At 40.4% G+C, this 69,462-nt stretch overlaps 2 protein-coding genes and 1 pseudogene across 3 annotated transcripts; 1 reads left to right on the top strand and 2 right to left on the bottom strand.

The window, feature by feature from the left end:
• Window positions 1-11,101: 11,101 nt before the first annotated feature.
• Window positions 11,102-40,488, bottom strand: CCDC168 (coiled-coil domain containing 168). The gene is made up of 3 exons (XM_053901282.1): window positions 40,023-40,488; window positions 39,862-39,895; window positions 11,102-33,000 (listed from the first exon to the last, which is right to left on the bottom strand). The coding sequence occupies exons 1-3, from the start codon at window positions 40,446-40,448 to the stop codon at window positions 11,186-11,188; spliced, it is 22,275 nt and encodes a 7,424-aa protein (XP_053757257.1). The 5' UTR covers window positions 40,449-40,488; the 3' UTR covers window positions 11,102-11,185.
• Window positions 40,489-45,365: 4,877 nt separating this feature from the next.
• On the bottom strand, window positions 45,366-52,577 carry TEX30 (testis expressed 30). 2 transcript variants are annotated; one of them, XM_019443936.2, is made up of 6 exons: window positions 52,466-52,577; window positions 49,053-49,126; window positions 48,358-48,588; window positions 47,538-47,589; window positions 46,826-47,031; window positions 45,366-45,829 (listed from the first exon to the last, which is right to left on the bottom strand). In XM_019443936.2, the coding sequence occupies exons 2-6, from the start codon at window positions 49,065-49,067 to the stop codon at window positions 45,656-45,658; spliced, it is 678 nt and encodes a 225-aa protein (XP_019299481.1). In that variant the 5' UTR covers window positions 49,068-49,126; window positions 52,466-52,577; the 3' UTR covers window positions 45,366-45,655. The 2 variants fall into 2 exon arrangements, with proteins under 2 accessions (XP_019299481.1, XP_053745986.1); XM_053890011.1 differs by lacking the exon at window positions 52,466-52,577 and adding an exon at window positions 51,436-51,550.
• A 13,824-nt stretch (window positions 52,578-66,401) lies between these two features.
• On the top strand, window positions 66,402-67,594 carry LOC109264095 (non-histone chromosomal protein HMG-14-like; annotated as a pseudogene).
• The last annotated feature ends 1,868 nt before the right edge of the window (window positions 67,595-69,462 follow it).

Below are 69,462 nucleotides of genomic sequence, written 5' to 3'. Positions count from 1 at the left end.
CCAGGCCATGTGGGTCACCAGAAGACTTGGCTTGGGTGTTCATCGTTTTGCCAACATCCACTCCAAGTGGGTAATTCTTGATAGATGGCTCAGGCCAAATAACTGTGACATCAGAACTGCTTTGGTTTTCTCCAGCAAAGATACAGGAACGTATGCATGTATCTTGGAGAAATGAGACACCACTAAGCTGTATGCGTGCATGTGCGAGACTGTTACAGGGCTCTGCAAAGACGGTCTCTTCTCAATCTGTAATGGGGACCTTCCAAAGTCCAGGTTTCAGTACCCAGGACAGGGCCTGGCTCACGGCAGACACTGAATAAATGTTTGATGCTAGAATATGGAAATTAATAAATTAATGTTGTCTGATTTGCATAAGCAGAGGTACCATAAAAGCTAAAGAAGTTTAAGCTGGAGGGCCCCAAGGATTCATAATGAGATATTTTAACTGTAATTAGTTAGAAATATTATCTTTCTAGTTTGACTTACCATCTGACATATTTGACTTCATATTTGGTAAGATCAGAGAGGCTGCAAACATTTTTTGGGATCTATCTCAGGGTAAGTGGAGTTAGGTTGCCTGTAGTTTGGGTTCAGTGGGCTAAATGTTTGTGATTGGCATTCACTTTTTTTTTTAATTAATTTATTTATTTGGGGAAGAGGAGCAGAGAAGGAGAGAGAGAATCCCAAACAGGCTTCAGGCCACTAATACAGAGCCCGATTCGGGGCTTGAACTCACAAACCGTGAGATCACGACCTGAACAGAAACCAGGAGTCGAACGCTTAACCAATGGGAGCCACCCAGGCGCCCTGCCACTGGTTCCAGGAATCCTTCTGCCCACTGTGAAGGACACATCCCAGGTTGGGACATGAGGTCAGGGGTAAGGTCCGGGGCTAGATCATGTGAAAACTTCCTACAGCACCCAGGGCAGGAGGAACGTCCATGACAGAGGACAAACAGGACATGGGAGGGAGGTATAGAAAACTGGTCTGGAGAAAATTTTCCATCCATCAGCTATGTCGAGTATAAGCTGATAAATCCTTCTCTACAACACCTCATCAGAAAGGATAGTCTTTTCTGGCAAGAATATACTCAAAAAAGCAGAGCACACAGGATATATTTAGTATACTTACTTTTTTGATGGTGATCACATGACAGAGTTTACCCGCTTGTTGCTGTGTTACAAACCTATACCAGTCCAGCAGACAGCAAGGTCATCTGTGTGTAATGTAACAGATTTTGTGCATCTTAGCTTGTTGGCCTGCATCTTACTGATTTGATGTATCATGTTCTAATGAAGCCTTGTGATTCCAGGTGAAATGGTACGCAAAATGGCCATTCAGTCAGCAAAAGTCCAGCATTTTTTAATTGTCAGTAATAAATAATAAATCTTCATCAACCACTAGAAGATTGGTTTACTTTTGATCTCTATATGAAAAATTATTACAAAATTGGGGTTTTTTTGAAGATGTGATCAAACAGTGTGCAGCCAAAAAAAATATTGGAAGAAAATATTAGGCAGTTAACAAAAAGGTCACTTTTTGGGATTCATGATGGTTTGGGTTTGATCAGCTTTCCAAAATTTGAACTTTGTGCTGATTTTTCTCCTACTCTAAATACGCCCTTTTCTACCTACCTTTACATTCAGAAATTTACAGTATTTCTCTATTAACAATTAGACATTTGATGTCCCAGGATGCAAAATGTTTTCACGATGTAAGAACTAGTCACTCAATCTGTCCCTATCATTTATGGTAGGAAATTTCACCATTTCAGCTCTAATAGCTCTAACTATATAACAGGTCTATGTAACATTTAACTATAGAGAGCTCTGTAGCTAGCTCTAACAGCTTCAAATTTGAATTGCCACAAGTGACAGCCAGTCTTCTGAAACGATATGCTTTATTTAAAAATGCTGCACATGGGGGCGCCTGGATGGCTCAGTCGGTTAAGCGTCCAACTTCCGCTCAGGTCCTGATCTCGCGGTTCATGAGTTCAAGCCCCACGTTGGGCTCTGTGCTGACAGCTCAGAGCCTGGACCCTGCTTCAAATTCTGTGTCCCCCTCTCTCTCTCTGCCCCTCTCCTGCTTGTGCTCTGTCTCTTTCAAAAAATGAATAAACACAAAAATATAATTAAAAAAATAAAATGTTGCACACTGTGTAATCTATTTGAAGACCTTTTTTTAAAATTTATAATTCTATTATTTTACTTTTATATATAAATAATTTATTGTCAAATTGGTTTCCATACAACACCCAATGCTCCTCCCAACAGGTGCCCTCCTCAATGCTCATCACCCACTTTCCCCTCTCTCCCAGCCCCCATCGACCCTCAGTTTGTTCTCAATATTTAAGAGTCTCTTACGGTTTGCCTCATTCCCTCTCTGTAACTTTTTTTTTTCCCTTCCCCTCGCCCCTGGTCTTCTGTTAAGTTTCTTAGGATCCACATATGAGTGAAAACATGGTATCTGTCTATCTCTGCCTGATTTATTTCACTCAGCGTAACACTCTCCAGTTTCATCCACATTGCTACAAATGGCCAGATTTCATTCTTTCTCATTGCCAAGTAGTATTCCATTGTATATATAAACCACATCTTCTTTACCTATTCATCAGTTGATGGACATTTAGGCTCTTTCCATAATTTGGCTATTGTTGAGAGTGCTGCTATAAACATTGGGGTACAAATGCCCCTATGCATCAGTACTCCTGTATCCCTTGGGTAAATTCCTAGCAGTGCTACTGCTGGGTCATAAGGTAGGTCTATTTTTCATTTTTTGAGGAACCTCCACACTGTTTTCCAGAGCGGCTGCACCAGTTTGCATTCCCACCAACAGTGCAAGAGGGTTCCCATTTCTCCACATCCTCTCCAGAGTCTATAGTCTCCTGATTTGTTCATTTTAGCCACTCTGACCGGCGTGAGGTGGTATCTCAGTGTGGTTTTGATTTGTATTTCCCTGATGAGAAATGATGTTCAGCATGTTTTCATGTGTCTGTTGGCCATCTGGATGTCTTATGTGAAGACCTTTTTAAGGAACAATTAGGAATCCAGCTAACCATTTCAATCTGCCAACGGGGACACTACCTGCAAAACACAGATCATGGGAAACTAAAAAACAACCTGGTTTCTTCAATCTGAGAAACTGTAAGGAAAAAAAACAATGGAAGGAAAAGCCTATGGATTAATAAAGATTTAAAAGAGAAATACCTGGGGGAGGAGACAAGATGGTGGAATACCATGGAAGTTTTTTGCATGTCTCGCGTCCATGAAATACAGCCAGACCAACACTAAACCATCCTACACATCTAGAAAACTGATTGGAGGATTAACACAACAATCTGCACAACCTGAACTACAGAATTCAGCAGGTACGTGGCGCAGAGAGGTGAATTTGGGGCGCAAGAAGCCGCAGAAGGTAGGGAACCGCTTTTGTGGGCAGAGAGAGGACCAAAACGGTGGGGGGGAGCATACGGGAAAGCATCCCTCCCCAAAAGCAGCTGGAGGGAAAGTGGAAAATTGGAAACAGCCGCAGGGACTAAACTAAAAAGGGAAAAAGGAGAGGGTTTAAATTCCATTAAGACTGTAAACAAGGGGAGCACAAAGACTGCAACTCCACAGCTCGATACCTGGCGATGTTCTGCTGGGAAGGGTGAATCCCCAGGAGCAGAGTTGGATCCGGGAGGTTCTCGGGCCACGCGGAGAAAAGCGGTTCCACTGCCAGAAGGACGTTTGGTAGAGACTGTTGAAGCCACCTGGTCCCAGCAGACCCCGGAAGGCGGCCACATTTGCTGGTGCTGGGGCAAGGTCGTTGAGAGGGAAGCCTGGTGCCAGATGTGTGTTGCGATTTTCCATAATCCCTAAAATGCTGCTGCTACACTATCTCGCAAACTTTTTCTGGGGCAGGCTGGCACCTGGCCGCAGTCTCAGGGCAATGGCAACAGCAGGGTCCAGCGGGTGTTCCTGGGTGCAGCCGACACTCGGCGCAGCCGACACTCGGCCATTGCTCATTTGGCCATTGCTCAGTGAGACCCTCCCGCAGAGGGGCAGAACGGGCCAAAGCCGCAGTCCTTCAGAAGTAAGGGGCCGGGGAAAACAGCCGTATCTGAGACAAATTCGGGAGAGAGGTACTGCCTGGGGCTTGGTCACAGAGAGTGAAAAAACGGGGAGTGGATGAGAGCTGAAGACAGAGGACGGGCGTGAGATTGCTGACCTGGGAGAACAGTTGCGTGTCTGGGTGGCACCATTTTTCACCACTCCCGCCCATGCGCATACGTACCTATGAGCACCGCAACAATCCACCCCAGGAGGCTAGCAGCGCCATCTAGTGGAGAGCAGAACCATTACACTGAGCCCTGCCCAACTGGGCCAACTTCGATCTTCAAGACCAAGTCTCACCACTGGCTCAGTTTATGGACTATAAAGCGCTACATAGACTGACTTCTAGGGGAAAACGAAGTGACTTCAGTCCTACTTCAATCTGTTAGCAGGTTCATCTATTCAATTTTCTTTCTTTTTTTTCTCTTTTACACTTTCCTTATTCTTGAATACAGAAAGAGAAAAAAATTCATTTTTATTTTCAATTTTTATTAAAAATATTTTCTTTAATTTTTATTACTATTTTTTTACTTTTGTGTAATTTTTTTCAAATTCTATTTTACTTCCATCATTTTATTTTAGTCTACTACAGTGTATTCACTTTTTCAAATTTTCAAATGATTTCCTTTTTTTCTTTTTTCTTTCTTTTTTTAATCTTTTTTCTCTTTTTCAATGCTTTTGTTTTTTCTTGAATACAGAAAAAGAAAATATTTATATTTATTTTTAATTTTTATTAAAAATATTTTTCTTTCATTTTTTCTACTATATTCTTTACTTTTCTGTATTTTTTTCAAATTCTATTTTACCCCCATCATCTCATTTTAGTCTACTTCAGTGTATTCATTTTTTCAAATTTTCAAACGATTCCCTTTTATTTTTTCTGCCCCCCCTTTTTTTTCTCTAATCTGTCAAACCACTTTCAACACCCAGACCAAACACACCTAGGATCTAGCATCATCTATTTGATTTGTGTGTGTGTGTGTGTGTGTGTTTAATTTTTAATTTTAATTTTTTTAATTTCAATTTTTCTACCTCACTAATTCCTTTTCTCCCTTCAAAATGACAAAACAAAGGAATTCACCCAAAAAGAAAGAGCATGAGCAAACGACAGCCAGGGAGTTAACCAACAGAGATACAAGCAAGATGTCTGAACCAGAATTTAGAATCACGATAATAAGAATACTAGCTGGAGTTGAAAACAGATTAGAATCCCTTTCTTCAGAGATAAAAGAAGTAAAAAATAGCCAGAATGAAATTAAAAATGTTGTAACTGAGCTGCAATCACGGATGGATGCAGCAGCGGCAAGGATGGATGAGGCAGAACAGAGAACCAGCGATATAGAGGACAAACTTATAGAGAATAATGAAGCAGAAAGAAAGAGATTGAGGCACAAAAGCATGATTTAAGAATTAGAGAAATCAGTGACTCATTAAAAAGGAACAACATCAGAATCATAGGGGTCCCAGAAAAGGAAGAGAGAGAAATAGGGGTAGAGGGTTATGTGAGCAAATCATAGCCGAAAACTTTCCTAACCTGAGGAAAGACACAGACATCAAAATCCAGGAAGCACAGAGGACCCCCATTAGATTCAACAAAAACCGACCATCAGCAAGGCATACCATAGTCAAATTCACAAAATACTCAGACAAGGAGAGAATCATGAAAGCAGCAAGGGAAAAAAAGTCCCTAACCTACAAGAGAAGACAGATCAGCTTTGCAACAGACCTATCCACAGAAACTTGGCAGGCCAGAAAGGAGTGGCATGATATATTCAATGTGCTGAATCAGAAAAATATGCAGCCAAGAATTCTTTATCCAGCAAGGCTGTCATTCAAAATACAAGGATATATATATTATATATAATATATATATCAAAAGCAACAAGGATTAGAAAGTACCAGAGAACACCACCAGAAACTCCAACTCTACAAGCATCATAATGGCAATAAATTCGTATCTTTCAGTACTCACTCTAAATGTCAATGGACTCAATGCTCCAATCAAAAGACAGAGGGTAACAGAATGGATAAGAAAACAAGATCCATCTATATGCTGTTTACAAGAGACCCACTTTAGACCTAAAGACATCTTCAGATTGAAAATAAGGGGATGGAGAACCATCTATCATGCTAATGGTCAACAAAAGAAAGCCGGAATAGCTATACTTATATCAGACAATCTAGACTTTAAAATAAAGACTGTATCAAGAGATACAGTCTTATCTTTAATAAGCTGCATCCTAATGCAGAAGGGCATTATATCATAATCAAGGGGTCTACCCACCAAGAAGACCTAACAACTGTAAACATTTATGCACCAAATGTGGAACACCCAAATATATAAATCAATTAATCACAAACATAAAGAAACTCATCGATAGTAATACCATAATAGTAGGAGACTTCAACACCCCACTCACAACAATGGACAGATCATCTAATCAAAAAATCAACAAGGAAACAATGGCTTTGAATGACACACTGGATCAAATGGACTTAACAGATATATTCAGAACATTTCATCCTAAAGCAGCAGAATATACATTCTTCTCCAGTGCACATGGAACGTTCTCCAGAATATACCATATGCTAGGACACAAATCAGCCCTAAGTAAGTACAAAACGATCGAGATCATACCGTGCATATTTTCAGACCACAACGCTATGAAACTTGAAATCAACCACAAGAAAAAATTTGGAAAAGTAACAAATACTTGGAGACTGAAGAACATCCTATTTAAGAATGAATGGGCTAACCAAGCAGTTAAAGAGGAAATTAAAAAGTACATGGAAGTCAATGAACATGATAACACCACAACCCAAAACCTCTGGGACACAGCAAAGGCAGTCATAAGAGGAAAGTATATAGCAATCCAGGCCTTCCTAAAGAAGGGAGAAAGATCTCAGATACACAACCTAACCTTATGCATTAAGGAGCTGGAAAAACAACAGCAAATGAAACCCAAAACCAACAGAATACAGGAAATTAAAAAGATTAGAGCAGAAATTAATGCTATTGAAACCAAAAAAAAAAACAGTAGAACAGATCAATGAAACCAGAAGCTGGTTCTTTGAAAGAATTGACAAAATTGATAAACCACTAGCCAATTTGATCAAAAAGAAAAAGGAAAGGACCCAAATAAATAAAATCAAGAATGAAAGAGGAGAGATCACAACCAATACAACAGATATAAAAACAATAATAAGAGAATATTATGAGCAATTATAAGCCAATAAAATGGGTAATCTGGAAGAAATGGACAAATTCCTAGAAACATATACACTATCAAAACTGAAACAGGAAGAAATAAAAAATTTGAACAGACCCATAACCAGTAAGGAAATTGAATTAGTAATCAAAAACCTCCCAAAAAACAAGAGTGCAGGGCCAGATGGCTTTCCAGGGGAATTCTACCAAACATTTAAGGAAGAGTTAACACCTATTCTCTTGAAACTGTTACAAAAAATAGAAAAGGAAGGAAAACTTCCAAACTCTTTCTATGAAGCCAGCATTACCTTGATTTCAAAACCAGACAGAGACCCCACTAGAAAGGAGAACTATAGACCAATTTCCCTGATGAACATGGATGCAAAGATCCTCAACAAGATATTAGCCAACTGGATCCAACAATACATTAAAAAAATTATTCACCATGACCAAGTGGCATTTATACCTGGGATGCAGGGCTGGTTCAGTATCCACAAAACAATTAACGTGATTCATCACATCAATAAAAGAAAGGACAAGAACCGTATGATCCTCTCAATAGATGCAGGGAAAGCATTTGACAAAATACAGCATCTTTTCTTGGTAAAAACCCTCAAGAAAGTAAGGATAGAAGGAGCATACCTTGAGATCATAAAAGCCATAAATGAACAACCCACGCTAATATCCTCCTCAATGGGGAAAAACTGAGAGCTTTCCCCCTAAGGTCAGGAACAAGACGGGGATGTCTACTCTCACCACTGTTATTTAACACAGTATTGGAAGTCTTAACCTCTGCAATCAGACAATACAAAGAAATAAAAGACATCCAAATCAGCCAGGAGGAGGTCAAACTTTCACTCTTCACAGATGACATGATACTCTATATGGAAAACCCTAAAGATTCCACCAAAAAACTGCTAGAACTGATTCATGAATTCAGCAAAGTTGCAGGATATAAAATCAATGCACAGAAATCGGTTGCATTCCTATACACCAACAATGAAGTGACAGAGAAATCAAGGAATCAATCCCATTTACAGTTGCACCAAAAACCATAAAATACCTAGGAATAAATCTAACCAAAGAGGTGAAAAATTTATACACTGAAAACTATAGAAAGCTTAGGAAAGAAATTGAAGAAGACACAAAAAAATGGAAAAAGATTCCATGCTCCTGGATAGAAGAACAAATATTGTTAAAATGTTGATACTACCCAAAGCAATCTATATATTCAATGCAATTCCTATCAAAGTAACACCAGCATTCTTCACAGAGCTAGAACAAATAATCCTAAATTTGTATGGAACCAGAAAAGACCCTGAATAGCCAAAGCGATGTTGAAAAAGAAAACCAAAGCAGGAGGTATCACAATCCCAGACTTCAATTCCCAGATTACAAAGCTGTAATCATCAAGACAGTATGGTACTGGCACAAGAACAGACACTCAGATCAATGGAACAGAATAGAGAACCCAGAAATGGGCCCACAAACGTATGGCCAACTAATCTTTGACAAAGCAGGAAAGAATATCCAATAGAATAAAGACAGTCTCTTCAGCAAGTGGTGTTGGGAAAACTGGACAGCGACATGCAGAAGAATGAACCTGGACCACTTTCTTACACCATACACAAAAATAAACTCAAAATGGATGAAAGACCTCAATGTAAGACAGGAAGCCATCAAAATCCTAGAGGAGAAGGCAAGCAAAAACCTAAGGCACTAAGGAATCTACTCCTGAAATCATTGTTGCATATATGCTAACTAATTTGGACATAAATTTTAAAAAATTAAAAAATTAAATTAAAAAATAAATAAAAATAAAAGAGAATCACCTGGGTAGGCTCAGTTGGTTAAGCATCTGACCCTTGATTTCGACCCCAGGTCATGATCTCACGATTCATGAGATTAAGCCCTGCGTTGCGCAGAGCCTGCTTGGGATTCTGTCTCTTCCTGTCTCTCTTCCCCTCCCCTGCTTGTGTGCTCTCTCTCTCTCTCCCTCTCTCTCAAAATAAATAAATAAGCTTTAAAGAAAAAAAAAAGACTTAAAAGACCAAGCACAAAGTGTGACTTTCTTTATATCCCAATTCAAACCAACTTAGGAAATGACATCATGAAATAATTGAAAATCTTCTGACTGAATATTTGATATGAAGACATCAGTGTTAGCTTTTAAGATGTGAGATGGTTACAAAATAGTTACCTTGTACAGATATAGAAAATATTCATAGATAAAATTATATGTCTGTGATTTGTGTCAAAATACTCATGGAGAAGTGGACAAGAAGTAGATAAGGCAGGTTTGGCTCCAGGTTAAAGTTTGAGGGCTAGGTGAAGGGTACCTAGAAGTACATCATACTATTTTGTTTTCTTGTGTGTGTGTGTGTGTGTGTGCTCAAAATTTTCTATAATAAGTACTGATATATTCCATCTGATTGTCAAACCCCACGGACATAACTCATATCAGATACCAAGACTCTCATATTGATGACAAAGTCTACTGTATGGTTGTAGGGCATGTCTTCAGAGTTAAAGTCCTTTTTATTGTTAAATATCAACAAGTGAAATAATTTCATTATTTCTATTGCTAACATTAAAACTTGTGTGTAAATTGTATAAAACTATGTACTTTGCTTAGTAAAAAAAAAATGGAATGCTTTCTAGTTGTTTATTCTATTATCATGCCCAAATATTCCAAGTATAGTAAATATATGTTTTAAAAAGATCAAGTAGCATTTATAATAAAGGAGGCATTGCTATTCCTGGCATTAATGTAATGGTGATATGAAAAACTGTCATCTGTCTTGTCATTTAATAATAAAATGATTGGCATTATGGAATATTTATGAGCCCCCCCCCCCCAAATTTATTTTCTGAATGAGACCCGTACTTTATTCACATACTAGGAATAAGCCAGTACAAAATACATTTTTAAAATATTCACTTGTTGCTAAAATTCTTGCTGCCCCACCCCCACCCCAATGCCACCGATCTGTAGTGTTCTCCCCCCAGCCCCTGGTTGACCTGGGTTTTCTGGACCTCCTGCAAGAGTTCAAGCAGGGGTCATCAGCCCCAAGGGCAAAGGTAAGGTCTGCTGTTGGCATTACAGTCCAGGTTCTCAGTCACCTCCACCATCAGGTGAGCCTGCTGTGCCCCTGAGCCAGGGACGTGAAGCCCAGGGCGGTGAAGTGCGTGTGCAGGCAGTGGTAGGAAGGCGGGTAGTACAGGTACACTGGGAGGTAGTCTCCCTTCCCCTGGTAGTGCTGCAGAATGGCTTCCTGCCCCTCCTGGAGGATGTTCCTGCACAGTGGCAATGCTCCGGAGCGAGGGCCCAGTATGATTTGATGCCCGCCCCCCTCGTGATGGCAGATGGTGATCACATGTAGGTCAATGAGCTGCTGCTGAGGTCCAGAAGGAGGACAAAGTCATCACAGGAATCTGGCTTCGCAAAATCAGCATTTACTCCCGTATTTCGTGACATCTGACATTACTGAACCCTCACTGCTATATAAAAAACTCTCTCCCTCTGTGCAGTCCCAACTTTCTGGTCATTCTCTCCCAATCTCATTTATAGGCTCCATGTCCTTCAACTCATCCTCAGTCACTGGTGTGGGATAGGAAGAGAGCGTCCTCTCCTGTGCGATTATGAGGAAGGCAGCATAAACTAAAAGGAGACCCCACTGCATGATGGGATCAAGCCCAAAGTTACCTGCTTTTCCACCCCATCCGTCCAGAACAGTTGTGCAAATCTACCAAAGAAATAAAACATTATCGGTTTAGAAGACACTTCATGAAAAGACCGTTTGACTTTATCTGATTTTATTTTTCACAGAACACCACAATAACAACCAGCTTTCCACTTCAGATGAATCTAGATATGGTTATATCAATTTGGATGAACTGGACTGAAGGACTCCAAGAGAGACCCCAAGAGCTTTTTGGATGAAGTCCATATATTGCACGAACTTGAAATCTTTGCCACCAGAGGAACTCTGAAGTTTGTCTTCTTTAAAGTTCTTGGGGGAATAGTCCAGCGAATGGTTTGAGGCATAATCTCCAGCGAATCTGCTGGTATACAGGCATAAAAAAATGGCTGGTTTTGTTTGCTTTCAGAATGGAAGTAGACATCCTCTCGATGAGGCTTTGATGATAACTTAGGTTTGCTTGCATAATGATTCAATCTTTCTGACTCATAATTACATACTTTTTTCTTTCTTGTGAATTTCTCTTTATTCTGTGTATAACTGTAATCACAGTCCCAATGAAGGTTGTTCTTTGTAAATAAATCCAACTTTGCCTTCTTTCTTTCTTTGCTTTCAAGATGACTGTAAGGTTTGCCTTGGCTTTTTGCAAGATGTAATTTGATATTTGATTCCGTTAAGGGAACTAAAGAGTAGTTGGTTCTGTGCCCTGCAGACCATGAAGACTTCCCTTCACTGAATGGAACAGAAGATGAGCTAGATGGAACGTCTACAGTATTTAATGAACCATAGCACAACCAGTCAGGAAATGGCGTTGTGTCAGATGACCCGTATTTCCTGCTTTTGTGGGATTCATAAGAAGGTGTCACAATTGAGGAATGTTTTCTACAGCCTCTGACACCATGATGGGAACCTGAATATTCCCTGTAAAATGGTTTCAAATTAGTTTTGCTTTTTCTCATCTTGTAGAGATTTTCCAAAGGAATGCCTTTCTGTAATTCAAACAGAATGTTTTGGGATTCCTGACTTAAATATGGGTTTGCTTCTAAGAACATACATTCTTTGCTCCCATATACTTCAAGAGCTGAGCATGCCTCCAAGTTGGCCAGACTCTCAATATTTGTCTGACTCTCAGCAGAATCTTCAGAAATCGGAATTGAATGGGAATCAACTAAATGGGGAGCACTTTCCTGAGTCTTTGGATCAAAATATTTATACGTATTTGTTTCTTGAAACCACCCATGACATTGTTTATCTTTTTCTGGAGTCACATGAGACTTTAACTCTGAAAGAACTGTACTATCTTTCTGAGCTGTGCCCTGTTGATCAGCGTTAGAAGCACACACATGGGTTGGCTTGAGGAATTTTTTCATCAGTGATGAGTTTTCATGGGGACTTTGCTTTTCGGAAGAGATGTGGTGTTCTAACGGTTCTGTGTCAATGCAAAGACCACCACCGCTTTCTCCCCTGTAATCTCTCTTTTTACAAATTGCAACTGTGTTTAACTTCAGGATATGTTTGGGAAGTGCATTTGGTTTAGGGAACATACTTTTGACTGGAAGCCCCAGGAGAAAATGAAGGTATTTGTATTGCAAATCAAGATCTATTTGATGAAGAGATTTTTCCTTGAAAAGTAACAAAATTTTGTTTTTTCGTTTTGGTACTTTGGTACCAGAATTAACAAATTTAGATAAAGGTTTCTTTGTATTCTGAGCATTGGCCATTGTGTAGGATTCTCTTACAATTCTGGGAAAGGCTGTCATTTGAATCTCTAATGTTTTTATAGAAAAGTGTACGAAAAGTTTGTCTTTTTCTTCTGCTGAGTAGTTTGGAAGAATAGGAGTCAATGGCATCTCATTAGCAGAAGTCGCTGAAGATGCTCCACTTTCTAGCTTTCTAATACTCTTTCGGTTTGCAATGATCTCTTTACCATCACTTGAAACATTGACAATCAATGTCTTCATACAGCGGACAGGAGGTGAATCCTTGGGGTATTTCTGATTTAAATTAGGTTCTGTACCATCAATCCCTTCTAGAGACAAAAAGCACATTTTTTTATGTCTTGGATATAGCCTCCAACTGTTATGTTCTGAAATAGACTGTTTTAGATAAAAGTTGAACTTGTGGAAAGATTTTTTTGCTATCTCTGGTATCAGATTCAGTCTTATTTCAAACGCTTTTGACTCTAAATGATTAGTGAGCTTATTGTTTTCTTTGGGAAGAAGACGTTCCAAAATGAGTTTTGGCTGCAATGTGGGAGGTTTTGTTGTGGATGTTGTATCTGGACTTCCTGCAAAAGATGGTGACTTCCAAGCATCAGGCTTATGAGCTTTTATTTTTTCCAGTATATCCTCACCAATTTTGTCCTGAATCATGTTTTTTATCTGGGATTCCAAGATATTTTTAACTGCTTCATAAAGAGGAAGTAAACTTTCAGCACTTGTCCTTTCTGCCACTACTTTTATTTCATTACTTTTAACTTGGGATGGTACAGGCCCACTTCCTGGAAAAGTTTTTTGTTGCTGGACCTTTGGTGTCGTTGTGTCCTGGATAGGTTCACTCTGATCCCCCTGTTCTGGTGGCGAGGCACACCCCATGATATCGAGTAGCTCAGCCCCATGTTGTGTTTCTTCTACTCCTGGGGGGGAAATATTCATGCTTAGGGTACTTTCCATGTGGGTTTCTACACTGTCCTTTGGATCATCAGACATGAGTGGACACTCTGTGGGTGTCAGAATGGGTTTTGGTGCCTTTTCTTCTTCCTCAGTCATAAGCAAGTAGGGTTCCTTTATGATCCTTGAGCTATCAGGCCCCGGAACAACGTTTTCTTCTTTTGTTTGTGGAATCAAAATGTTTTCCTTTGCTTCACGGCTGAGGTTTGTTTCTGATTTTGACAGTGGGGAGAAGGGAGGACACCCTTCTTTTACGATGCTTGAACTGTTCCTCTTAATGTCACTAGCGCTTGGTGATTTCTGTTGGAATTCAGAAAGACAGAGTATCTTTTCTCTTTCTAGGTTTGTCTCAGATTCTGCTGTTTCTTCAGTCTGAGATGAATTCACCGTGGAAATAGAAAGACTTCTGATACATATTCCTGAAGTATCTTCACGCCACAAAACTGTTTTCTTTGGTCCGCTGAAGTCATACTCTAATTTCTTTCTATTGCTTGGAATACCACGTCCTGTGTTATTAAGAATCTGTGAAATTGGGTGATTTTGGATTTTCATAGTTAAATATTTGGGGCTCAGTTCTCTCTTCAAATCTGCTATTGTTAATCTGCCTTTCTGGCCTTCAAACTTGAGAGAAAGAGGAATGTAGGCATAAAATGAATCCAGAATATGTTTTTGAAACATTTTTCGTGGCTGAATATTTTGTTTTGCACCAGGGACTTCTAGGTCCTTTTTATGTTTTTGCTTGATTGGGCAGCTGTTTCCTATACGAGTGATCACCTGAGTGTTAATTTGAGACTCCTCTGCCTTTGGAGATGGAGTGCTCCCATTTACAACATTATTTGTGTCCCTTTTTAAGTTCTCCTCTAGACTGACAATGATGTGTTTGTGCATTTCTGTTTTGTCCTTTTCCAGACAGATAGCTATGTTTGTGTCTATTTTTAATTCCCCTTCTTCCAGTTCTAATGTTTTTTGCTCCAGATTTCTAATAGTACTGGTGTCCATTTTATTTTTTCCTTCCAGATCTTCAGATTGAACTGGAAAAGTCCAGTGGGAGGGAAGAGGCTTCTGACATGATTCTAGAATGCATTCCTTTTGTTCTGGCACCAGCAATGCCTGCTCTTTTTTCCCTCTGAGGGTATCAAACACTGTAATATCCACATGTGTTCCTGGTAGTATTTGTATTCTGGGGTACACCATAGTTTGCTTGCATACATCTGTTTCCAATTGCGTCTTCTGCCTTCCATCTTTAAGTGGGAGTTTAAGAGAAAGGCTGGAATCCAGGCAGGTCTTATGTCCCCTTTCAGACTGTAACACCACTTGCTTTTTCACAACAATCTCTTGTTCTTCTATAATTGGGGGAGTATCTGACTCTGTGATATTCATTTTCTCAAGCGATCCCTTTGTCTGTAGGGCTAATGCTTTGGAAGAGGGCATTTTGCTCATTTTATCATGATTTTGTACCTCTTTCTCTGGCTTATCAGATGTGTATGAATTTCCAGATCCTGGAGATGCCTTGGATAACGTTTTTTGTTGGGGGGCATCTTGCTCTGAAACAGAAAATCCTTTTGCACATACAGGGGTACCAAATGTGACATATATTTCCTTGGATATTTTCCTTGGTGGTGAAACTAAACTCTTAGGACTCCTTTCATGGTTTAAATCATCCATTATTTCAGTTTCTTTCTTCAGGTTAGCCATCTTAGCTGGATCCATTGTGGGGTAGGAAAGAAACGTAGTAAAAGTTTCTGTTTTGTATTTTTCTGGTAGAGCCTCTTGCCCTGTAAAGAAATATTCCAGCCTTTTCCCACTTATGGTATGAAATCCTGTTAAATAAATGTCCTCATGCTGTGAATTTAAAACTAACAGACTCAAGTCTCCTTCAGATTTGACTCGTGGAGGTTCATTCCTTTGCTGTACACTGACCGTGAAGTTGGATGTCCACTGTTGCACTGTCTCTTCTTGTGGCACAGAGTGTTTGACTTTCTTCACAACGATTTCACTATCACCAGCAACTACCTCTGTAATTGCTGTTTTCTGGGTATCTGATGATTCCTGGAGATTTTGCTGGAGAGGAGAGGATCCTGTAGCTCCTGGTACATCTTTGTCTATTTTGTTCCCTGAGTCTAGATAAAGGGCAGGTGCTGATGGGATGGAAAGAAAAGTCCTTGTCAGAACTATAGGTAGCTCATCTTTACCTTTGCACATATTTTCCTTTTGTTCTTTAATATTCAACACAAATTCCTTTGTGTTAAAGATATGGGAAATTGATGAAATCCTGGCCTCTTTGCGCTGCATCCTAATCCTCATATCAACTGTTTTCACTTCATACTTTTTTTCTTTCTGTGACATACGTTGTTTTCTTTCTCTTACATCACGAATTGCCCCTGCACCTGATAATGCTGAAAGCATGCATGGAAGTAGAGAGGGCCTTCTAATTCCAAGCATTTTTTCATTTACTTGTGTACTTTTATCTAATGTAGGGTTGGCTGAATGTTTGGAAACATAAATTTTTCTGAGCACTGTACAGGGTGGTTTACCTTGACCTTCATGTTTCTTTGGTTCTTGCCCTCCAATGATTAGATGCAATTCTGTTCTATGGAGCATACGTGAAGGAGGTGATTTCTTTGACTTCAAGATTATATCTGTGATATGCGCCATACTTTTCATATTTGTTTTTTCTCTGTCCTGCTCCTCTTCCTGAGGCATACATTGTTTCGCATTTTGACTATCTTGCAAGACATCACCACCAATTCCTTCTGTATGTACTATTTCTCTGGCATTTGATACTCTCTGCACAACAGACCTTGTAGCTACTAACATTTCATCATCTACCTGTATTTCTTTATCCAATTGGAGGAGAGGGGGAGACGAAGATGGAGAGGAAGTGTTGGCCAGAACCACACCTGGTTCATCTTTACTTCCTTGTATCTTCTTTTCTTGATGTTTGGGGAACATGAGGTTTACTGTTTCTACTCCATCCCCCTCCTTGTTCTGGGGCATCTGATCTTTTCCTTTTTGTGGACTGATTAAAATATCTCTAGCAGTTGGCTCTACACTTTCCACATCTTCAGAATCTGATGATTCCTGGAAGTTGACTGGGGAAAGAGAGGATCTTGTTAATATGGCCATTCTCTTTTTCTCACATCTGGGATTCTTGTAAAGGTGAAGTAGGGAAGATCTACAAGTACAAGTACAAGTCTTAGTTGGTATTGTACCACCTGGCTCACGCTGACCTTCCTGAGCCATTCCCTCTTGGTCTTTAGTTTTCCACGGATGGTCACTTAGATTGTATCTAAGTAAAATAGGTGATCTCTTTTCTTTTAAATGCCTATCACTGGGAGCCACTGTACTATTCATCTCCATGTTTTTCTCTCCATCTCTCACTTCTTTCTGTAACGTGTGTTCTTTTAATTCTTTTACATCATTTGAAAGTTCTCCATCAGTTGTTTCTGCATATGCTGTTTTCACTGCATCTAGTGATTCCTTGGACTGTAGTTGTGGGAGAGGCACATTTGTAATTCTTATCATGTACCCCTCTCCTTCTGTTTTGCCAAATTTAAGATATGGTAGAGTCAGTAAAGAAGTACAGATGTTTCCCAGATTTTCAACGAGGTCATTTTTCTTTTTCTGCATCTTTCTCTCTTGCTCTTTCATTTTCCACTGCAATTTTTTGGTATCTAGTATATGTGAAAGGGGTACTTCCTTTGCCTTCAGAGCCATACATCTTGGGACCATTTTGTCTTCAATATCTATTTTGAGTCTATCCTTCTCTTTTAGTTCACCATAAAATGACTTAGTATATGCTTCTTTGCCTGAATTGGATGGATCCTGAATCTTTGATGGTGGAAAAGTGAAGTGTGTTTTTTCTAATGTGTCTTCCTTTTCATTCATTTGCCTGTCCCATTTCAGGTAAGATGGAGAAGGCAAGGAGGCACAGGCTTCCTTCAGAACCATTTCTGGTTCACTTTTGCCTTCTTGCACTTCTTTCCCTTGCTCTTTAATATACAAAGGTAGTCTCTTTCTACTGGATAGATGTAGAAGTGAAGATATCTCTGCTCTCAAAGTGATTATTTTTGGGAATCTTCTACCTTCCCCATCTTTTATTTTTACTCTGTTCTTTACCTTTGTATATGGCATAGGCTGATTAATTTTTATCATTACATCGAATGAGCCAATGCCCTCACTGGAATCTGCATGTCTGGGTTTTCCTGCATCTGATGACTCAGGGCACAGCAATTGTGAAGGAGAGCATCCTATCATTGCAAGTGAGTCCTTGTTTTCTTTGGTTCTTGTGTCCAAACTGTGGTGAGGTGGGGAAGGTGTGGAAGGAGGAGTTTTTGTCTGAGCCACATCAGGGTCACCTGTTCTTTGCTGCTCTTGTTCTACTTTCTCCATCATGTTCCACTGTGGTTCCTTTCTGTTGTTCAAAGCACTGTGCTCAGTAACCCTGAACACAGGAGGAGGTGGTGATATCTTTGCCTTACAATCTGTGCCACTGGGCCGCATTGAGCCATCTGTGGCTTCTGTTTGTACTCTGTTCCTTTCTTCCTGTCGTGGGTGTTGTTCTTCTTTTATCACATGGCTATCAGATGACTCTGTAGGTGCCATTCTCCCTGAAGGCAATGATTCTTGGAGCTCAAGATGTGGCACATCATTTCTTATTATTCCTGGCTCACCCTCCTCATCTTTTATTGTGTCCCACTTAAGATGAGTTGAAGAAGTGATGAAAGGATGAATTCTGCTCAGAAGCACAACAGTGTCCTCGTTATCTTCTTGTCCCACTTCCCCTTGTTCTTTGATGTTGACTTGCAGTTTCTTTGTTTTGAGTATAAGGAAAAGGGGTGATTTCTTTGCCCTCAAAGCTATGTACCTGGGGTGCATTATGTCTTCCTCAAAATTATTTGCTTTCTCCTCTTCTGTCTGTGTCATGTATTCTGTTCTTTTTGAACTGCTTGTGATGCCATTCAAAGGTGGTACTGTATATTTTAATTCCTCGGCATGTGATGATTCCTTGTGCCATGAGGGTGGAAGAGAGGGTCTTGTTACTCCTTCTTTCTCTTCCTTGCCTCCTATACCTTTGTTTAACTTAAATGGAAGTAGAGAAGTTCTTGTCAGAAGCTTATCTAGTTTGCTTCTTTCCTGTAGGTTTCCTAATTTTTCCTTCATGTTTGTCTGTACTTCTACAATTTGGGAGCCACAGCTCCCAGAGGTATAGAGTACATGTGGGAGTGGTAATACCTTTTCCTTGGAAGTTGTGCCTTTGGGATACATTAGATATTTCATATTTACTATTTTTCTTCCATCTTCTCCTTTCTCTGGCTCATACTCTTGCACTACTCTTAGATCCTTTGAGATATCATCCCCAGTTGACTTTGTATATGCTGTTTTCCCTGCCTCAAATGATTTCTGTAACTGTAGTTGTGAAACAGCAGGTCTTGTTATTCCTTGGCTGTCTTCCTCTCCTTCTATTCTTGTGTCCAATTCATGGTGACTTAGAGAAGATTCAGAAGCCCCATGTGTTGGCAGAACCACTTCCCGTTCACCTTTACCTCCTCCCTCCATTCTCCCCTGCTCTTCACTTTCCGGATCCACGTTCACCTGCTCTTTAAGATCCGGTGGTATGTCCTGTGAAAGTGCTTGCTTTCTTTTTAAATCTTTATCTTTTGGATGCATCACGTCTCTCTCAGCTGATATCTCCACATCACTCTCTTCTTTCTGTGGCACATAGTCTTTTGCTTCTTGTACATCACTTGTGGCATCGTCATCAATGGACTCTTTATTTGCTTTTTTCACTGCATCTGATGACTTCTGGTGTGATAGTTCTGGAATACAGTATCTTGCAACTTCAGTTAGAGAGTCTGCTATTTTAATTCTTGTACCCAACTTTAAATGAGAAGGAGCAATTATGCAAGGGCTGGTATTGCTCACAAGGACATTTGGCTCATCTTTAATTTTTTGTACCTTTGTCTCTTGCTCTTCAATATCCAGCTGGGTTTCCTGTGAAATTGGTGATTTCTTTTCCCTGAAAGGTATGACTTCTTCCTTTTTTACTCTCTCCTCTTCTTCCTGCATTATATGTTCTTTGGCTTTATTTATGCTGCTTGAGATATCACCATAAACAGACTCTTTGTATGCTATTTTTTCTATATCTGATGATTCCTGGAGTTCTGGTTGTAGAAAAGAGGACCTTCTTTTTATTAGCCTGGTTTCTTCCCCTGTTATTCTTATGTCCACTTCTGAGTAAGATGGAAAAGAGATGGAAATACAAGATGTGTTCCGAATCCCAACTTGATTATCTTTATGTTCCTGCATGTTTTTCTCATTTTCTTTGATATTCAACTGTAATTCCTGTGTGATTGGAGACTGTTTCACCTTCAAAGCTATTCTTTTGGGTTGCACTATTTCTTCCAAAGCCATTTCTACTCTATCTCTCCGTGGCATATATTTTGCTTTTTTTATACTGCTTAAAATATCATCAGTTGGCTCCTCACGTACTCCCATTGCATCAGATAATTCCTTGAGTGTCAGTGATGGAAGACAAAACCCTGCGATTCCTCGCATGAGGACCTCCTTTATTCCAGGCATCCATTCCAGGTGCGGTGAAGAAGGAAAGGAAGCATGGTGTTTATTCTGAACCATGTCTAGATCATTTTTATCTTTCTGCATCGTTTCCTCTTGTTCTTTGTTATTCCACTGTGGCTCTTTTCCATGCAGTATATATTTAAAAGGTGTTTTCTTTCCTTTAAAAGTGACACATTTGAGGCCCATGATGTCTTTCACATATACTATATTTTCTCCATCTTCCTTTTTTCCCTGTGGCAAATGTTTTGATTCTATTACACGGCTTAAACTATCTCTATTAATTGACTTTGCAAATAGTGTTTTCCTGACACTTGATGATACCTGGGACTTTAGCGGTAGAAGGCAGCTCTTTAGTATTCCAGACTTACCTTGCCCTACTTCTATTCTTGAATTCACATCAGTATGTGGTAGAGATGGTAAGGAAGCACACAAGCTTGTCAGTTTCATACATGGTTTACCTTTACCTATCCGCACCTTGCTGTCTTGTCTTGTAATGAACGAGCCAATTTGTTCTGTACTTGGAATGTAATCCATGGTGCTAACTACTTCTTTTGATGCCTTCTCTTTACATGGCATCTTGCTCTGAAATATGTCCCTCGAAGAGTGAGAAGCAGGTTTTGGAGAAATCTGGTGTATACATTCTGGTTGCTTTTCTTCTTTTCCCTCAACAGGCAAGCCAATTCCTTCTGTATTTGAAGTGTGGTACATTGGTGCCTTTAATACTTCCTTTACACACGGCAATTTCATCTGAAGGACATCTGTCAAGGAATAAGAAACAGATGTTGGAAGAGCCTTGCATGTACTTGCTTTTTGAGGTTCTTTTCTTCTCCTGTTGTGCAAGTCAACTCCTTCTGAGCATGGAGGTTGGTCTACTGGAGTATCTGCTTTATTTGATGCTTCGTCTACCACTGAACTCAAAACTTTTGAACTCCTTCCTTTTACTGAGACATTTTTCATTAGCTTATTATTATGGAGTTGATGCACTATGCGTGAAGAAATGGATTCCAGAATATTTTCTTTATTCTGGTTAGACCTATGTAGTTGCTTCGCCTTCAGTTTTTCAGAAAAAATCATTTTCTTTTCATTTAATCTCAATGGACTGTCAGTTACCTGTGATTGCTCTTTTCTCCATGGATTTACATATAAATTTATAGGAATGCTTACATCTTCCTTCCTTGTATTTACCACCTGTGTTATCTGGAAATGATTATCCCTATTTGGACAAGATACAGAATCCACAGTACTGTCAGGAATGTCATCTGGCTCCACCTCTCCTTTCTGCACTGCAGATATATTTTGCTGGGCCACCAGATTGGTGTAAAGAAACTTCTGTCCTTTTGAGCCTTGGAAGATATCAGTTTCTTCTATATCTTCTCTTCCCAATAGATGTGAAATATTTTTTTTGCTGGTGTACATCTCTTCCTCAGCTACCTTTCCTGTGTTTTCCAAACGAGAAGTTTCCATAATGGGGTAGGCAACAGACCCCAGATTTGTCACTGAAACACTTCCTTGTTTTGGCAATTCTTGCTCCTTGCAAGTCTTCTGTTGAGAAGCATTCAACTCTGTAAGAAATATATTCTGTCCTTTTGAACTTAATGAAGCATCGGTTTTCTCTGATACTTGTTTCCCCGATGGAATTGAAACCAAACGTTCAACCATGTCTATGTCTTCTTCCTTCACTCTTTGTGCAACAAGAAATTCACATCCTGTAAGTTTTCTAACTCTTGGGGCATCGAACCTAGGGTAATCAATATCCCTCTTCTGGGAAGATAGACCAGGGTATACTTCTCTTTCCAACGTTACTCCTATTTTCACGGGGTCAAGCTCCTTCATCACTTGTTGGCCAATCACTAACTGATCTCTATATTGAGGGAGAATGTCTAGTAAAAGAGTTTGGCGATTTTCTTTTTGTGCTCTAATGTATTGTTTCAGTGTTTTGATATTTCTTGATATAGTATTCTTAATATCAGTGGACTCTGAAGATGACATTTTTCTTTGGCTTAGTGGTTTCTCTAGCTTTCGCTGGGGAGAAGTGTAAAGGGGCTTTCTTGGCCTGTCTTTCTCCCTTTTTACTTCTGTAAACTGTTTAATTTGAGATGGAACAGATCCAGAATCACAAATAGTGCTCAGAAGTACATCTGTTACAGTTTTATCTTGCCAGAACTCCCTCTTCTGCTTCTTCATGTTACATGTCTGTTCCTTTTTGTTTCTTCTGGTCCTACATCCTATAGTATGACACAGCTGGGAAACAGGTAGCTTCTTTGCTTTCAATTTTATCCGTTTGGTATGCATACTGTTTTTCACATCTGCTGTTTTTGCCATAGCTTTATGTTTTACAATTTGAAGATACACAGGTGTGCAGGCATAAGCAGAGCTAGCATTTGCTTTGTTTAGGGCATTTCCCTTTTCAGAAGACTCTTCAGAGATACCCCAGGTACTAGGTGATGGCTCCATTTTTATGTGTGAAAAAATAGGCATGGAATCATATACGGATTTGAGGTCCACACGTAATACAGTTTTCTCTCTCTTCGTGCCTATCTTCTTTTCCTGTCGCTCATTATTGCTTAAAGCAGCACGACTGGTAGCATGAAGCGGTTGTGAAATCACTAGCCCTTCGGTTGGCAGCTCTGTATGTGTTGGCTGTGTGTGATGGAACTGTGATCCTCTGTCAATCCCTGTTTTCAATCTGCTCTGCCTTCTAAGGTCAGGGGTATCCGGTGTGAAGTCAATGGTATTTGGAAATGTATTAGCCACATTTTTATCCTGCCTCATCTGTTTCATTTTCGTTTTTAAATTGGATCCAGGTTTATTCCTGTATTTTGTGGTAAACTGCCTTCTGATCTTAAGTATTTGTGAAATTGCCAGCTCCTTTTTCTTCATAGTTGAACAGTTGATATTCAAGGTGATTTTCTCTTCTAATAACTGTACTGTGTTTTTCTGGCTTTCAGGGTCAGATAAAATAGGTGTGAAGAAATCTAAAGGCCCCAAGAAAGTTGTGGCAGAGTTTTCCCCTAACTCTGCCTTTTCTTCTGTAATATGACCACGCAGATTTTTGTGAAGTGTTCTGTTATATATGGTGCTCCTTGCTATTGTATCGAATGAGTGTTTATCAGTCACTGTCTTGGATGGTGGAATCTCAGTTCCCTCAGCAGCAGGGAGTGACGCCTCTACAACACTTTCAATCCACTGTCTCCCTTTCATCTTGTACTGAAATGTGCACCCCTTTTTCTTTCTATGGCTTCCTGTAATACATCTTGTGGTATTAAGCAATTGTGAACTTGGTCGTTTCTTTGCCTTCAAAGTTACATGCTTGGAACTTACTATACTTCTCTTGCTTACAAACTCCAATGCATAGCTCTGGCTTTTGGGTACAGATGAATCAAGGCTGGAAAAATCTGAAGGTTTTAAGACTGTTCTCACTAAGTCATTTTGATTCCATGCCTTCTTCCCCGAGATAGGGCTATCCCAATGTCTCCTAGGATTTCCATCCCATAGAGTGCCACATTGTATTGAAGCGGTCTCTGATTTCCTTGCTTTTGGCAATGGAGTCTTTACACGTTCCATACATTTTATTCCTTCTTGAGTAGAAAGACCTTTTTTCTCTGTTTCAACTTGAAGAAAAGTCATCATGTGTCTAGAAACAGGCCCCGAAACGGTTTCTCTAAAGCATTCTTCTTGTCTCATCTTTTGTGCTGTCCAAGGCAAATTCCAAGTCCTTCTGACTTCTGAATTATTCAGTTCAGATGTTGATTGGGAAGAACCAGGATTTTTCATTTGATCGGCGCTGAAGCGGTGGTGTTGCCCACAGTGTGGAACTGAATCCAATAACATTCTTTGGATATTTTCCTCTTCCTTTTCATGTTGCACATTCATTTTCATTGTCTTGCTTGATCTGTTTTGCATATCAGTTGAGCTGGCCTGGTTCCATGCTTCCCTATCACATGTTGATTTCCTTCGCTTTGCAGGGATATGGCTGTGCAGATTTACTCTTAGTTGATCTATCTCTGCTTTTGATGTGCTCTGCATTTCGATATCTATTTTGTTATCAGCTGAAACAGGTGCGGGAGACAAAAATGCATTAGCTATACTTTTATTTTGTTGCTTGTCTTTTATTGAAGATTTTAAGTTGCAGTCCTGTTCCTTTCTACAGTAGAGATTATCATGCTTAGTGATATGAAGCATCTGTGAACAAAGCGGCTTCTTTGCCTTCATGGTTACACATTTGGGACCCGTGGGATTTTTCCTTCCTGGAAACTTTAATACCTTTTCCTGCCTTATAGAGTCAGAGAAAACGGATGTTGTGGACGTTGTTAGTAAATCTCTGTGCAACTCTCTATGTTTTCTGGCAATGCGACCACTCATTTTCCTCCTAGAGCTTCCATCACCAGGATCTCCAAGCACTGAGTTTCCCGATTTGGTAGGCGGAATATTTTGATCAACTCTGTGCTTCACTACTTTGTGAGTTTTTATGCCTTCCCCCTTGTCTTCAGGTCGTAGGGAAACTGCCATGTGAACATCCAGCTTCCTTGCAGGGCTCGCATCAGATTTGGCACTACACTCTGCTCCATCAGTTGAAAAGTAGTCCAACAGTGCTGTCCCTGATTTTGGACATGGAATCTTTTGACCGAGTCTATGTGGTATGTCTTTTTGTGGCGGGATGTTCTTCCTCAGCTCTTGAATGTGAAGTGGAATCAGAGGAGGACAAGTAGACTCCAATTTATTTTCTGAAACCACTGTCTGTCGCTGTACTTCCTGCTCTGTAATAAACATATTTTGATCTTTTCTCCTTCCTGTACTACACAGGAAATGTAGACCTGCCTCGAATAAAACTCCAACACCCTCTCTTTCTTTCCCACTTTGCCATCTTGATTCTGATGTGCTGCTTGAATTGCTCCCATTATTAGAGGAATATGGACACAGTTTTTCCCCTTCATGTTGTTCTAGCTGTGAAATACTGCTTTTATTCCTTAATGGGTCTTTCTTTGCTTTTATTTTTTGATGCGTTTTGATGGCAGGTGAAACGGGTGTATGTGAAATGTAGGTATTCGTAAATATATCTGACATACCTTGAGATATTTCTGGGGCCATGTTTTCCAAGATGCAGTCCTGTTCCTTTCCATGGCTAAGAGCTGCAGAGCTAGCGATGTGGATCGTCTTTAAAATTGATGCCATCTGTGCTTTCCCCGTTCTAGATTTGGGGATTTGTGGTGTCTTTCTCCACCCTCTAAAATCAGATGAAGCTGGAGTGGAGAAATCCAAAAACTTCAAGGTTCTCCCTTGTAAATCCTTTTGCAATCTTCTCTTCCCTTCTGGAATAGATCTAGCAAGTTCCTTTCTAGGGCCTCTTTCAGATGGGATGTCACTCTGTGTTGTAATAATTAAAGGTTCACGAACAGATTTCCCTAGGTCCGGAGATAAAAGCTTTGGGCTCTTTGCATATTTCAAGCCTTTCTGTGCTTTCGTTCTTTTTGGTAGCTTCTCAACTGGAAGTGAATTCAAGATAGTGCAGGAAACACAATGCAACACGCTTTGTGTGAAAAGTGTTTGTTGCTGCTGCTCCTGAGTTGTGTTAAGTGGTTCTGGGATTTTTTTCCTTGCTGAATTCTCCAGTTCTAGTTCTGATCTCACACAGCGAGGCTCCTCCATTTTACCAGTGATGGAACTGAAGTGCTGAGAACTCCGTGGGGCTGCTTCTTCACGTTGGCCTTTGACCTCCTTCATGCCCCTGGAGGCACAGCCCCTCTTGTCACTGGAAAAGGCCCCGCTGGCTCTCTCTCCATCTAGTGACAGCTCTTGCTGTTGCCGTTCGTGACTAAATCTCATTGTCCACAACACATCTGACTCTGCTTTTATTCTGTTATGCATTTTCATGTCAAGTGAAACAGGCATGGGAAAGGAGACGGCATTTAGGGTTTTGTCTGCCACAGATTTACCTTGTTTCATCATGATACTGAAGTTGCATTTGTATTGTCTTCTATGGCTTGGAATACCACGTTTTGTGATGCGAAGTGTCTGGGAAATTGGTGGCTTTTTTGTCTTCAAAGTTACCCATTTGAGACTCATTTTCTTTCTCTTCTCTATATATTTTAAATGGTTTCTCCTTCTTTTCAATGCAGGTAAAGCAAGTGTGGCTAAATCCAAAGACTCCAGAATCGTTGCTGGAAATTCTTGTGCTAATCCTTCTTTTTTCTCTGCAATAAGATCTTCCGGTACCCCAGAGCACTTTGTATGAATTAAAAAGTCAATGTTCTGTGATTTCAGGGTCTTTGGAGGTAAGTTTTTTAGACAACCATTCCCTGAGATACTAAATATTGTTGAAATTGGCGTTTTCCTTGCCTTCATAATTACACATTTGGGACTCATTTGATTTTTTAAGGCTCTACATGTAAATGTCTTTCTCTGCCTTTTCGATTCAGACAGATCAGGCCTGGAGACCTCCGAATACTCCAGGACAGTTGCTTCTAGATTTTTTTTAAACTCTGCATTTTCCTCTTTACCATGATGGTACAGTTCCCCCATATGGCTCCCAACACTTGGGACACCACCCTTCACTGTATCCACTAAAACTTGACCAATTAGTGAGTCCTTTGACTTTAGAGGAGGAAGCTTTGAACTTGCTATACATATTGCACCATTTTGTGGATGGTGGCTTTTATTTGGCTTCTCTCCCAGCATGGAATCTGTAGGCTGCATTTGTTGTGGGATGTCTTGTTCTATAACAAAGAGAATTTTCCCACTTCTTTGGTTTTCTGATTGATGAAGGTCAAGCTCCTCCCTCTGGCCTGAACAGAATTTGAAATGTGTGCTGTGCTGTGAAATTACTTTTAATATCTCCTGGTCACCGGTTTCTTCCTCCTCATCTTGAACACTGTTTTCTTTGGTGTCATCTGAAGTAATATTCCCTTCTAGTGGTGATGTTGCTTGCTTTACCTGTTTAGCCCTGAGACTTCTTTCTCCTAACATGTCTTTTTCTCTTTCTATCTTGTTATACGTATTAATGTCAGGTGTAATAGTCATGAAAGAATACATTTTAGCTGCCATTTTTTCTCCGTGATGCACCTCTTTCATTTTGGTTGTAGGGTTACATCCCAATTCTTTTCTATGGTTTGGGCTAACAGCACCCTTGATATTGAATATGTTTGAAACTGACCGTTTCTTTGCCTTTAAAAGTCCATATTTGGTATTCACTGAGGTTTTCTTGTCTGAATATTTGAAGTTTCTCTGGGGTGTAGATAAAGCAGGTAGGCAGAAATCAAAAGTCACTGTGTCTTTCTTTTCAACACCACCAGCCTGTTCCTTTTGGTGATTTGCGTCAGATGGGACACCATGTTCTCTTGCAGAAAAAACGATCTCATCATTCTTCACTTCCTCTGACTTAGGAGGTGAAAACCCAGCGTAACTCTCTAGCTCTCCAAATTGAAGCTGATCCAGTATGGGGCATGAAGCATAACTTAAAACAGTTTGTGTACCATGCATTTGTGGTTGTACCTGAAGATTGCGACTTCGTGGTTGTTTCAGCTCCTCATCTGATTGGACAAGGTCAAAATTCTCCTTCTGATACGCATTGAATATGAAGCTTTGGCTATTCTCTGGAGCTGGTGACACTTCATGTTTTCCTTCCTCCTCTTTCCCATCTTTCATACTGTTGGATAAGGTACTCACAATATGATCCGGGCAACATACTTTTCCTCCATTTAGCAATTTCTCTTGCATTAGCTGCATATAATCAAGCCCTGTTACCCTCTGCATATCTGTCTCTACATTTAACCCACTACTCATTTTGGTGTTGGGCAAAATAGGCACCCGGGACTGAATGATATTGAGAAATGCATCTGCTGCGTTTTTATTTTGTTGTGGCTTTTTCCTTTTTGTTTTAAAATTGCACTGCAGTCCCTTGCTCTGCGTGCCATTAAGCATATGTGAAGCTGATGGCTTTTTTCCCCTAATAGTTCTATATCTGTGATTTGCTGTTATTTGCTTCCTTGCTAATTCTAATGTGTTTTCCTTTCTTTCAGATTTAGAAACAAAGGGCTCAACAGAACCAGAAGAATGCAGGCACGTCACTTGCAAATCTTTTGGTAACTCTGAATTGTTTTCCACAAAGTGAGAATCTAGTACCCTTTTCGGGTTTCCACCAGATGGTAAGTCACACTCTGTCATGGTGTTGAAAATGTTATCAAATGATGACTTCTCTGCTTTGGGAGGTGGACTCTCGGCACCCATAGGGGCTGTTATGGCATGTTCTGTTTGGCTGGGTTTCTCGAGTTCCTCGCCTTCTCTAGGAGCCATCTGGAGGCTAGTCTGCAAGGCAGTTTGTGCAAACCATGTTTGGTGCTGAGCATCTTGCTCCTGTGTTAAACTGCCCAGTGCTGTGTACTGTTCATCAAGGTGGGTCTCCTTCCCTTGACATGCATCGGGCCAGAGACGCTGGGTATGCTGCGAAGCTGCCTCTAGCAATGTTTTCTGCTCCACTTCCTCTCTGTCTTTCACTTTTTCTTCTTGGTCATGGAATGCACTACACTTATCAAAGAAATCAACATACCGTGGTCTCACTTCCTCTGCTAATTGCCCTTGCTTTAACTGAGCGTGACAGAAGCTGTTTGTCTCTCCTTGTAATCTGCTATGCATAGGAGAAAAAAGGCTACTTATAAAGTCATATACCAATCCATTAGCTTGGTTGATCTTCTCCAACTTGGCCTTCGCCTCGGAGTCCAATTTCTTTCTATGACCTGTGCTATTAAATACTTGTGAAACTGACGGCTTCACTGTATTCGTTGGTACAGACTTGGGCTTCACTGGACATTCTATGTGTGAGAATCGTACTCTGTTTTTATTCACTTTTGAGTGAGTTAAAACAGGCATGTGGCAATTAAAAGTCTCTGAATACATTGCTGGTAAATCTTTTGGTAGTTCTGCCTTTGTGTCTGCAAAAAAGTAACCCATTTCCCTTGTATCATTTCCATAATCTAAAACATCACTTTCTCTTGTTTGGTTTAAAGGGTCTCCAATCACTGATTTTCCTGATGTCGGAAGAGGTATCTCCGCATCTGCAGTGCGTTTTAAGTCTGCTTGTGTTGCTAGGCTTTTCTTCATATTCTCAACATGAAATAGATCCATTATTGGGGTGTAAACAGACTCCACAAGACTTTCTCCGGATGTAACTGGTTGAGGCATTTCTTCCTCTGTTTTGAACTCCTTCTCGGGATTTGCATTCAATCTGAGGTGCCAGGGACCATGAAGGACTGCTTCTGGTCGAGCTGCTTCATCCCCTCTCACTTCATCTTGCAATTTAGCTTCTTCTAGTGTGTTTCCAGAGTCATTTCCTTTATTAATAAAATTGGAATGCTTTTCTTCCCTTTCATCCTCTGATTCCTCTTGGTTTGGCTTGGTATGGCCGGGATTCTCCGCATTGAGTCTGCTGTGCGTTCTAATACGAGGCACAGTAGACATGTGGGGGTAAGTAACATTCACAAGCACATCAGACACAATTTTATCTTGCAGTATCTGTTTAGTTATGATTTTAAAATTGCCTCTCAATCTTCTCCTAAGACTTGGTATACCATTCTTACTGATATTAGGCATCAGTAAATTTGCTGGCTTCTTTACTTTCATAACGACAAGTTTGGGACCGAGTACTGTTTTTGCTCCTGACCATTTTCTTCTGATTTTCTGCCTTTTGAAAGACGATAAAGGAAGTGAGCGGATGATGAACAACCCCAGGGCAGCTGCAGGGAAAACTCGTTTTAAGTCTTCCTTTTCCTCCGCAATATGATCATCTGGTATCTTTCTGGGGCTTCCACCAAATAGGACATCACGTTCTGTTGTATCAGTTAAAACACCACCCACTGGTGAGTTCTCTAGCACTGTAAGAGGATTCTTCGCATCTGCAGTCTCTCTGCCTGTAGGTCTGTCCGTGATTTGCTTTACCTGAACTTGAAATGGATCCATTGTGGGGCATGAACCAGTCCCCACAATTGTTTCTGTAGAAAGAGTTTGTGGTTGTACCTCTTGCTCTTTATTTGGGTTTTTTCTACTACCTGAACTGCTCTGTTTAATTTCAAATCTGACATATTTAGGCTTCTGCTTTAGTTGCAGGCTGACCCTGAAATCTTGTTTCAGCTGTGGAACTGCTTCTTGTAAAGTTGGTTCCTCTTCCTCTCTGTCATGTTCTTGTGGCTTTTTAATACATCTCTCCTCAATGTATTTTGCATCCGATGCTTTCTTTTCATCTGGTAATTTCTCTTGCTCTACCACTGAATAACTAAACCCTGCTGTTGATGTATCTGTCTTGGCTTTTAATCTGTTCCGCATTTCCATATCAGGCGGCCCAGAAATGGTAGTGTCAGTGGTATTGTGAAACGTTGCAAATATACTTTTATCTTGCATATTTATGTTGCTTCTCGTGTTACATTGCAGTCTCTCACTTTCACTTGGGTCATCACATTCTGTCACATGAAGGATTAATGGTTTCTTTTCCTTCATAACTGTATCTTCTGTACTCTCTTGAGTTTTTACACTTGCTACTTGCTCACTGCTTTTATGCTCTTTAGTTCCTAGTGAAATGAGCAAATTGACCTCTGAAGTCTCCAGAACAATTTCCAGAAAATCTTTTTCCTTTTGTATATTTCTGTTTGGAAAGCACCTTTGTGTTTCTGGCGAATTAGTTGGTAACTCCTCTCCATTTGAAAGTGGAAGATGGGAATTCTCTGTACTTTTTAGGTCTTCCTGTGTTTTCATTCTTCTGTTTGATTCCATTTCAGGAGAGGAAGCAAATTTTTGCCAAGGTTCTGATATAGCTTCTTCTAAAGGTGCCTCATGCTTTGGAATATGCAGGTCAGATGTTTTTTTACTATTGGGGGCATGGAACTCTGCAATACCAATTTCTTTTTCTTGTGTAATTGGGTCTTTAAGAGACTGTTTATTCTTCCAGTTTGTTTCTATTAATAAAGAACAAGGTGCTTTTAATGGAAAAGTATTGACCATGAAAGACTCTTCTAGCCAGGATGGAAGTTTTGCTGAGATGTTTTTTTGTCCTTCATTTTCTCTGCCATGCTGCTTTACATTTTTAGCATTGCCTGAGGTTCCTCTTTTCTCAACAGACCCCACACAACTGACATTCTCTGCATCTAGTGACTTGTTTTGCTTCAGCAGAGAATGTCTACGTCCTGTTACACCTGGCATGACTTCTACTAGTTTTTTTCTGGAATACCTCTTAATATAAGGAGGAACAAGCTTGGAAAAGTAAAGAAGATGCAAAGCTATATCTGATACACCTTTCCTTGGATGTAATTCTTTCTTCTTAGCATTATACTTGCATCCTAACTTGCCAGGTTTTGAAGTGTGGCATACTGTCATTTGAAATACCCATGGAGTTGTTGGTTTCTTCGACTTTTGAGATGAAACTTTGCAACTAAGTTTACTTTTACCGTGTAATGCTTTTCTCCAGTTTTTCTGCCTTTTAAAGGTAAGTGAAAGAGGCACTGAGCTATATACAGAATACTGGTTTAGTTCTGAAGAAGCAATTTGTTTCTGGCCCTCTGGCTTTACACTCCTTATTTGGAGCATCCCTTCTGCAAATGAATTTGGACTTACGGTTAAAACTAGAAATCTGGCATTCTTAAAAATAGCATTTTGCCCCTGCGTTAAATGTTTAATCTGGTTTGAATCTTCAAACCAAACAGAAGAATATTGGGTCTCATGTAAGTGTTTATTATCAGACTCTAAGCCCTTGATTGAATGTTGAGTCTCAACAGAATGTGGGACATTAACCAAATGTTGGCTTCTGCCCATAACCTGGGTCTGGAAGGAGTCTTGTGTGCTGCTGGAAAATGGCTTCCTAATCAAATCTTGAGGCAGAGCAAAATATCTGGCCATGATATCAGGCTGGCTGTTGACTGATTCTTGGTTGTTAACAAATTGTTGGGCTTGACTAGTAAATCTGGCTTCATAAAAACCTTGATTCTGAATAGCATTTTGTACTGGAAAAGAATCTTGTGCTTGGGTAGGAATATGCATTCCAAAAGAATGTTGATTTTGAATCAAGGACTCTTGAGGTCTTGAGTATGGATAAGTAGTTTTACTCTCTAATATAGTTTTGGGTTTTAAAGGAATTTGATTTCTCACAGTTTCTTCCAGAAGTCTGACTTGGTCTCTGGAAAGAAATAAGTGGGCAGGAGGACATGGTGCCATATCTAGACCTTCACTTTCTCTAGAGATGCTAGAGCGTCTTGAAAAGTCAAAGTCAGAAGAAAATGCTGGATTTTTATTTTTGTTGGTTTTCAATATTGCAAATAATTTCCTTGATGAAAATTGTGCTGTTTCGTGTTCGATATAAAACTTTTCATATCCTCTATGGCTAAGAAAAAATTCCTTTACTTCTGAGTGAAACAGTGACAAAGATGAGCTAGTCCCATGTGAAGATGGCATACGACTTTCACTAGAGCAACTTACTTGATATTTACTTTCACTAGTACCTGACCATATTACTTCATCTGTTGGTGAAACTCTATCTTCAAAGTTACCTTCCTTGTCTTCAGTTTTAAGTGATGAAGTAATTGTTCTTACTGAAAACTCATCAACTCTGAATATAAGAAAACAGTTTGTAAATGAGTTGTCATTTAAGACATATTTCAAACAAGAACTCTCTTCTAATTTAAGGTAACTCAATAGAGTATAAGAACACAGCTCAATATAAAGATGAATTGAAAAGTCATTATTCACATTACAGAATAACTCATAACCTAGTTCCACTCATTGAATAAATCAATCCACTGACAAAGTGAAGTAAATTATTCTCATTTCTCAGAGAATGAGGGATTTTTACCTCAAAAACCTATCCCAAAGTCTATTTTAAAAATTTATTTATTTATTTTGAGAGAGAGAGAGAGAACAAGTGAGGGAGGGGCAGAGAGAGAGAGAGAGACAGAGAATCCCAAGTGAGCTTTCCACTGTCAACACAGAGCCCAACTCGGGGCTCGATCCCATGAACTGTGAGATCATGACCTGAGCTGAAACAAAGAGTTGGAAGCTGGACGAACTGAGCCACCCAGGTGCCCCTCAAAGTCAACTTTTGACAGCAAAGAGTCAAAGTTGCAAGTTAAAATTACAGTAAAACTTTGGTTTGTGAGCATAATTTGTTCTGGAACATGCTTGTAATCCAAAGCACTTGTATATCAAAGCAAATTTTCCCCTAAGAAATAATGGAAACTCAAGTGATTCATTCTTCAACCCAAAAATATTCATATAAAATGATTACAATACTGTAATATAATAGAAAATAATAAAGGAAATACAAAATATAAAAAAAATAAATTAACCTGCACTTACCTTTGAAAACCCTCGTGGCTAGTATGAGGGAAACAAGAGAAGGGTTATTGTGTAGAACAACTTTCACTATCACTGACAGTCTCACTGCTATCTATTGGCTCAATGGACTCTTTTTCTGCATGGGGGCCATTTTATATACTCGCATGGATGTTGACTACAGTACAGTATTAATAAACTCTTGTCATACACTGTATTTAATGTAACTGGAAATAAGACAGCAGAGGAAAGGGTCTGTATCTGCAGGCAGCCTGACCTAGAATGAAGCAAAATATTCCTAAGCTTACTGTTGTGTGGAAAAACAAAGGACTGTCCATAGGTACTTTGAAGTGACAAAAAATACACTAGTGCCAGTTGTGGGCACCTTCCAAAGTTCTGAAAAATCACTGCTTTCTGCCAAACACTGTAGCCTGAGACCAAGCATCCGAGCATGGGAGATGATCACCCACAATCTCGCAGAGAAAAAGAGAGAGAGAGAGAGGGAGTAGAACCATTGTGATCATGTGACATTCGGTGTCATGTACTACCCACATTGCAAAACATCACTCATTATCAAGTTAAAAAGTATCAAATGTTTGTTTATCTTGTAGAACACTTGCAGACCAAGTTACTCACAATCCAAGGTTTTATTGTATATCCTTTTACAAGAAATATCAGTTTGTTTCTGTTCTCTGCATGAAAATTTGACAAGAATAAAAATATTCTTTTTTTTAAGTTTATTTATTTATGTTGAGAGAGAGTAACAGACAGAAAGTATGTGTGCATGACAGCAGGGGAAGGGCAGAGAGTGAGGGAGAGAGAGAATCCCAAGCAGGCTCCACGCTGTCAGTGAGGTGCCTGGTGTGGGGCTCGATCTCTCAAACTGTGAGATCATGACCTGAGCTGAAATCAAGAGTTGGATTTAACCAACTGAGCCACCCAGGCACCCAAAGGTTAAAAATATTCTTATGGATGGGCACCTGGGTGGCTCAGTCAGTTAAGCATCTGACTTCGGCTCAGGTCATGATCTCACAGTTTGTGAGTTCAAGCCCTACGTCAGGCTCTGTGCTGACAGCTCAGAGCCTGGAGCCTGCTTTGGATTCTGTGTCTCTGTCCCCCTCTGCCCCTCCCCCACTCTCTCTCTCTCTCTCTCAAAAATAAATACATATTAAAATTTTTTTTTAAATATTCTTGTGGAAATTTATTAGATACAACAGAAGAATGTCCAATACCATAAACTAACTGTAGCTTTCTATATATAAACCCAGATTATTTTAACAGCTGTTTATTTCTGATTGAGAGAAAAGCCTACATGTTAGGTCAGTGCTTCTCAGCACAATTTTGGATTGGAATAATGATCATGGAAGTGGACTCTCTAACATCTATTCTACATCAAATGATTAGACTAAGTCTAACATAGTAATCTCGTTTCCACTTCCAAGTGATTAGGTTAGGTGCGGACATGAACTGATCCTAGAATAAGACAAAGATTTGTAAGGACTTATGGAGAAAGCTGCCTTGTTCCTAAGAAAGACACAGAGAAAAATGGCCTTTTACTTCCTCTGGACATTGCTGCTCTGATTTTGAAACTCTGATAGCCACCTTTCCACCCACCTCAAGATAAAACTAACACTGAGAAAGGCAAAGGGAGAGATACAGGACCTTAATGAACTTGTTGGTCTACTGTATCAATCCATTCTGCAGCCTATTCTGCCTCAGGATTCCCATTATATAATATCATAAATTCTCTTAGTATGACAGTGTGCATCATGGTTTTCTGTTCCCTGGGAATGAAAATATCCTAACAGATACAGGAAGGATATGTAAGCATTCTGGGGAATCAAGTGACTCCAATAAGTTACACCAGTGTCGAGACATAATTAGGATAAAATTTCATCAGGACAAGAATGTGATTATTCACTTAAGGTTGAACAAACAGTGAGAATATAAGACATACAGAAAATTGATGTCTGCATGTTTCAGGAAAAAGAGGAAAGCTTAATGCAAGACATGTATTTCAGCAAAAATACTGTGTTTTTAAACATAATAAGACAATGGTAGATAATTCTCATATGTTGAGCCAACCACGCATTCCTAGAAACAATCTCACTTGGTCACAGTGTATAATCCCTTTAATATGCCGCTGGATTTGGGTCGCTAGTATGTTTTTGAGGATTTTGCTTCTATATTTATAAGGGATATGGGTCTGATACCTATCTTGCACACCAGCTCTACGTAGTGTCCATCTGGTGACCTCCCAGGCCATTGTATTCTCCTGGTTTCCTATTAACTCCCTGGTGTCTCCTTCTCAGGGTCCTTTGATGGCTCCTCCTCTTCTTCCCGATCACCTTGAAGTGTCTCAGGGCTCAGTCCTTGTTCCTTTTCTCTTCACCCAGTCCCTCTGAAATCTCATCCTCTCTTGTAACTTTTAATATTGCCCATATGCCAACAACCACCAGAGTTAGTATCTCTACCAAACATCTCTTCCAAAACACTTACCCACTATCTCCATTGGATATCAACTCAGTATCTCTAATTCAACAAATGCAAAACAAAATTCCTGATCTCCCCATCAAAACCTGCTCCACTCAGTTTTCTTCATCTGGGTTTTTGACCACTGCATCTTTCTACATGCTCAGGCCAAAACTATCAGGACTCATTTTTGCCCCCTCTCTCTCTCACACCCACACCCTGTTGACTCTACTTTTCTAAGCACATCCTGAAACCAACCACTTTGCACTACCTCCCATTGCTACCACCCTGGTATCAGTCACCTTTATCTCTCACTTGGATTATTTTCAATAGCCTGCCCATCTGCTTGGACCCTTCACTAAATATAGGCTACTCTCAACTGGCAGAATAATCCTTTAAAAATGAAAGATAGACAGAGGTACCTGGGTGGCTCAGCCAGTTGGGCGTCTGACGCTCAGTTTCGGCTCAAGTGATGACCTCATCGTATCCTGAGTTTGAGCCCCACATTGGGCTCTGTGCTGGTGGTGCAGATCCTGATTGGGATTCTCTCTCTCTCCCTCTCTATCTGTCTCTCTGCCCCTCCCCTATTCATGCTGTCTCTGTCTCCCTCAAGATAAATGAATAAACTTAAAAAAAAAATTTTTTTTTAACATAGAAGACAGAACAGGGGCGCCTGGGTGGCTAAGTCAGTTAAGCATCCGATTTATGATTTCTGCTCAGGTCCTGATCTCACGGTTCCTTAGTTGAAGACCTGCATGTGGGGCCTACTTGGGATTCTCTCTCTCTCCTTCTCTCTCTCCTTCTCTCTCTCTCTCTCTGCCCCTCCCGTGTGTGCTCACTCTCTCTCTCAAAAATAAGTAAACTTTAAAAAATAAAATAAAATAAACTCTAAAAAATAAAATGTAAGGCAAGAATCATTGCTTTTGTATTCAGTAATAGATCTCAGGGGCCAACAGCAATGCCTGGCACATAGTTGGAACTCGGTAAACATTTGCTAAGTGACCACTCACAGCCTGCAGGTTTCTGATTATTAACCCTCATCCACAACAAGCTGACCCAGACATACAATCGAACCCTTTCTTTTAGTTTAGTAAGTGGGGGTGGGGGACAGAAATCCACATACACAAACCACCCATAAATGTGGCTCAGAATTGAAGGCAGAAATGGAGGGAAGTTGGTTACAGCAATACACATAGCACCCACTTAAACATTAGACATGTCTCTCCACTTTTGAAATGCCCTTTGGCCTCTCCCCAGCAATCTCAATTGGCCTCCAAAGTTTTAAAAAGAAATCCCCACACTCCTAGGAAAAGACTAACAGGTCTATAGCCATGATAACAAGTAAATATCCATAGTTGTAAATCCATTAAGTCATTCAATGGACTGTAGTCCTAGGACAGTCCTCTAGTCATAGTAACAAATAAATACAAAATCTGTTTTTAAATCCTTTGATCAATGATAACTCCCTTTAGGAGATACACTTCTAAAATAACCCGTCGGTGACAGCTCCTAGCTTTGAAAGTCATATAATGGTGGCAAACTCTCCCAGGAACACACTTCTGAGGCTGTGGTCAATCTCGAAACAAACCATCCCCCAAAACCTGATCAATGTAAGATAAGCGAGACTACACTGGGCCGGCAGGGCTCTCCCTGATCTCAGATACTGAGTGCTGGTCTCATCCTTCAATGTCCATTATGCCATTCAGTCCTGAGCCTCACCTCTTTCCCCCTGCTCCTCCTTCCTCTATGCTCACCCCTCCACCTTTCTCTTCTCTCCCATCTCATAAGCAAGACAGAATTCACTCAGTCTCTGATGCGATGCACTTTGACCAGTGTTATGCATGGGCTTCTACCAATATTCAAGCAGTTTCCCTTCAGAATAATTAAAGATGCTCTCCTAAACATAGCTCTGTCCCCCCAAAATAATTCTGGTACCAGGGCAAAGTATTTTTGCTTTGTTACACATATTCTAACTAAGAGGCAATTCTTCTAACTGCTATTTGAAAAGTAAGGAAATGGAGTATCAGTGAGTTTAAACCAAGATCATAGTATCATTAGGAGGAGGAACTATGATCTAAACCCAGACTTTTTAAAATTCAAAATGTGTGTTTTTTCACTACAATATGCTGCCCACCACCATAGGAGCCATATCTTTTCCCTGTAATAATCATAATTGATTGCACAAGCCCTGCTGTTTCTTATTTCCTTCCATCTACTCATGTCCTGGAATACCCTCCTTACCCTCCTAAATGGCTGTCTTTTTTTTTTTTAATTAATTTATTTATTCCAAAGGAGAGAGAGAGATGCAGAGAGAGAGAGAGAGAGAGAGAGAGAGAGAGAGAGAGAGAGAGAATCCCAAGCAGGCTCCACGCTGTCAGCACAGAGCCCAACACAGGGCTTGATCCCATGAACTGTGAGATCATAACCTGAGCAGAAATCACCCAGGCACACCCTGCTGTCTTTTTTTGATTGATTTTTATTTATTCTTTAAAATTCAGCTCCAGGGGTGCCTCGATGGCTGAGTTGGTTAAAGTACCAGCTTCAGCTCAGGTCATGATCTTGTGGTTTGTGACTTCAAGCCCCGCATCAGGCTCTGCACTAACAATGCAGAGCCTGCTTGGGATTCTCTCTCCCTCTCTCTGCCCCTGCCTCTCTCTCTCTCTCTCTCAACATAAATAAATAAACTTTACAAAAATAAATAAATAAAATTCAGCTCCAGCATAACCTTCTTCATGAAGCCACCCCCAACACACCTGCTGGCTTAAGTATCTCCTCAATATTCTCCTAATGTATCTATCATCATGCTACCATACTGCAATGCAATTATCCTTTATGTATATGTCTCCTCCACAAGAAAGTAAGCTTCTTGGGGTGCATGGGTGGCTCAGTCAGTTAAGCGTCCGACTTAGGCTTAGGTCATGATCTCGAGGTTCATGAGTTTGAGCCCCATGTTGGGCTCTGTGCTGACAGCTCAGAGCCTGGAGCCTGCTTCAGATTCTCTGCCTCCCTCTCTCTGCCCTTCCCCCACTCATGCTCTGTCTCTCTCCCTCAAAAATAAACATTAAAAAACATTAAAAGGAAAAAAAGTAAGCTTGTGGAGAACAGACACTGTCTCATTGTTTGTAACCCAGTATCAAACACAATGTTCATTGTAGACGATATATCTAATAATTGTCGAATGGATTTTGATAAGAGCAATTCAAATATTAATAGCAGTTAAGACTAGTGCTGTCATATTTAATTCCTAGCATCCTTTGGGATGCTTTGGGATTGTATAAACAGGGTGTCACTTTTGCAGAACCTAGCTTAGGGTTTCTTGGCTTGCGGTAGGTGCTAAATGATATTTTTTTCAATTGAATGATCAGAACTGGTGTTACTGCTTCTTTGTGTGTGGGGGGAAAGAGATTGGATAGGGAAGCAAGTTACTAAACCTCTGTAAACATTCTTTTTCCTCATTTGTATAAGCAGTAATAATACACCTCCTTGGAAGGTTAATTTTAATAGCACATGAAAAGTCATTAACACAGCTTGGAACAGAGCAACCATTAAAATCAATGTTCGACTGAATTATGACTTCGAAGAGCTGTGGTCTTTTTTACATATGGGAAAACGCTTTTCTGTAATTCAGATGTAAATGCAATTTCGAATAGAACAAACCCAACCTGTTTCATTTAATTTCACAATGTATCACTTACCTTTCTTCCGAAGGTGAAGATGAACAAATTGACCAGTTATCTAGAGATAAGTGGGAAGTAAAAAAAAAAGTCAGGACACCAATAGAAGCAACTCCGGTTGAACAAGTTTCATATTAAAATATGAAATGATATAATATTTACCAAATTTCATGCTTTTCAGGCAACAGTCTTCCTTCTATTTCAAGGGAGACAATAAGATAAATGTTAAAGGAGTAACCCAAATATCAAAGTTAAATTTATAAGTTATTCTCATGTGTGATTTTGAAGAACAGGGGAGAAAGAAATCAAGCATTTGCTCTTACCTCCTGGGCCCCTGAACTACCTTTTTCTGGAAGTACAGGTTTCTTGTGAAAGGATGTATAAATCTTTATGAGTATTATCTCAAAAATAATTCCTAGGAAAATTATAAAAAAGATTGCCATCCAGTCATTTTGAGTCCAGGACTCTACAAGTTCCCACAATGGCAAAAATGTATTATCTTCCAGTCTATTCCGCACCGCTCTTTTAAAGAAATAAAATTCCGTTGACATTTTTATGTAATATGTGAAATAGGTTGAGGTCTCATTCTGAAGTCTTCGATTTTGGATGCTCCAAAACACAAAAAGGTGGTGTGCCCATCTCATAACCCCATGCAATGCTCTGCCAGAAAAAAATGTCCAGTGCTGCTCATTGCCTTGATCAAGTGCAGCAGCAGTGACGGGTCTGGGCCTAAGCACAGCACGTGTCATAGTGGGTATTCAACTGAGCTCATATCAACTTACCTTAGCAATAATGAAAGCTCCCTAGTGAGACATGTTTGGTGCTTTAGTAGTTTTTTAAATTTAAAAATTGTAAATAATCCTTTATTAATTTCACAAAAAGAAAACATAATTCTATAAACAATCCCTTCGTACAGTTGATTGCCACCCTGTAATTCAAAAAATGCAGAACAAACTTGAATTAGACATAGCCATTTTCTAGTACCACCAGGAATACTGCATTTTGTGCTTGTGGTTAGGAAAATATGAAGGTACTGTTGACAGAGTTAGTAAAAAACAGAACAAAAAACTAAAGGAAATGCTGCAGTTTGAGTTTCAGACAGATACCAAATCATTTTTTAGCATGTCTCACTGTCACTGGGTGAGATATTATTGTCTGTCTCTTATGGGCCTGCCTGATTTTGTTTCCTTAAGATAGAACATCTCATTTTATACTTCTTTTTGCCAGAGGGGCCTGGTAGCAATGTTCCTCAACAATCTACTGTTACATGCTGAAAACCAAAGGTACATTCTGGAATCGTCTGGTGGTGAATTCCCTTTTTGCCCTATCTCTAGTGATTCCAAAGAACGGCTCCTTGTGAGGCTTCCTGATGTCAGAATTCACATGTATTTAAGAACCAGGTTTAAGTACTGCTCACTTTCCCTCAAAGTCTAGAAGGCAGACTCAATTTCTCTTGCCTGACAGCAGGCATTCTCTAACTCATTTAATGTGAACTACTGTAAACAGTACTCAATGTCTTAACACTTTATAGTTCCTGAGACCTTGCAGAGCTTTATGGTACTGAATCCCTGATTAGTATGCTTCAGACTAGCTCTGTAAGAACTGACAAGGAACCGCTCATGCTGATGGGGAATGTGCAAGAGGTAAAGAATATCCTCCTTTAGAGCTCTGTCATTCCTCTGTCATTCTGTTTGTTCCTATGGGCTTGCCTACTAGGGGCGCCTGGGTGGTTCAGTCAGTTAAGCGTCCGACTCTTGGTTTCAGCTCAGATCATGATCTCACGGTTTGTGAATTCGAGCTGTGTCGGGCTCTGCACTGATGGCACAGAACCTGCTTGGGATTCACACACTTTCTCCCAAAAATAAACTTAAAAAAAAAAAATAGTCACCTAATTCTGAGTGTAGACACTGATGTCCTTTACGCCAGAAACCTATTCCTGTGTTAATCTCAAGTAAACTGCATAAAAAGTAAAGTGCTAAACTGGATTTATTTCTTAAAATTATGAAGACAATAAAAAAATAAAATAATGAACACCAGAGAAATTCCATCACTAATAGGAACATAGACACAAGAGAACACTCCAAAAAATTCTGTTTAAGTTTTAAAATATCTATTATATGTACCAAGGTCACATTCTTCACACTATTTGGACATTGTGAAACTAAGCTTTTCCTTTTTTTAAAAAAATTTTTTTTACATTATCTATTTTAGAAAGAGAGAGAGACAGAGCATGAGCAGGGGAGGGGCAGAGAGAGAGAGGGAGACACAGAATCTGAAGCAGGCTCCAGGCTCCAAGCTGCCAGCACAGAGCCTGACGTGGGGCTTGAACCCACAAACCGTGAGATCATGACCTGAGTCAAAGTCAGACACTTAATTGACTGAGCCACCCAGGTGCCCCTAGGCTTTTCCTTTTTTATGTATCAGGAAAAAGTCCCAATAATAGGTGTATAAAACAGCAATATAAAACCAGGGATTGCTCATAGTGGTTAGAAATTCTCCCTTTATAAATATCCTAGTTCAATTACAACAAATATTCAATAATGAATATGTAAGGCACTGAACAACTAAAACGGGCTCTATGGATACAAAGATCAGTGAAAATCATTCCCTGACATGGGGTATTTGTGATGTGCAAATATGCCAGTAATTTACTGAAAAGGCAGCTTGTGAACAGAGAGGAAGATACTACATGAGTTCCAAGGAGGGCTACTTGGTTGGAGTAATTCAAAAAAAAAGCTGTGAAGGGGGAAAGAGAATATAAGCATGTTAAAGGATGAGGAGGATTTGATAACAGGTGAGGACCAACAAGAAAGTTTCAGGAAGACGAGGCATAAAGCCTTGTTCCAAAACTTTGTGTTGTCCAGGTTAACCGGAGCGCTGTGCAGGGCTGTGCAGTGTTGACCAGGTTCATAGTATGGGGGAAATCAGACTACAATGTTGATAGGACCTATTGTGAAGAGCTTTGAACCAAGGACTTCAACCTTAGTAGTCACTTTTGGAGATCCATCAACATAGTTTTTGACTTGAGGGTGTCAATTGGTTTGTTGAAGCAAGGAGACCACAAAATAGGAAAATCAGTTAGGTGACTGCTGTTATACAGACGAGAACTGGTGAAGGCCTGGATTAAGAGTAATGGCAGCATAAACAAGAGAGATGACAGAATCAGACACTGAAAACTCATGATCTGGCAACGTATTTATAAGGAACAAATGGATTTGGAAGGGGGTAGAAAAGCTAATGGTGAGGGAGAAAGGATTTCAAGATAACCCCCAGGTTCTCCACCTGGAAACCACGGACATTGTGGATCAGATCCTGCTTTGTTACGGCTGGCTGCCATGCGCATTAGACTGCTGGCCGCATCCCTTTCCTCCGCCTATCGGATGCCAGTAGCACCGCCACCCCAGCCATAACCACCAAAAGTTCCCAGACGTTGCCAACGTCCCTTAGGGGGCCAGATCATTCCTGGTGGAGAACTACTGGTCTAGGTAGTGGTCGTGCTATTGAGGGTGCCCACCAGAGGCGGTGCCAGGACAGCTCTTTAACCATAATCTCAAACTTTTCCCTGCAAGACATGGCAAATCTGTGAGGAGCAGCTGGGCCCTTTTCACAAATGTTCATTCCAGCCCTAGACATACCATTCATCTCTCTGGGAGCTGTACACTCCCCAGCCCTGCCCTGGTACACAACTCTCAAATGACAAGCTATTTCACCAATCAGGAAGTTTCTTACGAGTAACTCACGGAAAAATCAACTTTAAAAGACCATATACGTCATCTCTATGTTTGATGTAGTATCTTTGGTCACCTATATTATCCCTATAGTTTAATTTGCAAACAAATATGACTACGTAGCCTAGTTAGTAACCTTTTAACCTTCTTCACTGTCCTTTTTATGTTATGGTCTGCTCTATAATAAGTTTTCCTTTTTATTTTCCCATTAGTTTTATTTCTTTTTAAATTTTTTTTTTCAACATTTTTTATTTATTTTTGGGACAGAGAGAGACAGAGCATGAACGGGGGAGGGTCAGAGAGAGAGGGAGACACAGAATCGGAAACAGGCTCCAGGCTCCGAGCCATCAGCCCAGAGCCTGACGCGGGGCTCGAACTCACAGACCGCGAGATCGTGACCTGGCTGAAGTCGGACGCTTAACCGACTGCGCCACCCAGGCGCCCCTTATTTCTGACTTTTAATATTAATATTTCCCAATTGATTTGTATTTGTTTGTAGACCATAATTATATTTGTCAGCTCTGGATGTGTTTTATGTGTTTATAATACCTTGATATCAGTAGTGTTTTAAAGTTTCAAATGTTAAGCAATGATTATGTACTATGTACTATTTTTTTAAAATTTAAGCCTTGTCAGGGGTGCTTAGGTGGCTCAGTTGGTTGGTTGAGTGTTTGACTTTGGCTCAGGTCATGATCTTGCAGTTTGTGAGTTCAAGCCCCGCGTCGGGCTCTGTGCTGACAGCTCAGAGCCTGGAGCCTGCTTTGGATTCTGTGTCTCCTCCTCTCTCTGCCCCTCCTCCCATCCTCATGCTCTCTCGCTCTCTCTCTCAATAATAAATGTTAAAAAAAATTTTTTTTTAAGTCTCGTTTAAGAAATTTAGTCAAAAAGTAACTATTATATCCTGAGTGACATTGACATTTTGATTTCATAGTGGTATGTAATTTCACTCTGTAATATAAACAATTTGGACACTGTTACCCAGGTTTCTGTTCTTTATGCACTATTGAGAAAAATTAACAAATAATTAAAATCCATGGACCCCACCAGAGAATGAGGGACCTCAAAAGTCAGCAAGCTGTCCAATCCACCTTGAGGCTGTCAATTGAAGGGCCTAATATTAGAGCAGTAGAGAGACCAGGAAAAAAAGAGTATCTTACTATAGAAAAACACCCTTCACTACAAACTTACACATCAGCCCCATCACATTTTGTGCCCGTTGTAGGAAACACGGACACTGTGTTTTTAATATATTAACTCAACACCATTCCAAGTCCAGTCCAGGTATTGACTGAACTTCCTAAGACAAAATGAAGTGCCCTAAGTCTGCCTAGATACGGCACAGATGTTAGTCCTTATTTCATTCTCCCCTTATTCGGAGAGGTCGAGACATCAAGTTCCTCTGTTATAGTTAAGCTCTAAGTATTTACTCATCTTTGCAAACCCAATCAAGCTTCGCCTGTAACAGGCCTTCAGTAAACATTTACTTTTTTAATATTTATTTTTGAGGGAGAGAGAGAGAGAGAGCGTGGGTGAAGGAGGGGTAGAGAGAGAGGGAGACACAGACTCTGAAGCAGGCTCCAGGCTCTGAGCTGCCAGCACAGAGCCCAATGCAGGGCTCAAACTCACAAACTACAAGATCATGACTCGAGCTGAAATCAGACGCTTAACCGACTAAACCACCCAGGTGCCCCCGGTAAACCTTTCTTGAATGAAAGTTGTTACTTGTTTCCAAAAGCAATGTTCAGGGTCCCCATATTTGAAAATGCATCTTCCCTCCTATCCCTTAACTGAGATTTAAAAGATTAGGTGAATGAGTGTATACATTCTATAAAACTGACCACACTCAGCACAGTAATGTAATGCTTATTTTCCTTTTTTAAAGACACTGCTCTGCAAAATTAGACTACTTTCTCAGTTGCACAGAAAATAAGACAAAAGTTCTAGTGTAACAAAATTCAAATGTTTAATTTTTTTCAAAACTTAACTATATTAATGAAAATAAATTATATGTAGACCACCTTCAGTATTTGTACATCATCTTTATACAACTATAACAGTGCTTTCAAAAGATATTTTGTAGAGAACATTAATTTCACAATTAAAACATGTTTTAAAAATGGGGGAACATTAAATTCATCTGAAATATCTCATAATGCGAGAGGTATGCTGTTCTTTATCAAATGAACTGTATTTGTATCCAAAATAACATGGCTTTTAGCTAAATACAATTATTTCTTGTCCATTTCAGTGATTTCCTGGATCCAAAACAAAATCTGTGTATTTATTTCTTTGAAAACATCATTTGTTGAACGTCCTTTCACTGCCATGGAATGGTTTGCCTTCTCAATCCAGTGGATTTTATTGGGAGCTTGCATTTTCTGTGCCACTTTCTCCAACAAGTTCTAAAGGAAAAAAAGAAGAAGATACTAGACTAATAATGCTCTTTTTAGTGTTTAATAAGGATTCTCTCTCTCTTTCCTGCACCGCCTATACTGGCATCCGTTCACTAAATATTTATTAAATACTTACTCTACAGACAACTTTCGAGGCAATGGAATATGCAAAGAAATGTCCACAGAAGGGGCAGTCTACGTCTCAGTTACAGCAATACCACAAACAGATCAAGTACTCATTATTGGCAATATATAGTAACATGTACAAGTTATTAACTTTTTCTCAAGAGTCAATTTTATAATTGAAGAGGCTGCTTGAATGTTGAAATGATAAAAACAAATGTATAGTCTAGTAATCCCCAAAACACAAGATTCAGATATTAATCTTTCATTCCCAAGTAAGAGTCAATCCATTTAGCAACTCTTTCCAGGCAGATGAATTCTGTCAGTATGCTTATATTTCTCGGTTCTCCAAAGCAACAGGTAACTAAGTCACAAAACTAACATTACTCCAATCAGCACCTTTTTTTTTTTTTTTTTTTATTTTTTAATATATGAAATTTACTGTCAAATTGGTTTCCATACAACACCCAGTGCTCATCCCAAAAGGTGCCCTCCTCAATACCCATCACCCACCCTGCCCTCCCTCCCACCCCCCATCAACCCTCAGTTTGTTCTCAGTTTTTAACAGTCTCTTATGCTTTGGCTCTCTCCCACTCTAACCTCTTTTTTTTTTTTTTTTTTTCCTTCCCCTCCCCCATGGGTTTCTGTTACGTTTCTCAGGATCCACATAAGAGTGAAACCATATGGTATCTGTCTTTCTCTGTATGGCTTATTTCACTTAGCATCACACTCTCCAGTTCCATCCATGTTGCTACAAAAGGCCATATTTCAATCCAATCAGCACCTTTTAAAGAGACTGAAAGCTGCAGGTAAGATCTTGTTCCCAAGATAATTGTCTTTCATTCACTCTCTCATTTACACAAACATCAAGTTGTAAATCACCTTTTCACACATTTCATCTGCTGAACCTGACACAAACAATACAGGATCTTTTATACGATAGAGATCTTCATCTCTAAGTTTATGTTGCTGCTTTGGATGGTGCAGTGGGTAAGAAATACAAATGAGACCTCGAACAAAAGCATCAGCATCATCTGGCTCAATATGGCACATTACAGAAGCAGCTGCTCTTGAGCCCATTGAACGACCTAAAATCAATTAAAATTAAGTTCAGTTTGATATATAAACATTCATATAAAGAAGTGGTGATAATATGGCAAATTAGATTTCATTTACTGTTCATCCATCATAACTGTATCACTTAACTCCAAAAGGTGGCAATTAACAAGCTGCGATACCCATAATGGACATCTATAGCTTCCTTATATAGAGCTAAAAATGATCCTAAGTCAAAAAAAAAAAAAAAGGAATTATTTTTCTGAAGAATACTTAAAGATCCTTGTGAAGGAATCATTTTACAGAGGGTGACTCAGAGATATAAATAAAAGGAGAGATCTTTGGGTTACAATACATATCTATGAGGTTTAAATCTACTTTAAACATATAGAGTACCTTGATATTATACAAGAAAGTGACTTACCAAAACAAAACAAAAAATCCTTAAATTAGCTTCCTGTCATCAATTAATTTTAACTCTTGATTACCTGTTCCTATATTAATATTAGTAAATTTAAAAGCAAGTATTATAACTTACCGCCAAGGAAAACACCTGTCAATTTGTATTCTCCTAAGGTCTTTAGGTAATTCTAGAAAAACCAACCAAAAAATTATCAATTCTTCTCCTATAAAATATTCGACTGGAAAACCAACATATATTTCCCATCATTACTGAAATGTATGAAAATCTTTGTAAAGACAACCATAAAATCTTAAGGGAGTCTTCTTGAAAGAGGTAACCAGTTCTTTGCATTTCCAATCATGCTGTCACTATCAAATCATATCCTGGGTAATACAGGCAAGTAAGTGAGAAAAAAAAAAAAAAATCACTTCACCAGTCTAAAAAATTCAAGATTCAGGTACTTAAATATTTTTAAGAATTACATTAAAAAAAGAAGCCAGTAAAAGCTTCCAACTGATACAGAATTTAATAACGCTAACGTCTAATTTAAAGCCCTGAAAAATCTATCAAGTTTGAAATAATCTGGATTAAAAAAATTTCAACTTTGTTTTATCCAGGGATTTTAGTTTCAAACTCTGCTATATTTATTTGTACATTCATAGTATGGTAGGCAAATATTCAGAACTATATAATCTGAAGTTATGTCATTCCAGTAAGAAAATTATTATATCACAAATAGCTTCCCTTGGCAGTACCATAGGATATTTATGATGTGAGCATTCATCTCCATGGAAACTGACAGCAAAAAAGAGAAATCCATTATACAGCTTTCAGGTACTATTGAGTTTCTAAGAATATTCATTAAAAGTTTTTCAAAATAAATAGAATTTGTCTTAAATGTATTAAGAATTTTACAACAGAATTGTTACAAGTAAATATAAAGAAATTTTCTTACCAAAACTGATTTATATGCCTTAATTCTATGTACAATATTAAGGCCTTTACAGGTAAATCTCAGGCAAAAAAACCCATGAGATGCAAGATGGGATGCCAGTGACATCAAATGAGGAAGATTCATATCTCCTGACGCTCCATGTGTAAGAATTATTCCGTATGTTAAGCTCTTGTTAGGTACCAAACAAACAGCATCTAGTAATTTATTTCCAAAAGGTATTTTTAATTTAACCTGGAATTCAAGAGAATAAAGGGATCAAAAATTACTTCCTTGCCTATTCAGACAACTGAACAACTATGTTTGTTTTGTGAGACCCATGATTCACATGGCCTCTAAATAAAAAGCACTATTAACAATAGCTAATATTTAAGTACTTATTGTCAAGTACTGTAAGTGCTTTATATGTATTAACTTATTTAACCTTCCTAATAATTCCATAAGGTACTATTATCACCTCCATTTTATAGATGAGAAAACGGAGGCACATAGGTTAAATAATTTGCCCAGGTTACATAGCTACTAGCTAGGATTCAAACTCAGGTAGTTTGCTCCAAAAGTCCTTACTCTTAACCACTAATGTTACTGTCTACCACAGTACAAATTGAAAATAAGAAAATTACTCTGGAGGCACATGACTTAAAAAAAAAAAAAAAAAGGAACCCTGAAGATGCAGAACATATGAAAATATGTATTACCTCTGTATGATTCATTTTCACTGTTGAGTAACAAACTTAAAGTGCATTACATCTGAGAAGCAAAGGACATCTCCCTGAAAAGAAGATTCTGTTGTGAACGGTGGGTTGGCAGACATGGACATGACATAAGAAGTATGAATGAACACATTCAGCAGCTGAAATAAACACATTTAGAACTACTTCTCTAAGAACTGGTGCCTTTACATATGCATTACTCAATTACTTCCAAGGTTCCTAAAACCACGGGCACCCAGAATTGGTTAGAGGGCCAGGTGTGGGAATGGCAGATGTTATATAAGAAAAGCCAATATGATACCTTGACATGGAAATCTTAACAAAATTCATACCAAAGTAGAATGTATCTTGGCATATACGCATATTTTTTCCCTAAGCATCTTTATTTTCAGCCAACTATCTTTAACTTAATTTCACAGTATCTTTCCATTAAGTTATTTCCTTATCATCATTCAGTTCTTCTTCCTACCCTGCAAGAGAAGTATGTATCCACACCTTTTGTCAGGTGACTTTGCAGAGCGCCCCAATATGTACTGTACATACATCTCCACCCTACTGATTTGGGCCTTGACTATGAGACACTACATTAACTAACGAAATATATGCGAAAGTTGTAATGTGCCACTTCTGAGCTGGCACATAGCAAATTTCCAGAAGCTCCCTTGAACTCCCATCCCCAGTCATGAGAAAAGCATGTTCCAGGTATTTTTGCTTTTTCAGCCTGGGTCCCAGAACAAAGATAACACGCTGCAGCAGATATGAACCCGAAAGTAAAGTCTGGAGTCCAGCCTCATCCAGCCAAGATCTAAGCCACTGAAGAACCAAAAATGCTGGCCTGAAGAACCCAAGAGCATGAAATGTTAGGCCACTGAGATCTGGGGACTGTTACACAGCATTCCTTCCTATGGAAGAGATCTCTTATTATTCAAGGTATAACCAACACCAAGATCTCCATTATCCATCTATTTTTTCCTGTTAACATTTATTCATTCATTCATGGAATAGAGATAATAACAGAGTTCAAAGTTCAAAAGGTACCAAAAATATACAGTGAAGTGTCCCTCATTCCATTTTTGCCTTGCTACCCAGATCCCTTCTCCAAAGTCAACCAATATTACCTGCTTCTTCCGTATCTTTCCAGATATTTTATACATATATACACACACACCCCTCCTTTTTTTAATAAACTCATACTTTTCTGAATCCCCCACCACCTAACATACATCTTTTGTTTACTCTTTTCTCTATACAATGAGCTTCTTTCATTGTTTTATGGCTGCAGAATATCCCAAGGGAAGGTTGTGCATGATGTATTTCACCAACCATCACTGACACTGATTCTAATCTTTTACTAAAATACTGCAATGAATGATATGCACCTTATTTTCTCACGTGTGTAGACCAATTTTAATAACTTTGTGGGAGAGGAACTGCTGTATCAAAGGGTATATTCACTTGCAATTATATTTTTTAAGGAATACATTCGATTTCTGAATAGGTAATATTTGCATATGTTACAAAATTTTTAAAGGATAAACATGTAAATAGTTAACCCTCCTCACATTCTTTTCCTCCAGCCATGGAGTTTCCTTTCCCAGAAGTAACCACTGTGACCAACTTATTTTTTTTTAAGGTTTGTTTGCAGGGGTGGACGGAAGAGGGCAGAGAGAAGAGGAGAGAATCGCAAGCAGGCTCCATGCTCAGCATACAGCCTGATGGGAGGGCTCGATCACCCCCTGACCCCATGAGGTCCGGACCTGCGGCGAAATCAAGAGTCGGGCGCTTAAGGGACTGAGCCTCCCAGGCGCCCCCACTGTGACCCACTTACTATCTTTCCACACGTGTGTGTTATGTGTGCAGAAAAGTATTCTGACTTGAGCCTGAGGGGAATCGGTCTGGCTACAAAAATCCTGGTGTTTCGGTGGGAGGAGGAGAATAAAGGACTTCAGGCTTCAGCGTCCCTCCCTTCATAAACACAGCCCCCTAGTTAACTGTGCCTGAGGTCCCCTGGTTCAAAGCTCCCGTCCTCTGTTCTCCCAAGAGCCTCCCGCCTTCTAGTGGGAGAAGACAGTCACCCGACAGTGTGAAACCGGGAAGGAGATGCGCACATCTAACTACCTCTGCAACAGATTTCACCGAGGCGCACCCCCAACACCACTTCCTTCGCTGGCAGCTGCCAGTTTGTGTGTTTTGTATTCAATTGTTCCACACTGTTCCTTGCTGCAGGTTTAGAATTACGCTGTTTGCTAAGAACATTTGCCTTCCGGACCCCACTACTTTACTGCTATCGTTTCCTTTCCCATTCTCTCCATCATTTGAATTTAAGTCTTCTAAAAAAAAAAAAAAAAAAAAAAAAAAAACCCTTTACCGTAATTTTAGTGAGATTCCAGGAGCCAGTATTCAATCCACTTTCTTGGCCTAGAATGCTCTACTGTCCCGAAACCACCTGGATGTTTGGGTTCTTTCGGAGAAACTCTACGGCCTGCCAGGTTTCCGGATAACAGTCCACTCCTCACAGCTGGTGCCCTTGTTCTCCACCGGCTACTTCGGTTACCAACGAAACTGTTCTGGGATACGGTGCAACCCGGTCTCCGCAGTCTGGGTTACGACCTCTGGTTTCGCATTCGGACAGGGCAGGGCAGGGCAGCAGTCTGGCTCTGCCCCAAGGTCTTCAACTGTAAAAGGAGAGCCACAGGGATACCCTGAGGACGAATCTGCAGTCTCCGTACTTCGCGAGCATTCCGGAGGGACTTGTACGACGACCACGAATACCGGGGGCGCAAGAGGCGATCACATCTCGTGCTCAAGGACCGACACGCCACGACCACCCCAACTTCCAACCGAAAAACTGCGCGGGCATCGTCCAGTGTGTCCACAGCGGTGCGCTGGAGGTCACGGGCGAGCAAACACGTGAAGAGTTCAAGTCTTCCGGGGGCCAATGACCTGGCCGGGTGGGTGCACACCAGACAGCACGCGGGACCAGGGAAGAAATTCGGAGCGACCCCCCCCCACCCCCGCCAAGAATTTAGGGTTCCAAGGCACCTGTGAGAACCTTCTCGTGCACTCAACCGGCGCGCGTGCGCGGGGTGCGCGGTGGCCGCCCCCCGCCCCCGGGGCCCGGCGCGACCCCCTCACACAGCTCCGGCCGCTTCGGCTCTCCCCGCCCGCCCGAGCCGTCCCCTCACTGCGACCTCCCCAGCGGCCAGGAGGGCGAAACCCCGGCGGTCGGGCCCGCGGGCACCGCACTTACACCCAACGCCTCACGGAGGCGACCAGCAGCCGTCGAGGGGCGACGGCCGCGAGCTCTAATGTTTCAGACGGGGCCGCCAGGCGCGCCAGCACCTTCCTCTGGAGGCCGTCCCCCACCCAGCGGCGCCAACCGCCGCCGCCGCACTTACCGGGCCCAGGAAGGTGGCCGAGACCGCCTAGCCGTCCGCACTCCCTTCAAGGAACAAACTACCACGCTCGAAGCGACCGCCTCGCCGCACCCGCCAGCCCGTTTCGCATCGGCGCACGCGCGCGCAGACCCCGCCCCCCGGGCGCGCGGGCCGGCGCGTAGGGCACGCCGGGAGCGGGAGTTTTCCGGCCGCTTCCGGGTGACTGGGGCGGGGGGTTGCTCGCTAACAAGCTGGTGGTGGGTGGTGAGTGACTTCCAGTCCCTGCTTCACCCAATGACTCCCTCCACGCTGGACCGTTCCCCGTGTCCCAGCCGCTCCATTTCAACAGTGGCACAGGTCAATGAACGTGGAGTCAACTCTGATTATTCATTTTCTCACACCAAACAATCGGCCAGTGCTGTTGACTCTATTTGCAAATATATACAAAATCCAACCACTTCTCATACTTCTGCCAGACTGGTCGGAACCCCCACCCCCCACGCCTATCAATTCTGCCTGGATTAAAGAAAGAGTCTACTAGATGGTCTCTTGTTTCCACCTTTACTTCCACCTCTTTGCTACTTGAACAATTCAGCAACCAACTAGACCCTGTTCAAATGTAAACACCTTCTCCAAACCTTCCAGAGGCTTCCCATCTGTCTCATAACTAAAGCCAAAGCCTTACAATGACCGCTAAGGTTTTATATTGTTTACACATATTTTTTGTTTCAAGTTTTTATTCAAATTCCAGTTAGCTAACATATACTGTCGTATTCGTTTCAGAAATAGAATTTAGTGATTCATAACTTGCACTTAACACCCAGTATTCATAATAAGTGCCCTCCTTATGAGCATCACCCATTAGATCATCTCCCATCCGCTTCCTCTTCAGCAACACTCCGTTTGTGCCCTGTAATCAAGAGTGTGTTTTATGGTTTGCCTCTCTCTTTCCCCCATGTTTATCTGTTCTTAAATTCCACAAATGAGTGAAACCATAGGGTATTTGTCTTTCTCTGTCCTGACTTACTTCGCTTAGCGTAATATACTCTAGCTCCATCCACACACTGCAACTGTCAACATTTCATTTTTTTTATGGCTGAGTAATATTCCATTGTATATACACATACCACATCTTCTTTATCCATTCATCAGTCGATGGACATTTGGGATATTTCCATAATTTGGCTATTGTTCATAATGATGCTATAAACATCATGGTGCATGTATCCCTTTGAATCAGTATCTTTGTATCCTTTGGGTAAATACCTAGTAGTGCAATTGCTGGATCAAAGGGTAGTTCTGTGTTTAACTTTCTGAGGCACCTCCATACTATTTTCCAGAGTGGCTGCATCAGTTTGTATTTTCACCAACAGTGCAAGAGGGCTCCCCTTTTTCCACATCCTTGCCAACACCTGCTGTTTTCTGTGTTGTTAATTTTAGCAATTCTCACAGGTGTGAGGTGATATCTCATTGTAGTTTTGATTTGTATTTCCCTGATAATGAGTGATGTTGAGCATCTTTTTCTGTGTCTGTTAGACGTCTGTATGTCTGTCTTCTCTGGAAAAATGTCTGTCTGTGTCTTTTGCCCATTTCTTAACTGGATTATTTATTTTTTGGGTGTTGTGTTTGATTAGGTTTGGATACTAACCCTTTATCCCAAATGTCATTTGTAAATATTTTCTCCCATTCCAAAGGTTGTCTTTTAGTTTTGCTGATTGTTTCTTTTGCTGTGCAAAAGCTTTTTATCTTGATGAAGTCCCACTAATTCATATTTGCTTTGTTTCCCTTGCCTCTGGAGACGTGCCTAGTACAAAATTGGTACAACCAAAGTCAGAGAGGTTGCTGCCTGTACTCTCTAGGATTTTGATGGTTTCCCGTCTCACATTTAGATCTTTCATCCATTTTGAATTTATTTTGTGTGTGGTGTAGGAAAGTAGTCCAGTTTCATTCTTTTCCATGTTGCTGTCCATTTTTTCCAACACCACTTATTGAAGAGACTGTCATTTTTCCATTGTATATCCTTTCCTGCTTTGTCGAATATTAGTTGACCATTTCTGGGTTTTCTATCCTGTTCCATTGCTCTGTGTATCCTTTTGTGACAGTACCATAGTGTCTTGATAACTATGACTTTGTAATATAACTTGAAGTCTAGGATTGTGAAGCCTCCAGCTTTGCTTTTCTTTTTCAAGTTTGTTTTGGCTATCCAGGGTCTTTGTGGTTCCATACAAATTTTAGGATAGCTTATTCTGGATCTGTGAAAAATTCTGGTGGTACTTTGACAGGGATTGCATTAAATGTGTAGATCGCCTTGGGTATTATAGACATTTTAATAATATTTGCTCTTTCAATCCATGAGCCTGGAATGCTTTTCCATTTCTTTTTGTCCTCTTCTATTTCTTTCAGAAGTGTTCTATAGTTTTCAGAGTTCATATCTTTTACCTCTTTGGTTAGGCTTATTCCTATCTATCTTTTTCTTGGGGGGGGGGGGGTGCAATTGTAAATGGGATCTATTCCTTGATTTCTCTTTCTGCTGCTTGATTATTGATGTTTGGAAATGCAACCATTTCTGTATGTTGATTTTGTATCTTGTGACTTTACTGAATTCGTGTATCAGTTATAGCAATTTTTTTGGTGGAGTCTTTTGGGTTTTCTACATAGTAGTCTGCAAATAGTGAAAGTTTGACTTCTTCCTTGCCACTATTGATGCCTTTTATTTCTTTTTGTTGTCTGATTGCTGAGGCTAGGACTTCCACTACTATGTTAAAAAACAGTGGTGAGAGTGGACATCCCTGTCTTGTTCCTGACCATAGAGGAAAAGCTCTCAGTTTTTTCTCATTGAAGATCATATTAGCTGTGGGTCTTTCATATATGGCCTTTATGAGGTTGAGGTGTGTTCCCTCTATCCTTACTTTATTGAGGATTTTTATTATGAATGGATGCTGTACTTTGTCAAATGCTTTTTCTGCATCTGTTGAGAGGATTTTATGGTTCTTATCCTTTCTTTTATTAATATCATATACACGTTGATTGATTTGCAAATATTGAACCACTTTAAATCCCAGGAATGAATTCCACTTTATTGTGGTGAGTAATTCTTTTAATGTAGTGTTGGATTCAATTTGCTAGTATTTTGTTGAAAATTTTTGCACCCATGTTCATCAGGGATATTAACCTGTAATTCTCTTTTTTGGTTGGGTCTTTGGTTTTGGAATCAAGGTAATGCTGGCCTTGTAGGATGAATTTGGAAGTTTCCCTTCTATATATATATATATATATATATATATATATATATATATATATATATATATATATTGGAAAGGTTGGAGAAGAATAGGTATTAACTCTTCTTTAAATGTTTGGTAGAATTCCTCTGTGAAGCCATCTGGCCCTGGACTTTTGTTTATTGGGATATTTTTGATTACTGATTCAATTTCTTTGCTCGTTATCTGTATATTCAAGTGTTCTATTTCTTCCTGTTCCAGTTTTGGTAGCTTATATATTTCTAGGAATTTATCCATGTCTTCTAGATTGCCCAATTTGTTGGCATATAGTTTTTCATAATAGTCTCCTTATAAGTGTTTGTATTTCTGCAGTGGTGACTGTGATCTCTCCTTTCTCATTCATGATTTTATTTATTTGGGGTTTTTTCTCTTTTCTTTCGATAAGTCTGGCTAAGGGTTTATCAATTTATTCTTTCCAAGAACCAGCTCCTTATTTCATTGATCTGTTCTGCTGTTTTTTTTTTCTTGCTGTTGTTGTTTCCATATCATTTATTTCTGCTCTAATCTTTATTAGTTCCCTTCTTCTGCTGGCTTTAGGATTCATTTGTTGTTCTTTTTCTAGCTTCATTAGGTGAAAGGTTAGGGTGTATATTTAAGATTTTTCTTTTTTTTTTAATTTATTTTTTCAGAGAGAGAGAGAGAGAGCAGGGGAGGGGCAGAGAGAGAGAGGAAGAGAGAGAATCTGAAGCAGACTCTACACTGTCAGTATAGAGCTCAATTTGGGGCTTGAACTCATGAACGGTGAGATCATGACCTGAGTCAAAATCGTGAATTGAACACTTAACTGACTGAGTCACCCAGGCACCCCCAAGACTTTTATTGCTTCTTGATGTAGGCCTGTATTGCTACATACTTCCCTATTATGATTGCTTTTGCTGTATCACAAAGGTTTTGGACTGTTGTGTTTTCATTTCCTTTTGTTTCCATGTGTTTTTTTAATTTCTTCTTTAATTTCCTCATTGATCCATTCGTTCTTTAGTAGGATGTTCTTTAACCTCCATGTATTTCTGGTCTTTCCAAATTTTTTCTTGTGGTTGACTTCACATTTCATAGTGTTGTCATCAGAAAATATGCATGGCAGGATCTCAGTCTTTTTGTACTTGTTGAGGCCTGAGTTGTGACCTGGTATGTGATCTGTTCTGGAGAATGTCCCATGTGCATTCAAAAAGAATGTGTACTCTGCTGCTTGAGGATGAAATGTTCTGAATATATCTGTTAAGTACATCTGTTCCAGTATGCCATTCAAAGCCATTGTTTCCTTGTTGATTTTCTGCTTAGATGATCTGTCCATTGATGTAAGTGGGGTGTTAAAGTCCTCTACTATTGTTGTGTTATCAATGAGTTCCTTTATGTTTGTTCTTAATTGTTTTACATATTTGGGGGCTTTCAAGTTGAGGGCATAAATATTTACAGTTGTTAGATCTTTTTGTTGGATAGACCCTTTTATTATGATATAGTTCCTTTCTTCATCTCTTCGTATAGTCTTTGGTTTAAAATCTAGTTTGTGTGATATAAGTATGGCTACTCTGGTTTTCTTTTGACATCCATTTGCATGAAAGATTGTTCTCCATCCCTTCACTTTCAATCTTCAGGTGTCTTTAGGTCTAAACTGAGTCTCCTATAGGCAGCATATAGATTTTTTTTTAATCCATTCTGGCACCGTATGGCTTTTGATTGGAGTATTTAGTCCATTTACATTCAGAGTAATTATTGATAGATATGTATTTGGTGCCATTTTATTACTTGGTTTGTCATTGTTTCTGCAGATATTCTCTATTCCTTTCTAGTCTTTGTAACTTTTGGTATTCCTTTCCCACTCAAAGAGTCCCCTTTAATATTTCTTGCAGGGCTGGTTTAGTGGTCATGGACTCCTTTAGTTTTTGTTTGTCTGGGAAACCCTTTATCTCTCTTTCTGAAGAATAGATTTACTGGATAGTGTATGCTTGGCTGTATATTTTTCTGATTCAGCACATTAAATATATCATGCCACTCCCTTCTTGCCTGCCAAGTTTCTGTGGAGATATCTGCTACTAACCGTATTTGTCTTCCCTTGTAAGTTAAGGACTACTTTTGTCTTGGTTCTTTAGGATTTTTCTTTATTTTTATATTTTGCAAATTTAACTACAATATGTCTTAGTGTTGGCCCACTTTTGTTGATTTTGATGGGAGTCCTCTGTGCCTACGGGATTTGCATGTCTGTTTGCTTTCCCAGATTAGAGAAGTTTTCAGCTATAATTTCCTCACGTAAACCTTCTGCCCCCTTTTCCATCTCTTCCTCTTCTGGGGCTCCTATGGTATGAATGTATGGAGTTACTGAGTACCCTGGGTCTACATTCATGATCTAATATTTTTCTTTCCCTGTTCTTTTCAGCTTCATTATTTTCCATAATTTTATCTTCTACATCACTTATTCATTCCTCTGCTTTTTCCATCCTTGTGGTCATTACACCAGTCAGTTTCAAATCTTCGTTGTTGCATTTTTCATCTTGGCCTGCCTAGTTTTTACGTCTCAGAAGTTTGCAGTAAGGGACTCCCTAATGTCTTCTTTGCTTTTCTCAAGCCCAGCTAGTATCCTTATGATTACTGCTTTTAATTCTGGATCGGGCATATACTTATATCTGTTTCAATCAGATCCCTGGCTGTGGCCTTTTCTTGTCTGGGATGAATTTCTCCATCTTGGCATTTTGTCTAGGTCTCTGTCTTCTTCTTTGTGTTAGGAAAGCCTGTTTATGTTTCCTGTTCCTGAGAGTAATGGCTTTATAAAGAAGAGGTCATATATTCCCCGGGGCCTGGCACTCCAGGAAGTGTCTCTGGTGTATGCTGTGTGCACTCTGCTGCTGTGTTTTGGCTGCTCTTTCCCTCAGGTCAGTCCTCCACAGAGCTTCTCCTTGCCTGAAGTTGGGAGTGTTTTAGGACCTTGGCCAGAGTGTGGCAAGTTTCAACTAGGTGTGCTCTGGTCTGCTTGTTAAAAGAAACCTGATGCTGTTTCCACTAAAGCTGAAGCTTTGCAGAACTCTATGGTCAGTAGATGTGGTGCATGTGGAGGTGTTTGTGCTGGTCTTCTGAGGCAGGGGCCTGTTGCACTGGTTCTCAGGCACACTTACCAGAGAAAAGCAGCACCTGCAGAATGCAAGGGGACAGGGTTTGGTGTAAGCAGGTTAGGCCGCCAGTATTGGCAGTTGTGCTGCTTACTGAAGTTAGTTTATGCTGAAGGGTGGGGGAGAGAAATGGCACCAGCCCCCTTCCACTCCCCAGAAAGGGGAGTTTGTGACCAACACTGCCTGGGAGGCCCTTCCAGAAGAGGGAACAACCTCCACTTGTGTGTCTCAGGTGTGCCTCACATCCCTGTTTCCACCCTGTCTGTGTCTGGGCCCTCTGCCCACACAGTAATGCAGTGCACCTGTGTTCTATCCCAGGCAGGCTGGCTGAGTTTTAAAACTCCAAGTTTTAGGGACCCGATGTGGTGCGGACCTATGCTGGTCCTCTGTGGGAGGATCTCACCACTCTCAGGCTGGTGCAGGCTTATCCCAGAAGGGCAGTTTCCACCAAAGCACAGGGGCATGGAGTTTGGAGTAAAGTGCAGCAAAGAGCCAGTGTCCACGTTAGGTGTCCTCAGCAGGTGTCTCTGCACCTATCCTGAGGGGTGGGGGAGTGAAATGGTGCCCACTGGCTCTTTTGTTCCCAGAGAGCCGATGCTTCCTCTCCCAGATGCACTCTCAGAAGAGGGGACCATCTCTCCCAGTGCATCCCAGGGAACCCTCAGATCGGGCTGTCCACTACGAGGCTATCTGCCCTCCTTCTCCACAGGAGCACTGCAGTGCCCTCCAGGCTCCACGCCGGCCACACCACAGACCTCTAAAACTCTAGTCTTTGAGCCCTGCTGGTTGTAGAATCTCACAAAAATCAGCCCCTCTCATTTTCCCAGTCAATGGCTTTGGGGAAGTGTTTTCCTTGTGCAATCTCCTGTGCGCTCCTCTCTCTCTCCCTCTCTCTCTCTCTCTCTCTCTCTCTCTCTCTTTCTCTCTCTCTCTCTCTCTCTCACCTCTCTCCATGAACAGGGCTCCCTCCCCTCTGCAGCCTCTTCAATCCACTTCTCCCCCAAACCACATCTCCATACCTCCTACCTTCCACGATGTGGCTTCTTCTCTCCCTGTAGTTGTGCAGTTTGTTATTTCAGTCCTCAGGTTGATTTCTTGGGTGTTCAGAACGATGAGGTATTTATCTAGCTGTGTTCAAGGAAAAAGGCAAGCCTAGTTTCTTCCTACTACTCTGCCATCTTAGCTCCTCAGTTTTATGTTGTAAACAATAAGAACTCAACTGACTAATTTAACAGATTGAAGTGAAGGAGAAATTGTCTTTCAGGATCTTCTAGGTGGCCTAAAAATTAAATTTACATAAGGCAGATCAACAGGAGAAAAAAAAAAAACACCCAAATTTTATTACATACGCACAGAGGCTCAATTATGAAATTGAGACCTGAAGAAGTGACCGAGGCAGCCAGTTTGTCTACCTTTTAGACAAAGAGACAATAAATCTGTGAAGAACTGACAGGACAAAGAAAACTTTGGGAGCTTCAATTAGTAAGGAATTCTAAACAGAATTTGGGTGTGGGAGTAAGTTAGTAAAAAGTAACAAGGATTGTTTACACAACTTTCTCAGCTCTAAGTTTCCCATTTCTGGTGATAAGGATGACTCATTACCTCCTTGTACAGGGAGGGTATCAGTCGCATGGGAAATTCATTTCTTGCTTTCAGGGGGGCAGAGGAGGGTCTGAGTGTCCTGGTTGTACTGGCTGTCTCTTAAGTATGAGAAATGAGATGATTCATTTTCAGAAATACCAAATGAAAGCTGTGCTGTCTAGTTAACAATAGGTTTACAACGTATTGCAAATACCTACCAACCCTCCCCCCACAATGGAGTCCCACACCCTTAGACACTTCCGGGTTCTCCTTCCCCTCTCCATTCCAGGGACTTTTTTTTTGCGAGCTTTGCGATGAGCATGCGCCAAAGAACTGAAGTCTCTGCAGCACCTCAAGGAACGTACATGTGTTCCAATCTGAATACTTTTTGCCTTACAGGGCATGGGTGACATCCGGGCAAGGCTGTAACCTCTGCAGTGCTCCACTAATGAGGGATGGGGGGGGGGGGGGACTTGCACACTAAGCGACAAATTGTCTGCTGTAACTGCCCCGCATGTGCCTGTCCATCAGACACCTGCTCTTGTGAAAGCATTGATTAAAGCCTCCCTTGACTGCGCTCTGCGTCTCCCCATCCCTCCTTTGGGTCAGTGGGCTTATTTCTCACATTAAGTAAATTTATTTAAAATAATCAATATGCCAAAGTGGCACGTCTGAAGGCAGTCTGTCCTTGGTCCCTAAAAGGCCAAATTGGCTTTACTGAATGATTCATGAATTGGACAGCATCCCATTGAGCAAATGAAAGAGAGCTCCATCAAGCTACAGAAGAGGGAAGGCTTTTAAAGGTGGGGGTGGGGTGGAGAGGAAGGCAATTATTAGCAAGTAATGCATTATTTTAGGTAAGGTCCTCCTCATAAGGGGAATGGACGGGGTCTATCAGTAAACTCCCTAGTGCTGTAGTGCTGACCAAGAAGTTCCATGTTGACTGGCTAAAGGTTACATTGGTGGTGATTGGGGATCGAAACTGCAGTTACGTTAGTGTTAAGTCTTGGCTTGCTGACGTGGGGTCTTAATATAAGTGACTCCTTTTGGGGCCTGTGGTTTTCTTTTTAATGGTATGATCAGTCCTATCATTTCTTACCTTTCTATTTCCCACTGGTCACCTTCCCTGGCTCCTTGCACCCAGGCCTCTTTGGTATCGTCACCCCCGAACCCACCAGACAGGGCCCCCGTATAGGGCTTTTGCCCTGGCTGTTCATCCTCCAGTTGATGAGGTTTGAAGTGTTGGGGTTCGGAGCCATCAGCCAAGAAAGAATTCTTGACATGTCTTTGGGGGAAAAAGGTGGTTTTATTAAAGCACGGGGACAGGACTCCTGGGTAAAAAGAGCTTCCCGCAGATTGTGAGGAGTGACTGATTAAATATGGGGGAGATGGGGGGAGGTAAAGTCCAGGGAAGTTTCCAAAAGGGTTTTCATATGCTAAAGAAGACTCACGGGATCCAGGATCCTGGAGGCCTAGCTATTGTTGAGCTAAAGTTGCTTTTCCCTCTGGCAAAGCATTAACATTAAGACACAGGGAGTTCCTGGAGAAACGGTCTACTTTGCCTCCGTCAAGTAATGGGCTGCAGGTTATAAGGAAATTTAACTTTATCTACCATTTCCTTCTTGCCTTTGTTCCCCACCTCACAGTGGCTAACCCAGCATCTTGGTGGCTTCTTCACTTACAAGTCATTTTCTCATTGCGGCCTTCCCTCATCTCCTCAGCCACACTTCCTGTCCTTCTCTCCTTATTAGCTAATATACTGTGAATGTAGCTGTCGCCTCAGAGAACTGTAAACTCTCCATAAAGGCAGGGTGTTTTGTTGTTATCCCTCGAATCTCCTGTGTGTGGGATCATATATGTCTTGAATGACTAAATCTACCCCAAGCCTAGGGCAGATGGTAACTGCCCTCTTTTCTGTCACTCGTTTGTGCATGCGTGCCTGTGTGTGTGTAGTTCTATGTAGCTTGATCACGTGGTATGTTCGGGTAACAGCACTATAATCAAGATATAGGACCATGCATCACAAGCATCCCTCACACCACCTCTTATAGCCACATCCTTTCTCCATATCCAGGATTCCTTTTTAAGGAAAATGTAACATAAGACTGTGGAAATGTAGCTGGCATGCAGGGGTGCAAGAGCAACTGACTCTGGGGAGTCCCAAACCGACCAGGTGCAGCCACTCACCATTGACAAAACCCAAAGGCACAGAGACAAGTGGTGGTGAAGTAAGAGAGGAATTTATTTCCATGAGGCCGACACCCGGAAGACCACAGACTAATGGCTCAAAGGCTGTCTCCGAAGTGCCAAAAATATTTCCAGGCTTATATAAGGAAATGTGGGGCAAAGGTCAGTGGTACGTGCAGGTGGGCAGTGAAGGTCTGGTGGGTCTTTGTCTTGGAGTCAATGACATGGGGTCTTGCTGGCTCAGGAAACCCCTTATTGCCTGAGGGAGTACTTTCGGTTCCCATCTGGGGGTGCTTTGCCCTCAGGGTCTTTTTCCAGAGTGAAGAGAAAGCTGGAAAGAAGAACTTAATCAGTTAGAAAGTTTGAGTTCAGGGGTGGTTGGGTGGCTCAATCAGCTGAGCATCCAACTCTTGATTTCTGCTCAGGTCATGATCTCATGGTTCATGGGTCCGAGCCCTACATTGGGCTCCATGCTGGCAGTGGGGAGCCTGCTTGAGATTCTCTCTCTGCCCCTCCTCATTCATGCTTGAGCTCTCTCTCTTCCTCTCTCAAAATAACTAAATAAACCTTTTTTTTTTTTTTAAAGAAAGTTTGAGTTCAAAATGGAAGTAATGAAAGTCTTCTTTCAGAAGGAGATCCACGGTGTATTGTGGTTTTCTTCTTTCTTTCTTTCTTTCTTTCTTTCTTTCTTTCTTTTGTTGTTGTTCTTTTTTTGTGATGTCAACCGTAGGACCATTTTACTATAAACCCTTGATGGGCAGGGTAACTCTGGGGACACGCCATACTTCCCTCCTCTCACACTTCACGAAGCATTATGACTACAGGCATATATTCCCACTGGGGGAATATTCCCACGATCCTTGTATTGTTGCGTGAAAAAGTAAGTTGCAGAAAATGTTTTTTGGAGAAGGGAAACTGTATACACATTTATATGAGCATATGAAGCTTTCAATTCACTTTCTCATACCCTAATTCAAAGGCTCCCTCTGAAAGTCTGGTTTAGAGAACTGGCCCGTGAGACTTGCCAATTTTCCCATCTATCAACGGGTCACACATTCCACGTTCATCAACCCAAGTCATTCCTCCTGAATTCCTTACTGTAATCTCAACTCTCCTCATGTACACATAAACAAAAGATTTACAAGGCAAGCAGAGGCATATTATGAAAGCCATCTTGTCAGCACCCACTTCTCACTTATTTTTACAACCAGACATGGTGTTCAGAAGGGGAATCCCTGCTATGCTTATGTGTCATTGGAGGCCCAGGGAACACACACAGGTCATCTGTGGCAGTGCCATTGTGATAGATTGAAATGACAATCTTCTCAGACTGAGGGGAAAAAAGATTTGTACAATGAGAAAGACATGTTCCAGAAACTTCTAGGGTTGGTATTTTTTAGTAATAACTCCTAAGGCTTTACTCATCAGAGCCACAAAGTGAAGGGAATAATAATTCTTCAGCCATTTCAGCCACTAAAGTTTTTACTACTAGTATAATATAGAGATAGCCTCTTTGCTGATTAAAAATATTACGTTTTGTGTTTTGTCACTAATCTCCCTAGAACTGACCTTTGGTGATATGCTGTGTGCAAGCTATCCAATTGCTTTCCTTCCATATATAGGTATCTGTGATATTGTGAATTTTAATAAGAAATATATATACACGGTCTTAATTCCCATTTCTGGCACAGAGCTCCTAAAACCCTTAGAATTTCCTAAGAGAGTGATAAATGTGTCTTTTGTTATGGCAATGAGGTGACTTTTGTAAAGTAGCTAGGATGGTTGCCAAGAGAACAAATCATGTTAGTGGTTTAGAACTTTTAACCCCACCCCCAATCTCTTTGGGAAGGAAGAGGGGGTTTGAGCTTGAGTCAATCACTAATGGTCAGTGATTTGACCAATCATGCCTCTATAATAAAACCTCCATAAAAACCCAAAAGGACTGGGTTTGGAGAGTTTCCAGGCTGGTGAACCAGAATCATGGGCCACTGAGCCCAAGCGCATAAGCTCCTTGGTTGGGAATCTCACCCTATGTGTTTCTTTATCTAGCTATTAATTAATATCCTCTGATATCCTTTGTAACAAACCAGTAATCTAGTGAGTAAACGGGTTTCCTGATTTCTGTGAGGCTTTCTAGCAAATTAATTGAACCCAAAGAAGGGGTTGTGGTAATCTATGATTTATAGACAGCCAATCGGTCAGAAGCAAGGGTAACAACCTGGATTTGGGATTTCAGTCTGAAGTGGAGGGCAGTCTTATGGGACTAAGCTCTTAACCTGTGGAATCTGATGCTATCTCAAGGTAGATAGTGTCAGAATTGAGTTGAATTGTAAGACACCCAGCTGTGTCTGAGAATTGCTTTGTGGTGTGGAGACCACCCCTCACATTGGAATTTGTACTAGAATCATTAACACCCTCCTATCCTAGCTTCCTGCACTGCATTGTGCAACCTTTCTCCAACCTTTCAGCAGTTCTTGATTGCAGATAGAGTTTCCACATACACGTGGGTCTGGGTCTGTTTATGTATCACTATTCTGCTATTGTTCTATATTTCTATCCCTGCACCAACATCACATGGTGAGGAATACTATAGCATTATAAAAAGTCTTGCTGTGTAGTAGGGAAAGTTCTTATAATTCATCCTTCCTCAAGAGTGTTTAATTTTTCTTGTACTTTTCAGGCCCATACATTTTTAAAGAAAAAGTTTGAAAAGTTCCACATAAAAAGGGGCAGGGCATATTTTGGTTGGCCTTACACTGACTATATACCATGTTGGGGGGAGAGATAACATCTTTAATATTGATTTTGCCAATCCCTGAACATGTAATATTTTTCAATTTAATTAGCTTTTTTTTCAAGTTTTCATAATTTTCTCTATAAAAGTCCTGTCCATTTCTTGTTAGATTCAATTCCTCAAGTATGCATTTCATACACTTTCAAGCACAGAGGTTGATGTGGGGCTCGAACTCATGGACCTGAGCCTGGAGTCAGACGCCCAACCGACTGAGCCACCCAGATGCCCCTTTCTTTATTTTTTTAATGTTTATTTATTTTTGAGAGAGACAGAATGTGAGCGGGGTAGAGGTAGAGAAAGAGACAGACAGACAGACAGACAGACAGAATCTGAAGTAGGCTCCAGACTGAGCTGTCAGCACAGAGCCTGACACGGGGGTCAAACTCATGAACTGTGAGATCATGACCTGAGCCGAAGTCGGAAGCTTAACTGACTGAGGCACCCAGGCGCCCCTCAAGAGGAATGTTTTTAGAAGAGGTAGTGGGCAGAATTATTAGTGACCAGAAAAAGATATGTCCAAGTCCTGACATGCCTACCTGTGAAATGTAACTACTTAGAAATCAGGTCTTTACACATATAATTAAAGCTCTCAACATGAGATCATCCTGTTTTTAGGGTGGGCCCTAAATCTAATGACTAGTGTCTTTATAAGAGACAGAAAAGGAGAAGATACAGAGACACACAGAGGGGAAGAACACTATGAAGACCCAGGCAGAGATGGGAGTGATGTGTCTACAAGCCAGGAAGCACCAAGAATTGCTAGAAGCCACCAGAAGCTAGAAGCCACCAGAAGAGAGGCATGGAGAGGGAGCGCTCCTAGAAGGAACCAAAACTGCCAACACCTTGATTTCAGACTCTGGCCTCCAAAACTCTGAGAGAATAAATTTCCGCTGTTTTAAGTCACCCAGTTTGTAATAATTGGCCAAAGCAGCCCTAAGAAACTTACACAGAAAATAACATAGGAAACCCGCTTAGTGACGGAGCAATTCGAAAAAATTTCTTAAACAAGTTACAAAAAGCCCTGGCCACTAAAGAAAAGATTGATATATTCCTCTATGTTGAAATCATCTTCTGGGCCGGGAGGCCCTGCCGTGGCCAGTCAGCTAGGTTTCGAGAAGCCTCTCTGCCTGCCCAGCCCGCCCTCAGGATGCCCAAGAGGAAGGCCAGCTCTGCCAAGGGGGCTGCGAAGGAGGAGTCCAAGAGGAGATGGGGGGAGGTTGTTAGCCAAACCTGCTTCTGCAAAGATGGAAATGAAGCCAAAAAAGGGGGCAGGAAGGGATAAATCTTCAGACAAAAAAGTGCAAGCAAAGAGGAAAAGGGGAGCAAAGGGAAACCAGGCTGAAGTGGCTAACCAAGAAACGAAAGAGACTTACCTGCAGAAAATGGAGAAACTAAAAACGAGATTCCAGCCCCTGATGAAGCAGGAGGGAAAGAAGCTACGTCTGATTAATATCATACGTACCATGTCTTATCAGTCATCCTGTCCCCCTTCTTGTACAATCCAGAGGAGTACTTTGATCAACTATTTTATAAATGCAAGTTTTTTAGTAGCTCTAGAAACATTTTTAAGGAGAGACACCCACTTCATCCCATTTCTTAAGTGTCAATGCTTTTTTTAAAGAGGTGAAATCATTTTCTTGTTATTTATTTATTTTTTGGTACAATCAGAAAATATTGGGGTATTGAATATGGGAGGCTTTGACTGCCTTGGGTATCAGCTCAACATTTCACAGATGGGGTAGTTTTTATATTCTACAGTACAAAGCATATTGAATGGCAATTGGGAGTCTGTCATGCATTTAGTATGTCTTGAATATTAAAAAAAAAATTGTTTCCTAAAGAAAACCACTCCTTGATCTTGACTCTCCCTGTCAGAATTTTGTAAGTTCTGTAACATCTTGGTTGGTTTTCCTAGTAACTTTGTTAATGTGCTGTGCAGGATTATAAATCTGTGTATGTAGTGTATATGATATTAACTTGTGAATTAATGGGACTTAATAATGTAACAGTGTGTCAACATTTGAAGATATTGATACTTGATATACTGTTAAGGAAAATTTGCCTCCAAAGTTTAAGCTGGAAAGTCACTGGAATAACTTAGAAAAGAATCACAACTATATGATTTTTTTAGATTTTTGATATGTATGTTAGGAATTGTGTACAAATTGAGATGTCTTACTGGTCCTCAGCACAACCGATAAAAACTCAATTATGAAAGAAAAAAATCATCATCCTTTGAACATGAAAAAACACTGCCAGAAGAATCTAAGACATGCCACAAAGTAAGAATTATGCAGCTGAGTCAATCAACAAAGTACTTGCTCTAAAATACACTTCTATGAATCTATCAGGAAGTCAAATAACTTAGTAGGGAAATGAACTAAAGTAAGTAAATAAACAAACAAATAAAAAAAAAAGTAGGAAACACAACACAAATGGCTTGTGAGCACATGAAAAGATGGTCAGCATGAAAATCAAAACATAGTAAGTTACCGTTTTACCCCAGATTAGCAAAAAATTTCAGTCTGATAACAGCAAGTGTTAGCAAGGAGGTACAGCAACTGGAAATCCTGTACCCTGCTGGAGAATGTAAATTGGGACAATCAAGTTGGAAAGTTGACATTATCTAGCAAAGTTGCAGACATATATACTCTATAACCCAGTAATTTTATTCCAAAGCTGATGTAATCAGGACACATGAATAAGAATGCCCATAGTAGCTTTGATTAGAATTGTCAAAAATGGAAACAACCCAAAAGTCCATGTGTAACAGAATGGCTAAAAGAGGAATCCTACTGATACAATGAAATACTGCCTACATATATAAACGAATGTGCTGCCACTCTGTGCTTCAACAGGCAAGTAATGACAATATGTTCAGTATGATTCCATTTAGATCAATTTACAAAAAGAAAATTCAACTACATTGCTTAGGGAGGAATGTGTAGGTGGTAAAACTATAAATAAGTGCAGTAAAACCTTGGATTGCGAGTAACTTGTTTTGTGAGTGTTCCACAAGACAAGAAAACATTTCTAATATATTTTAACTTGATACACAGGCAATGTCTTGCAGTATGAGTATTAGGTGATGCCAAATGTCACATGATCACAACTGAGCCAATGGTTCTTGAAGTTCGCTTTGACATACAAGTGCTTTGGATTACAAGCATGTTTCTGGAGTGAATTATGCTCCCAAACCAAGATTTTACTGTACAAGGAAAAGATGATCACAACCGTCACAATATTGGCCACATGGGAGCAGGTGAGTGGGAGATAATAGGGGGAGAGCAGGGGGAACTTCTAAGGAACAGCAGTGTTCCATTTCTGAACCTGAGTGGTAATATCCAAGCAAATCAGAGCTAGACAGTAAAGTGGTAAAAAAAAAAAAAAAGTTACTCAGGACTATTGCAATCGGGGAAGAGATCTCAGTATAGAACCAGCTCAATTCCAAATACAGTGCGTAAAAGTGGGGATTTACAGCCAAGGAGCAGGGTGGAGGTCAGTGGATAGAAAATTACTAAGAGGAAACATCGGGGTTATTGGAGGGATTCTGGCAAATCTGAGCCAACAGGATTCTTGCTAAGGACAGGCCAATCTGATCAATCACCTAGGGGGGATAGTTGAGGACCAGGAACCCGAATAGATACCAAGAGTGATTGGATGTGGAGGATGGGGATTCTTACTAAATGGACTCAGCAGAGTTTTTGCTGAAACCGTATTTTATAAGGAAGTGCCCAGATGGCCCTTGAAGGCTCAGGAACTTGACTAAACCTTGGCCAAACAAAGAATCTTTGACAATAATTACATGGGTGTTTTCTTACAATTATTTTCAAAATGCAGATACATGTTTTATAGTCTTCTGTGCATAGGATACATTCCACAACGTAAAAAAAAAAAAAAAATACAATAGATTATTTAACTTGAAGATAGATGGAAGGGAGACCATTAGGTAAAGAAATTTACACGACATTATATTATGGTTCAGTGTTAGGCTTTTTAGCCTGTTTTTAATTCTCTTAATCACATTTCAGTGATTTTTGGTATTCACCAATTTGATATTCATTGAGCTTTTCTAGT

Source organism: Panthera pardus, unplaced genomic scaffold (assembly GCF_024362965.1).
Source record: "Panthera pardus isolate Hobbes unplaced genomic scaffold, ASM2436296v1 HiC_scaffold_1, whole genome shotgun sequence".
Lineage (NCBI taxonomy): Eukaryota > Metazoa > Chordata > Mammalia > Carnivora > Felidae > Panthera > Panthera pardus.
The sequence above is the reverse complement of the archived record's forward strand: the minus strand, read 5'-3'. Positions and strand labels throughout refer to the sequence as shown.

Coding starts and splice junctions, on each gene's coding strand:
- TEX30 (XM_019443936.2), bottom strand. Junction 47,590..48,357: donor AGGCATATAAATCAGTTTTG/GTAAGAAAATTT, acceptor TGGTTTTTCTAG/AATTACCTAAAGACCTTAGG. Junction 47,032..47,537: donor GACAGGTGTTTTCCTTGGCG/GTAAGTTATAAT, acceptor AATTGATTTTAG/GTCGTTCAATGGGCTCAAGA.
- CCDC168 (XM_053901282.1), bottom strand. CDS start 40,448: ATGACACGTGCTGTGCTTAGGCCCAGACCCGTCACTGCTGCTGCACTT. Junction 39,896..40,022: donor GTAGTTCAGGGGCCCAGGAG/GTAAGAGCAAAT, acceptor CCCTTGAAATAG/AAGGAAGACTGTTGCCTGAA. Junction 33,001..39,861: donor CCTGAAAAGCATGAAATTTG/GTAAATATTATA, acceptor TTATTCAATGAG/TGGAACTAGGTTATGAGTTA.